This window comes from Triticum urartu, chromosome 2A (assembly GCF_056163025.1).
Source record: "Triticum urartu cultivar PI428250 chromosome 2A, HENAU_Tu73, whole genome shotgun sequence".
In the NCBI taxonomy this organism is placed as follows: domain Eukaryota; kingdom Viridiplantae; phylum Streptophyta; class Magnoliopsida; order Poales; family Poaceae; genus Triticum; species Triticum urartu.
Genome location: NC_141874.1, coordinates 136,310,722 through 136,382,810, shown reverse-complemented (window position 1 = coordinate 136,382,810; position 72,089 = coordinate 136,310,722). Strand labels below are relative to the sequence as shown.

General features: G+C 45.2%; 3 protein-coding genes across 3 annotated transcripts; 2 read left to right on the top strand and 1 right to left on the bottom strand.

The window, feature by feature from the left end:
• The first annotated feature begins 18,914 nt into the window (after nucleotides 1–18,914).
• LOC125536342 (DUF2996 family protein) lies at nucleotides 18,915–20,570 on the top strand. The gene is made up of 4 exons (XM_048699543.2): nucleotides 18,915–19,259; nucleotides 19,423–19,634; nucleotides 19,911–19,983; nucleotides 20,250–20,570. Exons 1-4 carry the CDS (start codon nucleotides 19,058–19,060, stop codon nucleotides 20,429–20,431), a joined length of 669 nt encoding a protein of 222 aa, XP_048555500.1. The 5' UTR covers nucleotides 18,915–19,057; the 3' UTR covers nucleotides 20,432–20,570.
• Nucleotides 20,571–21,431: 861 nt separating this feature from the next.
• On the top strand, nucleotides 21,432–23,766 carry LOC125536341 (6,7-dimethyl-8-ribityllumazine synthase). Its single transcript, XM_048699542.2, has 4 exons — nucleotides 21,432–21,858; nucleotides 21,958–22,038; nucleotides 23,080–23,255; nucleotides 23,401–23,766. Exons 1-4 carry the CDS (start codon nucleotides 21,573–21,575, stop codon nucleotides 23,593–23,595), a joined length of 738 nt encoding a protein of 245 aa, XP_048555499.1. The 5' UTR covers nucleotides 21,432–21,572; the 3' UTR covers nucleotides 23,596–23,766.
• A 363-nt stretch (nucleotides 23,767–24,129) lies between these two features.
• LOC125536340 (nuclear transcription factor Y subunit A-5) lies at nucleotides 24,130–28,476 on the bottom strand. The gene is made up of 7 exons (XM_048699541.2): nucleotides 28,291–28,476; nucleotides 26,843–26,936; nucleotides 26,587–26,749; nucleotides 26,060–26,172; nucleotides 25,917–25,982; nucleotides 25,234–25,401; nucleotides 24,130–24,832 (listed from the first exon to the last, which is right to left on the bottom strand). Exons 2-7 carry the CDS (start codon nucleotides 26,885–26,887, stop codon nucleotides 24,476–24,478), a joined length of 912 nt encoding a protein of 303 aa, XP_048555498.1. The 5' UTR covers nucleotides 26,888–26,936; nucleotides 28,291–28,476; the 3' UTR covers nucleotides 24,130–24,475.
• Between the last annotated feature and the right edge of the window lie 43,613 nt (nucleotides 28,477–72,089).

Below are 72,089 nucleotides of genomic sequence, written 5' to 3'. Positions count from 1 at the left end.
GGCCTCCTCCTTTGTTTCTTGACGTAGGGTCCAAGTCTCCTGGATCATGTTTGGTGAGAAAATCACATTCCCGAAGGTTTCATTTTGTTTGGACTCCGTTTGATATTCCTTTTCTTCGAAACACTAAAATAGGCAAAAAAAACAGCAATTCTGGGCTGGGCCTCCGGTTAATAGGTTAGTCCCAAAAATAATATAAAAGTGGATAATAAAGCCCAATAATGTCCAAGACAGTAGATAATATAGAATGGAGCAATCAAAAATTATAGATACGTTGGAGACATATCAAGCATCCCCGAGCTTAATTCCTGCTCGTCCTCGAGTAGGTAAATGATAAAAACAGAATTTTTGATGCAGAGTGCTACTTGGCATAATTTTAATGTAATTCTTCTTAATTGTGGTATGAATATTCAGATCCAAAAGATTCAAGATAAAAGTTCAGATTGACATAAAAATAATAATACTTCAAGCATACTAACTAAGCAATTATGTCTTCTCAAAATAACATGGCCAAAGAAAGTTCATCCCTACAAAATCATATAGTTTAGTCATGCTCCATTTTCGTCACACAAGAATGCTCTCATCATGCACAACCCCGATGACAAGCCAAGCAATTGTTTCACACTTTAGTAATCTCAAACCTATAAACTTTCACGCAATATATGAACGCGGGCCATGGATATAGCACTATGGATGGAATAGAATATGATGATGGGGGTTATGTGGAGAAGACAAAAAAGGAGAAAGTCTCACATCAACGAGGCTAATCAATGGGCTATGGAGATGCCCATCGATTGATGTTAATGCAAGGAGTAGGGATTGCCATGCAACGGATGCACTAGAGCTATAAATGTATGAAAGCTCAACAAAAGAAACTAAGTGGGTGTGCATCCAACTTGCTTGCTCACGAAGACCTAGGGCACTTGAGGAGGCCCATTGTTGGAATATACAAGCCAAGTTCTATAATGAAAATTTCCCACTAGTATATGAAAGTGACAAAACAAAAGACTCTCTATCATGAAGATTATGGTGCTACTTTGAAGCACAAGTGTGGCAAAGGATAGTAGCATTGTCCCTTTTATATTATTATTTTTTGGCCTTTCCCCTTTTTTTATTTGGCCTTTCTCCTTTTTTTGGAACAATGCTCTATGAATGATGGTCATCACACTTCTATTTACTTACAACTCAAGAATTACAACTCGATACTTAGAACAAGATATGACTCTATATGAATGCCTTCGGGGGTGTACCGGGATATGCAATGATCCAAGAGTGACATGTATGAAAGAATTATGAATGGTGGCTTTGCCACAAATACTATGCCAACTACATGATTGAGGGAGTCCTGGATTAGGGGGTCTCCGGACAGCCGGACTATATCCGTTGGTCGGACTGTTGGACTATGAAGATACGAGATTGAAGACTTCGTCCCGTGTCTGGATGGGACTCTACTTGGTGTGGAAGGCAAGCTAGGCAATACGGATATGCATACCTCCTCCTCTGTAACCGACCTTGTGTAACCCTAGCCCCCTCCGGTGTCTATATAAACCAGAGGGTTTTAGTCCGTAGGACAACATACAATCATACCATAGGCTAGCTTCTAGGGTTTAGCCTCTCCGATCTCGTGGTAGATCAACTCTTGTACTACTCATATTATCAAGAATAATCAAGCAGGACGTAGGGTTTTACCTCCATCAAGAGGGCCCAAACCTGGGTAAAACATCGTGTCCCCTGCCTCCTGTTACCATCCGCCTTAGACGCACAGTTCAGGACCCCCTACCCGAGATCCGCCGGTTTTGACACCGACATTGGTGCTTTCATTGAGAGTTCCTCTGTGTCTTCACCGTTAGGCTTGATGGCTCCTTCGATCATCGATAGCGATGCAGTCCAGGGTGACACTTTTCTCCCCGGACAGATCTTTGTATTTGGCGGCTTCGCACTGCGGGCCAACTCGCTTGGCCATCTGGAGCAGATCGAGAGTTACGCCCCTGGCCACCGGGACAGATTTGGAAGCTTAAACTACACGGCCGACATCCGCGGAGACTTGATCTTCGACGGATTCGAGCCCCGGCCGAGTGCGCCGCACGATCACGATGAGCATGATTTAGCTCTACCATTGGACAGTGTTTAGGAGACCGCACCGGCAACCGCTCCGACCCTCAAATCGGAGCCAATTGCGCCATCCATGGACGGGTGGATAGACCCCGCCACGGAGGTCGTATTCTCAGCGGCGATCGAGCCGAATATTGACCTTACCCTTCACGGGAGCCGTGACGCCGAACTACCGGATTCTTCCCCGGCCACGGACTCTGAACCGCCTGCGCCCGTGCCTGTCAAATCCGGCTGGGCGCCGATCATGGAGTTCACCTCCGCGGATATCTTTCAGCACTCACCTTTCGGCGACTTACTGAACTCATTAAGGTCTCTCTCCCTATCAGGAGAGTCCTGGCCGAACTATGTTCGGCAGGATTGGGATGCGGATGACGAAGAAATTCGCTGCCCACCCACCACCCACTTAGTAGCCACTGTCGATGATTTGACCGACATGCTCGACTTCGACTCCGAAGACATCGACGGTATGGACGACGATGCAGGAGACGAACAGGAACCACTGCCCATAGAGCACTGGACGCCCACTTCATCATATGATGTATACATGGTGGACACACCCAAAGAAAACGGCGACGAGGAACGGAAGGACGCAGCGAAGGGTTGTTCCCTCGAGAAGCAGTCAAAGCGGCGGCGTAAGCGCCGCTCCAAATCCCGCCTCGGCAGAAACAATGATCACATAGACCCAGCAATAGAGCAGGGTGAACCATCGCCCGACCACGGCAACACGCAGAATCAAACCGAACAACCCAACTCCGTCGAAGATAATAGTCCGGACGACATCACACCGGACAGGCGCCCAGAGCAACAGAATTCCCATCAAAGGCTTATTGCCACTGCGAGGAGTCTGAAAAAGCAGAAGCAAAGGCTCAAGGCTGCACAAGACACACTCAGAATCAGATGGAGTGAAGTACTCAACACTTCAGCGAAGTACGGCGGTAATCGCCACACCAAGAGCTACCCGAAGCGAAAGTTGCTACCTAAATTCAATGAGGAGGCATTAGATCCCCCGCAATTGAAAAACAACACGGCCATCCGGTCGGATAGACGACCTCGTGGCCAACATAGAGCAGCAAACGACGCCGCAAATAAGCCAGTACGTGATCCACGCGAGGGCTCGCATCAAAAGGACGGCGCAACCAGATCCATATACGGGCCATGCAAGCGTGCTCCAGCATGCAATGCAACACAACAAACATCCGAATACCAGGGTACACCCAAATACAGGGGTGCCGCACACCCCCTATGTTTCACCGATGAGGTGCTGGACCATGAATTTCCAGAGGGATTCAAACCCGTAAACATAGAGGCATACGACGGAACGATAGACCCTGGGGTCTGGATTGAGGACTACATCCTCCATATCCACATGGCTCGAGGATACGATCTCCACGCCATCAAGTACTTACCCCTCAAGCTCAAAGGGCCAGCTCGGCACTGGCTTAAAAGCCTCCCCAAAAACTTAATTGGAAGCTGGGAAGAGCTCGAAGACGCTTTTCGGGCAAATTTTCAAGGGACCTATGTCTGACCACCGGATGCAGACGATTTAAGTCATATAACTCAACAGCCCGGAGAGTCAGCCCGAAAGCTTTGAAACAAGTTCCTCACTAAAAAGAACCAAATAGTCGACTGTCCGGACGCTGAAGCCTTAGCAGCTTTCAAGCACAGCATTCGAGACGAATGGCTTGCCAGACACCTCGGCCAAGAAAAGCCGAGAACAATGGCAGCGTTAACAAGCCTCATGACCCGCTTTTGCGCGGGCGAGGACAGCTGGTTAGCCCGATGCAGCACCAGCGGCCCAAGTACATCCGAAGTCAGGGACGGAAACGGGAAATCACGACGCAGCAAAAACAAGCGCCGGAATAAAGAAGACAGCCCGAAGAGCACGGCGGTAAACGCCGGATTCAAAAGCTCTCGGCCAGGTCAGCAAAAGCCGCCCCCAAAAGCAACAGAGACGAACTGTCCAGCCTAAACAAGATTCCGGACCAAATATGTCAGATCCATAGCACCCCCGATAAACCTGCAAACCATACCCATAGAGAATGTTGGGTCTTCAAGCAGTCCGGCAAGCTCAACGCCGAACATGAGGGGCAGGATACACCAAGCGAAGACGAGGACGAGCCTCGCAAGCAAAGCACTGGGGAACAGAAGAAATTCCCACCAGAAGTCAAAACAGTAAACTTGTTACACGTGACAAAGGGGATAAACAAAGCGGCACTCCTAGAGACACATGCCCCAGGGCCTATCACCACGAAGTTCTGCCACTGATCGTTCCAATCGATCACCTTTGACCATCGGGATTACTCGGCAAGTATCCGGCGTGCAGGATGGGCTGCCTTGGTATTAGACCCAATAATTGACGGATACCACTTCACACGAGTCCTGATGGACAGTGGCAGCAGTTTAAACCTGATATACCAAGACATAGTCCGCAACATGGGGATAGACCCAGCAAAAATTAGCCATAGCAATACTACCTTTAAAGGAGTAACGCCAGGCCCAGAAGCCCATTCCATGGGCTCCCTGCTACTAGAGGTTATATTCGGCTTTCCCGATAACTTCCGCAGTGAAAAGTTAACCTTCCACATCGCTCCGTTCCAAAGTGGCTATCAAGCACTACTCGGACGCGAAGCTTTCACTCGCTTTAACTCAATACCGCATTATGCTTCTCTCATGCTTAAGATGCCCGGTCCACGTGGCATCATTACAGTAAATGGAAATATTGAGCGCTCCTTGCGCGCGGAAGACCGTGCGGCTGCCTTGGCAGCCGCACACTAAACGGCCTCACCAACTAATGCATCTGTCAGGTCGTTAAGACCACGGATGCAGTTAGACGAGTCCGGCGCAGCTATATGTACTTGATACAGGTTTGATGGCTATACCCCTATTACAATAAAAGGGGCTCAATGCACGCAAACAAGTGGCAAGTAGGCTCAACTTTACTCATCTTGAACTGTATATAGTTTATTTAGTATAACCTACCTTTTTGCACGACAACTTTTTAACTAAGTTCCTCTCTTTTACAGATGACCATCGTGCTACACCCATCCAGGACACGGCACAATGGAGACACAGGCGCAGACATGCAGCAGGGACCCGTTCCACGGATTCTTTTTAGATTAAGACCCTGCGTAAACCTTTTTTACTATCTCTTGTTGATACACATCCCTCGGATTCTCAGTACAATTGAGAAGGATGCTGACGTATTGGCATGTGGCCACTTCAGAATATTGCACGTACCTGGACACCAGGGGCTTGTTACCAAGGGCACTGTTTAGGCCCGGTTTACATCATAATTAAAGACTGAATACCTTAGGGAGTGTTCGGCGTCGCGAGTTTGGCCTTATATGCATCAGCTCCGAATCATGTATTTGGTCAAATGTTGGGTTTGCTCGGCTTCTGTGTTTTGCTGCCTTACATTCTGCTCTATCGGCTAAGGCGGCACAGGAGAACTACTGTGATTGTGCCCTAGTTCATCCGGACGAGCACCTCAGTAGAGAAAGCCGAAAACTGACTGTCATGATATAGCGTGAGACTGGTCAGTCACTTGATGACCTAGCGGAATCTTCAGGATTCCTTCGCCTTAACGAAGGGCCGTTTCCCGGCCAGGCATGTAGGCGCCCCGAATCTGGATGAGCGCGGAGCCACCAGGGGCTATATAGTAGCCCCACTGTCAAACTCCTCTGGCTAAGTGAAAGTGTTAAAGCATTATCGTCTGGTTGCCTAGTTCGCTACGCTATCACCTCCTTAATGGACCAAGACGTTGGATCAAGTGTGAACATGCGTCTACTGTGAACACCCCTGCATTATATGCGTGGGGGCTGAAGCCGACGACTGCCATCTTTCAGGTTATATACATATATACATAAACGGCCGCACAAGAGGCATCATAGTACTTTCGGGCAAAAGTATAAATACAGCCTTGATAAATTCAATAAAACATTGTTTTTACAATGGGAATACATGTCACTCAAACATAATATTCTTCGAGCACTGAGCCTCTATCGAACGAGCGCCTTCAAGAACTTCTTCAAAGTAGTTCTCGGCATCCACTCGGCCTATAGCCGAACCCTATGCCGCAACAGTGGTGGCATTCATCTCCGCCCAGTATGTTTTAACACGGGCAAGGGCCGAGCACCTTCTATGCATGTTGATCTCTTTACAGCATCGATGTGTGGCACAGCGCCAAGGAATTGTTGCACTAAGCTAAAGTAGCTATTCGGCCTTGGCCCTCCTGGCCACAAATGATCCACAACGGACCTCATGGCCAGTCCGGATAATCTATGGAGCTCGGCCCAACCGGTCAATCGCTCATTTAGCAACAGTGAACGGACTGGAGCGTGAAACTGTGACCAGAACAGCTTCTCCACTTCAGGACCTTCTTGATCCTTGAAGTACTCGGTCGCATCCGCAGCGCTTGCAGCCAAATCCATGTACCCGTCCACAGTACTCCATAGCCGGTCCGGAGGAGCATACTTCGGATCTCCGAACTTAGTATGCAACAAGAAAGGCTTCCCAGACACGATATCGGCAGCTTGATTCAGCTCCTCCTTCGTCGCTCTAATTTTGGAGCGAGCTTCCTTGGTAGACACCCGGGCCTTCTCCAGGTCAGTCGCCTTCGCCCGGTTCTCCTCTTCAAGAAGCCGGTAACGGTCAGGAGCATCTTTTAACTCCATGGCCATCTTGGCAATTTTTTCTTTGCTCCCGCAATGTGCGGCCTGTTCGGCCCTTAACTCTTCGGCCGCCTTTAAAGTGACCGCATTGCTACTCCTTGCTTGCTCCTTGGCTCGGGCAAGCTCCGCCCGAAGGGTCTCCACGGTGGCAGCTCCATCTGCAGTCACAACATATTAAAGATACTGGCATCTTGCTGCTCTTATTATGTGATGATCACCAGGAAAAATCACTCACCCTGTGCCTCGTCAAGCCGCTTGTTGACAAGCACGATGTCGGCATCTGCCGCATCTAGCTGTCGCTTTAGTTTGGCAAACCCATCAGTCCGGCTAGCCACCGGAGCTTCAACCACCTGCACATACAGGCGGTCTGGTTATTACCTGGGACTATGATCCTCTGTTTGCCGCCGTTCTTGACGACAACCAGAGTCTCAGGGGCTACTATCTGCATGGGCATACCTAATGTATGCGGTACAATTAAAGGTATACATTATTTTACGTAACTCAAAGCCTTTCAGCAGACTCATAAAAGCTTCGTCCAAACCGCTTTCGGCGGATGAAATCCTTTCAATTACCGTACCCATTAGTGTACGATGCGCTTCCGAGACGACAGCTTTCCCCAGAAGATCCTTCAGCACGTCCGACCACACACAGTATGGACCCTTGTTGTCGCTCTCCTCAGGAGCCGGATACTGGGGATGCCGGACAGCTAAAGGGTTATCCTCTGGCAATATTGGATCCGGAGATACCCTTCGTGACGACACTTCAAGGTCGCCCGCTTCTTGAGCTGGGGAGTCCGGGGGAGGCGTTTCGCTCTCCATCATCTCCGGAAGAAGATCCCCCGAAGATGAACTTTGTCGAGAAGGGCTGTGATCCGGGCTACAATTTACAAGCATCAGTTATTGTCTTCGGAAGTAAGGTAGGATATCTTCACTATGAAGTACTTTTTGATTACTTACATCTCAGTAGAGGGCTGATCCCCGCACAGACACTGTGCGGCAAGAATACCCTCCGAGGCAGGACCCTCTGGCGGAGATTTCTTCTCCCGTTTGGAAACCTTAGTTTCCGGATCTTCAGAGGTAGTCCTCTTCCTTCCCCGGGGAGAGAGAATGTCAGATTCTTCCCCTTGGTTATCCTCCCTCGCGGGGGCGCTCATTCCCTCGATTGGAATAGGTAGTGATGGAGGCCCGCTTTCACCCTCTTTATTCCCCCCTTCATCTTCCTTTGAGGGCACTAGACAAGGTGCTGTCTCAAGCATCTTTTCCAACACCGGATTGTCCAAGCCTTCAGGAAGGGGGGCCGAACACCGGATCATCTTCGCCTTTGATATCCAGTCCTGGTCAAAGAGCGATTCTTCATAATGATGTCAGGATAAATAAAAGGACAGTGTGTTCGGCCATGGGATTACTTACTTGGGCAGCGGTGCGGTTGCTGCTCAGGCCTACGTCCTCGGTAGTGTCCGGACACTCTATTTGGGGTCCGAAGAATGATTTGTACATCTCCTCGTGCGTCATGCCGAGGAAATTTTGAATAGTGCATGGTCCTTCCAGGTTGAATTCCCACATGCGGAGGGGCCGGCGTTTGCAAGGCTGGACTCGACAAACCAGCATAACTTGCATTACCATAACCAGACTGAAATCTCCCTCGAAGAGATCTCGGATACGGCTCTGTAGTATTGGCACGTCCTTGGCTGGACCCCAGCTCAGCCCCTGCTGATCCATGACATCAGTTGTGGTGGAGGGCCTGAGCGAAAGGTGGGGGCAGCTACCCACTTGGCACTTCAAGGAGCTGTGACGTAGAACCACTCCCGTTGCCACAATCCGGACACCTCTGGAAAGGAACCCTTTGGCCATGGAGCGTCAGCAATTTTGCTTATTAGAGCACCTCCGCACGCCACGTATTGCCCCTCGACCATCTTCGGCTTCACATCGAAGGTCTTGAGCTATAGGCCGGAGTGAGGGGTAATGCGGAGGAAGGCCTCACAAACGACAATAAATGACGAGATGTGAAGAAGGGAATCCGGGGCCAGATCGTGAAAATCCAGCCCGTAATAGAACATAAGACCCCAGACAAAGGGATCCAGAGCAAGGCCTAGTCCTCGGAGGAAGTGGGAGACGAACACAACGCTCTCGTTGGGTTCGGGAGTAGGGACGACCTGCCCTCCGGCGGGCAGCCTATGCGAAATTTCGGCGGTCAGATATCTGGCCTCCCTCAACTTCTTGATGTCCTCCTCCGTGATGGACGAAGACATCCACCGGCCTTGAAGGCTGGATCCGGACATGATTGAAGGTCCGAAGCACCTGACCTGGGCTTTGGGTGTTAGAACTTGAGGCGGGCGAAGGATTCGATTGAGCACGGGAGGGAAAAAAGTAAAAGCCTTGCCCCTTTATAAAGAGGGCGAATATCAAGCGTCCTCCTCGTGGCCGTTTGGGACTTGCCTAAGATCTAGGAGTCCTAGGCACGGTTGGGTTACCCACGTCCGTATTAATGAGAATCCCGTAATAAAGGGAACACGATCTCTGCTTTGACAAGACGTGTCAAGAAACCGCCTAGCGTTATGTGCGGGGCTGGTTAAAGAAAAACGGTTCAAATAATTATCGGGCCATGGCGTGATGTCATGCAGCCAAAATGTGTCAGCAGATTAGATTTGTGGAAATATTATTCTCTCTATGGTGGTATGTGGAACTTATTTTGCAGGGTGGGACACTATCCTTGTATTCAAACTCTTCCGCGGTGGATTCAGAGGAGGAACCCGCCTTACAATGCCGAAGACAACACTGCGCACCGGACTCATCGTCATTGAAGCCTGGTTCAGGGGCTACTGAGGGAGTCCTGGATTAGGGGGTCTCCGGACAGCCAGACTATATCCTTTGGCCGGACTGTTGGACTATGAAGATACGAGATTGAAGACTTCGTCCCGTGTCCGGATGGAACTCTACTTGGCGTGGAAGGTAAGCTAGGCAATACGGATATGCATACCTCCTCCTTTGTAACCGACCTTGTGTAACCCTAGCCCCCTCCGGTGTCTATATAAACCAGAGGGTTTTAGTCCGTAGGACAACATACAATCATACCATAGGCTAGCTTCTAGGGTTTAGCCTCTCCGATCTCGTGGTAGATCAACTCTTGTACTACTCATATTATCAAGAATAATCAAGCAGGACGTAGGGTTTTACCTCCATCAAGAGGGCCCAAACCTGTGTAAAACACCGTGTCCCCTGCCTCCTGTTACCATCCGCAAATACTATGTCAACTACATGATCATGCTAAGCAATATGACAATGATGAATGTGTCATGATAAACGGAATGGTGGAAAGTTGCATGGCAATATATCTCGGAATGGCTATGGAAATGCCATAATAGGTAGGTATGGTGGCTGTTTTGAGGAAGATATAAGGAGGTTTATGTGTGAAAGAGCGTATCATATCACGGGGTTTGGATGCACCGGCAAAGTTTGCACCAACTCTCAATGTGAGAAAGGGCTATGCACGGTACCGAAGAGGCTAGCAATGATGGAAGGGTGAGAGTGCGTATAATCCATAGACTCAACATTAGTCATAAAGAACTCATATACTTACTGAAAAAATCTACAAGTCATCAAAAACCAAGCACTACGCGCATGCTCCTAGGGGATAGATTGGTAGGAAAAGACCATCGCTCGTCCCCGACCGCCACTCATAAGGAAGACAATCAAATAACACCTCATGTTTCAAATTTGTTACATAACGTTTACCATACGTGCATGCTACAGGACTTGCAAACTTCAACACAAGCATTTATTAAATTCACAACTACTCAACTAGCACGACTTTGATATTATTACCTCCATATCTCAAAACAATCATCAAGCATCAAACTTCTCTTAGTATTCAAAACACTCATAAGAATTTTTTTACTAATCTTGAATACCTAGCATATTAGGATTACTTAAGCAAATTACCATGATATTTAAGACTCTCAAAATAATCTAAGTGAAGCATGAGAGATCAATAGTTTCTATAAAACAAATCCACCACCGTGGTCTAAAAGATATAAGTGAAGTACTAGAGCAAAACTATATAACTCAAAAGATATAAGCGAAGCACATAGAGTATTCTAACAAATTCCAAATCATGTATGGATCTCTCAAAAGGTGTGTAAAGCAAGGATGATTGTGGTAAACTAAAAAGCAAAGACTCAAATCATACAAGACGCTCCAAGCAAAACACATATCATGTGGTGAATAAAAATATAGCTCCAAGTAAAGTTATCGGTAGAAGTAGACGAAAAGAGGGGATGCCTTCCAGGGCATCCCCAAGCTTTGGCTTTTAGGTGTCCTTAGATTATCTTGGGGGTGCCATGGGCATCCCCAAGCTTAGGCTCTTGCCACTCCTTGTTCCATATTCCATCAAATCTTTATCCAAAACTTGAAAACTTCACAACACAAAACTGAAAGGAGAAAATCTCGTGAGCTCCGTTAGCGAAAGAAAACAAAATACCACTTCAAGGTACTATAATGAACTCATACTTTATTTATATTGGTATTAAACCTAATGTATTACAACTTCTCTATGGTTTATAAACTATTTTACTAGCCATAGATTCATCAAAATAAGCAAACAACACACGAAAAACAGAATCTGTCAAAAACAGAACAGTCTGTAGTAATCTGTAGCTAGCGCAAGATCTGGAACCCCAAAAATTCTAAAATAAATTTCTGGATGTGAGGAATTTATCTATTAGTCATCTGAAAAAATAATTAACTAAATATCACTTTCCAAATAAAAATGGCAGCAGTTCTCGTGAGCGCTCAAGTTTCTGTTTTTTACAGCAAGATATCAAGACTTTCCCCAAGTCTTCCCAGCGGTTCTACTTGGCACAAACACTAATTAAACACAAAAACACAACCTAAACAGAGGCTAGATAAATTATTTATTAATAAACAGGAGAAAAAAGCAAGGAATAAAAATAAAATTGGGTTGCCTCCCAACAAGCGCTATCGTTTAACGCCCCTAGCTAGGCATAAAAAGCAAGGATAGATCTAGGTATTGCCATCTTTGGTAGGCAATCCATAAGTGGCTCTCATAATAGATTCATAAGGTAATTTAATTTTCTTTCTAGGAAAGTGTTCCATATCTTTCCTTAACGGAAATTGGAATCTAATATTTCCTTCCTTCATATCAATAATTGCACTAATCGTTCTAAGGAAAGGTCTACCAAGAATAATAGGACATGAAGGATTGCAATCTATGTCAAGAACAATAAAATCTACAGGTACATAATTCCTATTTTCAACAATAAGAACATCATTAATTCTTCCCATAGGTTTCTTGATAGTGGAATCCGCAAGGTGCAAGTTTAGAGAGCAATCATCAAAATCACGGAAACCTAACAAATCACACAAAGTCTTTGGAATCGTGGAAACACTAGCACCCAAATCACACAAAGCATAGAACTCATGATCTTTAATCTTAATTTTAATAGTTGGTTCCCACTCATCATAAAGTTTTCTAAGGATAGAAACTTCCAACTCAAGTTTTTCTTCATAAGATTGCATCAATGCATCAACGATATGTTTAGTGAACGCTTTATTTTGACTATAAGCGTGAGGAGAATTTAGCACGGATTGCAACAAGGAAATACAATCAATCAAAGAGCAATTTTCATAATTAAATTCCTTGAAATCCAAAATAGTGGGTTTAGCAACATCTAGGGTTTTAATTTCTTCGATCCCACTTTCTTCAATTTTAGCATCAAGATCTAAAAACTCTGAATTCTTGGAACGCCTTCTAGGTAAAGGTGGATCATATTCAGTCCCATCATTATTAAGATTCATATTTCAAAACAAATATTTAATAGGGGACACATCAATAACTTTTAGATCTTCATCTTTATTTTCATAGGAACTAGAAGAACACGCTCTTATAAAGGCATCTTTCTTAGCATGCATCCTAGCGGTTCTTTCTTTGCACTCATCAATGGAAATTATAATGGCTTTGAGAGACTCGTTGATATCATGCTTAGGTGGAATAGATCTAAGTTTCAAAGAATCAACATCAAGAGAAATTCTATCAACATTCCTAGCCAACTCATCAATCTTAAGCAATTTTTCTTCAATCAAAGCATTGAAATTCTTTTGCGAAGTAATAAATTCTTTAATATTAGATTCAAAACCAGAGGGCATCTTATTATAATTTCCATAAGAATTGTTATAGTAATTACCATAATTATTAGAGGGATTACTAGGATAAGGCCTAGGATTAAAATTTCCTCTATACGCGTTGTTACCAAAATTGTTCCTACCAACAAAATTCACATCCATAGATTCATTATTATTCTCAATTAAAGTAGACAAGGGCATATCATTAGGATCAGAAGAAACACTTTTACTAGAAAATAATTTCATAAGTTCATCCATCTTTCCACTCAAAACATTAATTTCTTCTATCGCATGCACCTTTTTATTAGTAGATCTTTCAGTATGCCATTGAGAATAATTAACCATAATATTATATAGGAGTTTAGTAGATTCTACTAAAGTGATTTTCATAAAAGTGCCTCCCACGGCCGAATCTAAAAGATTTCTAGAAGCAAAATTCAATCCGGCATAAAAAATTTGTATAATCATCCACAAATTCAAACCATGAGTAGGGCAATTATGTATCATTAATTTCATCCTCTCCCAAGCTTGTGCAACATGTTCATAATAAAGTTGCTTAAAATTCATAATATCGTTTCTAAGGGAGATGATCTTAGCGGGAGGAAAATACTTAGAGATAAAAGCATCTTCGCACTTATTACATGAATCAATACTATTTTTAGGCAAAGGCGAAAACCAAGCTTTAGCACGATCTCTAAGAGAAAAAGGAAATAGCTTCAATTTAACAATATCGTTATCCACATCTTTCTTCTTTTGCATATCACACAAATCAACGAAGCTATTTAGATGGGTAGCGGCATCTTCACTAGGAAGGCCGGAAAATAGATCTTTCATGACAAGATTCAGCAAGGCAGCATTAATTTCATAAGATTCAGCATCGGTAAGAGGAGCAATCGGAGTGCTAATAAAATCATTGTTGTTGGTATTGGTAAATTCACACAATTTAGTGTTATCTTGAGCCATCGTGACAAGCAAGCAATCCAACACACAAGCAAACAAAAAGCAAGCGGGCGAAAAGAGGCAAATAGAGAAAGAGGGGGAGGATAGAGAGAGAGAGGGCGAATAAAACGGCAAGGGTGAAGTGGGGGAGAGGAAAACGAGAGGCAAATGGCAAATAATGTAATGCGGGAGATAAGGATTGTGATGGGTACTTGGTATATTGACTTTTGCGTAGACTCCCCGGCAACGGCGCCAGAAATGGCTCTTTGTCGGGAGTCAAATCTTGACTTGCGCGAACCTCCCCGGCAACAGCGCCAGAAATCCTTCTTGCTACCTCTTGAGCACTGCGTTGGTTTTCCCTTGAAGAGGAAAGGGTGATGCAGCAAAGTAGCGCAAGTATTTCCCTCAGTTTTTGAGAACCAAGGTATCAATCCAGTAGTAGGCTACGCACGAGTCCCTCGCACCTGCACAAAACAAATAAATCCTATCAACCAACGCGATAAGGGGTTGGCAATCCCTACACGGCCACTTACGAGAGTGAGATCTGATAGATATGATAAGATAATATTTTTGGTATTTTTATGATAAAGATGCAAAGTAAAATAAAAGCAAAGTAAAAAAGCAAAGGAAATTACTAAGTATTGGAAGATTAATATGATGAAGATAGACCCGGGGGCCATAGGTTTCACTAGTGGCTTCTCTCAAGAGCATAGGTATTTTACGGTGGGTGAACGAATTACTGTTGAGCAATTGACAGAATTGAGCATAGTTATGATAATATCTAGGTATGATCATGTATATAGGCATCATGTCCGAGACAAGTAGACCGACTCCTGCCTGCATCTACTACTATTACTCCACTCATCGACCGCTATCCAGCATGCATCTAGAGTATTAAGTTCAAGAAAACAGAGTAACGCCTTAAGCAAGATGACATGATGTAGAGGGATAAACTCAAGCAATATGATGAAAACCCCATCTTGTTATCCTCGATGGCAACAATACAATACGTGCCTTGCTGCCCCTACTGTCACTGGGAAAGGACACCGCAAGATTGAACCCAAAGCTAAGCACTTCTCCCATTACAAGAAAGATCAATCTAGTAGGCCAAACCAAACTGATAATTCAAAGAGACTTGCAAAGATAACCAATCATACATAAAAGAATTCAGAGAAGATTCAAATATTGTTCATAGATAGACTTGATCATAAACCCACAATTCATCGGTCTCAACAAACACACCACAAAAAGAAGATTACATCGAATAGATCTCCACAAGAGAGGGGGAGAACATTGTATTGAGCAAAAAGAGAGAAGAAGCCATCTAGCTAATAACTATGACCCGTAGGTCTGAGGTAAACTACTCACACTTCATCGGAGGGGCTATGGTGATGATGTAGAAGCCCTCTGTGATGGATACCCCCTCCGGCGGAGCTCCGAAACAGGCCCCAAGATGGGATCTCATGGATACAGAAAGTTGTGGCGGTGGAATTAGGGTTTTGGCTCCGTATCTGATCGTTTGGGGTATGTAGGTATATATAGGAGGAAGGAGTACGTCGTTGGAGCAACAGGGGGCCCATGAGGGTGGAGGGCGCGCCTGGGGGGTAGGCGCGCCCCCCTACCTCGTGGCCCCCTCCTTTGTTTCTTGACGTAGGGTCCAAGTCTCCTGGATCATGTTCGGTGAGAAAATCACGTTCCCGAAGGTTTCATTCCGTTTGGACTCTGTTTGATATTCCTTTTCTTCGAAACCCTAAAATAGGCAAAAAAAACAACAATTCTGGGTTGGGCCTCCGGTTAATAGGTTAGTCCTAAAAACAATATAAAAGTAGATAATAAAGCCCAATAATGTCCAAAACAGTAGATAATATAGCATGGAGCAATCAAAAATTATAGATACGTTGGAAACGTCATGGGGGTATTTTTCACGACGAAAAAGGGTTCTACGTGACACAAGTGAAACGTCACAAAATAGATAAAAATGTGTGGTGTACTTCGTCGCCCACCCCCTTCGTCTAGCACTATCTCATCGCCAGCGTCGTTGTCATCTTCCCGAGCCACTTCATCTACTCCGACAACCGCAGTCAACGTCGGCACCTTCTATCCCACATCGACTAGCGCCGCAACCGTCATCATGTTCTTCTCTGCTAGCTCCCTGAACATGGCGTACAGCTCATGCTGGTCCCCGTCTATGCATGCCCGATGCAGAAAACACCGACGCATGCCTTCGTCCATGACGTGTCCCGGGGCCTAGCATGCCTAGTGTGATGCCTGTCAACATCAACTTCATCCATCTACTCATGTCAGTGCCGGTAGCACCGACTCATGCCTTCATCCACGACGTGTCCCCGGGCTTGGCAAACCAGGCGCGATGCCTCGTCGACACCTTCTTCTTCCCGACACACCACTTCCGAGTCCCCATGACCGACTCGGTGCCTCCTTGCGCCCGTGGCTCCATCACGACTACCTCGACACTAGCCACCCCGACTCAACATTGACCAGGACATCCTCTCACGGCTACCTTGACCAAGGCTACACCACCCTACGCTCTAGGCTACCTCGATAACGTCACAAAGGGCTACCACCTTGTTTGAGAAAACTTGTTGGTTTTCACTCCAGCCACGATTTCCGTGATGCATCGACAGTTACGACTGTGGGGGGATGTTCGTCGGCTTACAACCTTGGGATTCTTCTCTAGTCTCATCGTCTGCGTCACTACCGTTGTGACTGTGGGGGGGTGTTGAGTATAGTGATTATTTAGGAAGTATAGGATAGCGTGGGATTTATTCTATTTTGTCTTGTACTTCAAGAAGGTCATGTACTTCTATATATATGCCCATGAGGCTCAAGCAATACATCATCAATCCCACCATTCTTCCTCTCTATTCCTCTACAAGTGGAGCTACTCTACTAAGACAATTCAGAAACATGGGAAGCGGAGGGCGGCTAGGACATCTCACTGAGTTGGGGCTCCCGAGCTCGAAACGGCAGCGGGGACACAAAATACATCTGCTCTGCCGCCAAAACCGAACCTGACCACGATGGCGAAACAAAATCCATTGGGGGCACTAAGCTCTGCCGCCAAATCCGAGCCCGACCACGATGGCGAAGACCGTATCTTCCCACGCGCAGATTCTCCTTCCTCCAGGAGGGGTGGAGCTCTCGGGTGTCAGACTCTCAGGGAGCGGGCACAGTCGCGGCGTGGCGTGCGCCTAGAGGCAGGGTAGTGAGGGGTGGGATTCGACCATAGTTTTAAAAAGCGGACCTATTTTTATTATATATTTTTTGTGCGGAGACCTATTTTTACATAATTCTATGGCTTAAAACGCATCAAATGAATTGATGAACCGGCGGTCCGACCAGTAAAAACCTGAACTAACAGCATCATCGGTTCGATCGCCGGTCCGGTTTTTAAAACTATGGATTCAATGATGATGGTGTGTAGTTTTCTCGGGCGTGCGAGGATATTTTAGCTGGAGTGACTTGCTATGATTTGGGAGATGGTGACGGCGCAGGCGTGGAGTACCGAGCTGGCAGTGCATGGCAGGTGTGACGTGACAACGAGGACGACACCGAGGGCTCATGATTGACTGACTATGGCGGCTGCAGTTTTTTAGACGATCCACGATGAGGACTGCGTGTGCTTACTTCTGACTTTCTGAGTCTAGAAGGAAATCATTGGCATGATTTCAGGAACACGAATGCCTCATCGGATCGTGGGGGACGGGCAGCGATCCACACGGTGGTAGTCCACGGCAGAACATCGAACCTAAGCCGTTAGATGACATAGCAGACCATCAAAGTAAGATAGACTCTTAAACTTTATTAGGTGGGAATGATCTAAGGGTATTTGAATTTTTCTTTTTGAAATTCTGAGGGTATTTGGTTGATGGTTTTATAAAGAACTCTACTCCCTCTGTCCTATAATAATATAGTATTAAAAACGCTTTTATATTATGGGACGGCGGGAGTAATTTGCAAGTAGCGGAGACTCCTAATATAGCAATGGTTCTTGAACGTTAATAGTAGTAAAAGGTTACACGTCGGCCGGTGGATAACTAGAAAACATGCGCCACGTAACTGGTCGTTGGATGGATGTGAGGATGGCCACCCGATCTACTCGTCCACTTGCGTGACCTTCCTTACAATAAGAGCGGTGTTGCAGAAACATTTATAACAATAGCCGTCTGATCTACCGTCCCAGCTAGTTGATGACCTTTACAACAACTACCTTGTTGCGCTTAGGGGGTTTGCAACAAGACCTTGTTGCAAAGGTCCACCGAGACAACAGGCCACGCGCCTAGGCGCCGCCGCTCACCGGAATTGCTGCTCCTCCTCCACCTCAGCCCCGCGAGCAGCTACTAGCTCCACTCCAGCACAACGACGACCTCTCATGTCGGGCGCTCCTCCGGCGTTTTTTACAACTGGAGCTATGTTTTTGAAACATGACTCATGTTGCAAAGTCTGGCCGCCCACTCCCTAACTATGAAGTGCTCCTCTGATGCTTTCTGTAACTCGGACTATGTTTCTAAAACGAGACCCTTGTTGCAGAAAAAAAAACTTCATCATCGAACTATTTTTAATCTTCGTGAAACAAGATGTCTATTGCAGAAACCTTTTGAAATAAGACCCATATTGCAGGAAAAAATAATCTTCACCACCAAATTGGTTTTTTCTCTTTTTGAAATTAGTCCCGTATTGCAGAAATCTACTGAAACAAGACTCTTATTACAGAAAAGAAAACTTTGTTACAGAAAAGAAAACTAGCTGCCGGGACTGATTTGTGGCCAACGTGGGCGCTCAATCAGGATGGATCCAACGGCTAAGCAAGCGACGGATGCTTTGCTTGCATCCGCCAGCTGAAGGGTAATGTTTTCCTTTTCCAAAATTCAAACTATCGAATTCCATGTCAGTCACACGATGCTCCATCTTTTCGTGTGAGTTGATCTGATGGCCTGCTTGGTAAGCTACCAACAACGGGTTTTAAACCTTTAATCGGGCGGCTCACGTTTCCTGTAAGTTGTAAGCCACAGCAGCAGACGAGGAAACGGCTGGCTCAGAGGCGAGCAGCCATGCGGCACCGGTCTCTTCTCCATCGGGGTGCAGATAGAGCGGCGTCGGTGCAGCGCCACCCAACTCAACCAGTGGACAGCAACGACCCATCCACCGGAAGTCGTCGATCGGCTGCGCGACGGACTCGTCCCCATGGCGACCCGGGCTCTGCACTCGCCGAGGCTCACGAGCCCACCGCTCACGGTCCGGCATGCGGCGGCGAGGTGCAAGTGCTCCGCCGCGCCGCTCTTCGCGAAGCGACTGCCGCTCGTCGTCGCCTTCCCTCGCTCCGTCGCCTCCTGCTGCGCCGTGCAGGAGTCATCCGCCGGCGCCACCGCCGCCGCCGCAACCACGGGTACCCCCATTCGATCACTCAGCTTAATTCACTATGCCATCAGGAGTGGTGTACGCAGTGATGATCATCCGCGCTGTTCTTGTAGCACATGAAGCTTTAGACGCTTCGGATGCTGCATGCATCGATGTATCTGAATTTTGCCTGTTCTGAACTTCTGATGCAGTTAGCGAGACGAAGGATGCAGACGGTGACAAGAAGGAAGCCGCCGCCGCGGAGGCGAAGCCGGCAGCCAAGCCAGCGGCGGCCAAGCCGAAGAAGGCCCCGCCGAAGCCACTGCCGGAGATGATGGAGGAGGAGATCATCCCTCCTCTGAAGACCGCGCTGGAGGCCGAGGAGGACGTGTCCCAAGTCGTGCTGACTTTCCAGAACAACACGGTGAGATCAGTTGTTCATACCAACAAGCGATTGCGCCAGTCACAGGCCCAACACACCTGTGATTTGGCATCGCTACTGCACTATCACCGTGCAAGCTATGAGTAACTAGCACTAGGCATGGCACTGGCTCATTGCATATTTGCATACCAGTACGTCCTGGTGGTGTGATTTTAGCAGTTTTGGCACTTGCTTCCTCACTCTCCAGCCATCACGCAATGCTAGCAATCTTCCTTTGGTGCCATTCTGATCGATCCTTTGGGTGTCGATGGTTTGCAGTTGGAAGGTTCCTTCGTGAAGGAAGACATACCCTACTACTTCTGGGCCTTCTTTCCGCAGGGAGACCTCACAGGTAGTACAAACTAACTTTGGAACCCTTCTGTCCAATGCCGTTTCTTCCCGTGCAATGCAATGCAATGCTGGTTTACTTGCTGAGAATACTGTTGACAAGACAATCCTTCTTGACCTAGTTTGCTACTCGTTTAAACTTCTGAAAATCTCGGCGCGAATTACTGTAATCAATCACTTCATGGCCCAAAAACTACATAACGAAATCATTTCTACTACAGTACATATCAACTAATCTGAATTCTCACTTCGATGGGCTAACAACCGCAGGACCGAAGGGCTTTGCGATGACGTCCTACTCCATGGAGGTGAGCACCATCGAGCCGTTCCTGATCGACGAGAAGAGGATCACTCCACAGTACGTGGTGTTCTGGGTGTACAAGAGGCTGGCCGGCCAGGGGGTCCTCCCTGTCTGGAGGGCAGAGGACCTGAGTCCTGCTCCTGCAGAGTAGTCAGTAGTAGCAACACATGAAAGATACACAACATACAGGGTGATCATACGGGCACAAGTTACTCTGTGTATAAGATGTCCATGCCTAATTGTGAATTGAGTAAAGATGCTGGAAAAGGTTCATCTGATTCTTTTTCTTCTGATGAAGTCCAACCTTGATGATAACTGTTGCCCTGAGATGGTCGCCTCAACAAACCATATATTGTGAGCAAAGAAATGGGTTGTTGTTGAAATTGAAAAAAAGAGGGCTAATTGTGCTTGGCTGGGCCTCCATGGGCCAGACCGCCCTGGTTTCTGCCGGAAGGTTCCTGACGATCATCAGCGGGTACAATCCAAAACCCAGTATTTTTCCACGGCAAGGAAGCAGACAGTAGAGCATCGCCGTTTGTCATCCGAAAGCTGTATTGTACCTATCCCAAAGTCCTTCCAGTCGCACTCCATCCCATTCAGCATTTCGCCATTATCTGAAGCCACCACATGCATAGCCTGACTCGCCGCGTAGTGCTAGATATCTTAGTAATCGTCAGTGTAAAGATAAAAAAAATGAAGTGAGGATCGTCGTATGCATGCATGAGCAATCTGAAGATGAACAACGAAAAGTAATTTGAATACGCCGATCCACCGAATCCAGTGATAAACCATCAAGTAAGAAAAGTTGATTTCTGCGCTCCAGGTGCAGATCACACATTTCCCTCACGTTGGTTTGAGTTGTTACCTAGATTTTGTCGAGAAGAAAGTAAGAAACCGTGCACCATGAATCCATGATGAACCTTCCTAGGTCGGCCTCGTAAAAATCCTGCGACATGTCACACACACCTGTAATGCACAGCTCTTATCCAAAACGGAACACGACAACTCTATCCGCATGGTTGATTAGATGTTGCATTTGGATGATACTCCTAGTTCAGATTGGTGCATAATATACCAATCATTATTTCTGATTAAAAGATCCATTACAAAAGTTTATATTTTTGTATAACCAATAGCACTATCTTTTTCTCGGTTCTCCTTTTTCTTCCTCCTGCACCACGCAGCAGCACTGACGAAGGTGGCAAACCTGGAGGAGTGAAGTACAGAAGGGAGAGGTGAACACACGCGCGCCCCACGGTTTACAGTTAGCCACCGCATCTCTGCCAATCGCCATGCTCGCCTACCTCCTCCACGCGCCCGCCGCCGCCGCGCCCAGCCCGCTCGCCCTCCGCGGGCCGCCGGCCGCCGCGTCCAAGACCCCCTTCCTCCCGCCCTCCATCGCCCGCCCGCACCGGCGCGCCGCCGCGGCGGGCGCCTTCTCCGCCGCCGCCGTGGGCCCCATCGCGGCCTCGCTGCTCGAGGGCCCCGTGCTGCTCTGGGCCGGCCGCCTCTGCGTCTACTACGCGCTCATCCACATCGGCCTCGCGGGATCCCCCCGCAGCCCCTTCCTCTCCCACGGTAATGACATCGCGCGCCCGCGCCGCGAATGATGCGATGATTCGCGCGGTTTGGTTCAGGAAGGGAAATGGGTTTCTGATCTCCGCGTGGTGTGTGCAGAGATTCGAGGCGAGGACGGCGCCGGGGAGAGCGACCTAGGGTTCTCCAAGTGGGCCGACAAGCTCCGTGGCGGCGCACCAGGTATCTGCGGTGTGGATTCAAATGTTCTGTCGATAATGATCTTTTGTGCACCGCTGCTCATGCTGTGTTTAGTGGAGTGGAATGTGAATGCTGTGACCTGCGAACTGTACAGTTTGGTATATCCTGGGTAGTGGGTCTGGGCTGGCTGGATTGTGGATAAGGAAGAATATATTCTTTCTAGAATCTGTTGAGTAAGCTTTCTGCTTGGTACCACGGAGCAAAGTACATGGGGGATAATCAGCCTTTTTCATCTTTGGATGAGGTTTGGTCAAACTGGGACTGATAAGGTGGAAGCATTTTGTGTGTGGGTGCTCCCAAGGAGGGTTTTGTCATGAGGAGTTTGTGGGGAAATTTTGTTTGAGATGTAGAAAAAGGCAACTGCCATGCCTCATGTTGTGGATTGCTACTATCATGGAACAGATACATCCTCATCTGCTGTTGGCATGAGAAATAATGAGAATATTGCACCTATTTGTGGATTGTTTGTAGTACTTAGATGGGTGGCTGTAAGGTGTATTTTGGTTGTCAAATTCAAGCTTTGACCAACAATTGATCCTAAAACTGATTTCATTGGATTCTTATTCAGAAGTATTTTCCTTATGATTGTGGTTTTGTAACTATTGGCAAAACATCGTTAAAGAAAATTTACAGCTATAACTTGAATTTTAACAGTCAAATATGCCTTATTTATCCGTACAGAGAGAGTACTTTTTACATGAATTTTAACAATTTGTAAGGAACCTCTCAAATTGGGAAGAGTTTTACATGGAGGATTTGTGAAATCTAGATACTTTTTACTTTCATCACTTTATGAATTTTCTAAGTATCTTTTGTGTGATGCGGAAGATACTGAACATCTTTTGTGTGATGCGGAAGATACTGAACATCACTTGCTTCTTTTCTAAGTATATTTTGTGATAGAGAACACATTTAGCTATTAAAAGATTGAAAAGTTGTGAAAATATTGCAGAACACGCGTAGTTCTAGTTCATTGCCCATATGGTTTCATACATGAAGCTGATGTATGCTTTTGTTATTCAGGCGACAAAGAAGGCCAGGATAAGTGGAAGCTAGTCAGTAAATGGAAACCCACAACCAAAGGCACACTGAAGAGGATGTACCGAGTTCCTTCAAAGGAAGAAGGTCGCCGAATTCTTAAAGAAATTGCTTTGGTTCTATCTGAAGATGACAATTTTGTGGATGCTTCCACTCACAAGGTGATTTCATTCTTCAGCCAGGGCAAATACATTCGTCTAGCTGCTTTGTATGCTTTGCATCTCACAAACTGAGATGTTAGGCATGTATCTTTTTATTCTTCTAAAATCAGTGCTCTTTTAACTGATTGCCTCAACTTGCACTCAGGGTTGTCAAATCAGGAGGGAAAGCGCGCATGGAGAGAGCGTATGTTGCTACAATGTAAGAGCCTTGTTTGATGAGCTCCCCGGCCCTCACCTAGTTCTGGAGATTACACCTTTTCCTGTTGGAACCCTCACTGAGAGTGACTACCGCAAGGCCGAGAGGCTTGAAATGGTGCTGAGGATGAGTGCCTCCCTTTAAACCAGAAGAGCCATTTTCCACTTCCACCTCATAACTCCTTTTTGCCCAGATTGTAAATTGTCTACCATTGGGTCTGTATATTGATGTTGTGTCGCTAAAACATCTCCTTTAAACCTGAGTTCTGCTCAGCATTTTGAGATATTTGAGGCCAGAACTCTTTTGTTTTTTGTACTCACCGGCCTTCCATATTGAGGGCAGAATTTCCATTTCCCAGTAACTAATATGCAAGCAATTTATTCCTAGATTTTACTCCTATTGCCAATGAAATATTTTTGTGGCAGAAGCTAGTGTGTGCTGATGAGCATTGAAATGTGAGATAGAAAGTACAATTAAGCTGTTCATCTTATTGCTCCTCATTGACTCATGTAACATAAACTAAGACCATATATAATTGATCACTTTCAGGTTTGTTTGAAAGTTCATGTTTCAGAAGCCCAATGTGATTTGTGTTTGTGGCAAGTCACCAAATCAAATGCAAAATGTGATACTCTACAAAGTTGCAGGTACTGAAATCAGGCAAAGCAGGTTGCAAAGTTACCAAACTGCAACATCATTCGTCAAAGCTTGAGGCTCAACCATCTCTGAGTTAAGTACCAGATACATTCACAACAGGTAAGGAAGGATAGGCCTATGGTTGCCCAACTCCGGTCTCTGGGATAGTCAGGATGCGCCTTATTTGAATAAGTACACACAAAAGAAATATGATGAAGATTTCAGTCTCCACATAGTGCCGTCAGCACACCAGTGCTTTCAACTAGATGAAACTCAAAAAGGACTCGTAACAATGTCTTGGTCCAACTGATATTGCAACACATTTACGGAACATCTTCATAAGCCAAGGATGAATTGCCACCGGCAGCGCACCAGAGGATGCTTTGCTTTACCTCATCATGGAAGCCCGCTGGTGCATTCCGTTCGTTGCCAGCTTCCCGTTGCCATTCAGTGCACTGAAGCTAACTGTGGGACGGAAGCCAACCGAGGGGAAGCAGGTGCGCTCCTGATTAGCCAGCATGCTGATTGTTGAAAAGCTTGACATGTTGGCGGGAGCTGATGCCGAAGGTGCGAAGGCAGGGCTATCCTGAAGGAGTGTATTCTTGCCAAGGACCTTTGTACAGCTTGCACCACCTGAAGCCTGCTTCTGCTTCTGCTCCTCGAGTTGTTTTGTGTTGAGGAACCGCCCTCCTGTTCCACGAGCTCGCTTCATGGCATGGCGGTGCCGAGATTCATGAAGGTATGGCTGCATGTAAGGGGCGATGTTAGAAAAGGTACTCCCTCCGTTCCATAATTCTTGTCGTGGTTTCAGTTCAATGCTAGGTAAAACTTATAGTTCTAAGTAGATGGGTACAAGCCTTCAGGAACTAAAATGCTGAACAAATGAATGTTGCAATTTGCAACATGGTATGTACTTAAGACTAGGAATATGCCTCTGCCAGAGGTTTTTATCAAGGTTTAGTACAAAAATGTACTGCAGGGTCAGATTAGATTTAGTCCTCTGAATATTACCAAGGTAGCCTAATAAATCTGTAGCTGAAATCTATGCATTGGTGCAGCAGTCAGCAAATACCAGAGAAAACAGAAGCATCTCTTTACAAAAAAATAGTATAGGAACAAATACAAAATTCTTCAGTATTGTATTACCTTCCGGGCTTTCACCAGCTTATTTTGGGCCTCCAGTTTAGCACGTATCTGCCTCCTCCTAAGAATTGCATGGTATTGCTTTGCATTAACAAACATTGGCTCTTCTGCTGCAGGCTCAACAGGGAGCGGCACACGAGAGTTTGTTGCAGCATTTAATTGGGGATGAACCTGGGTAAATAATACACAAATCGTTGATGCAGGACCATTAGTCTTTCTTTTGATAAATATGACAAGAAGGGAGGGACATTTATTTAACAATCACATGAAACTATATGCCATAAATATGACCACTATCATGTGCATTGGCAGGATCAAAATATGATTTCAGTTAATCCTATCTATTTGTTTCCATTATTTCTGAAGCAATCAATAAAGCTCAAGTCCTTAATGCGAAAACAGTGAAAGATCTGTTTGTGTACTTCTTTATCCTTTTAAGAGGACGCTTTTAGTGTGTTCTGTTGCTTCTCAACAGTAATTGAACTCAGCAATAAGGAGGTAGAAAGATTATCTTCTCAATGAGGCCAAGCCATAGCAGAATGATAAGATCTCCAAAACTCAACAAATCGTAAACGAATTTAAAGAACTCATAAATGGACCACAGAGATATAAATGAGATATGTAATCACCTTGAACTGTAAAAGATCTTACAGGATTTGGAGAGTAAAAGGATAGAGTAAACTTACAATAGCGTGCGAAGCATATCCTGGAAAGATCCCAGCATAAGCATCAGCAGTATAAGGAATATATGCCTATAACAAAAAAATAGCTGGTCAACTGAAGGCAGGATATGAGATAGAGAACAATTCCCATGATGACATGAACTTACAAATGATTGACTACAATCAAGCATTGGTGGGGGAGCAACAGTCTCTGGGTTCCCCAAAGATAAAAGCGGCTTTACCATGTGCTGATCGGGCTTCCCATGATCATTGTCATTGTCTGAAACAAAAAGGTTATTACTGTTAGCATGAAGATATAATCGGATCAATTCACCTCATTGTAAATGGGGCTTCGGAGATGTGAACATCATCGGAGAGAAGAGCCACTAATAAAGCAAAAGACCTGTCAGAAGTTATAGTTTAAGAGATAATCTTCTCTTCATCTTTTGAGAAAATGCAAATAATGAGTTTAGGCATTGGTAAGAAGCATAGTAGTAGGGGTGGCCGATAATTAAAATACAGGCACACATAATGCATACCTAAACTCAGAAACGAAACGAAAAGAAAAGAATTGTTACTCCCTCTGCCTCAAAATATAAGACGTTTTTTGACACTGTTAGTACATCATAAGAGCTGAAACTGCAGAGATATGCAGATTACTAGTGTGACAGTGTGGTTAAAGATAAAGCATTACCAGATTGTGATGAGGGTCTTGAGGTGTGTTGCTCATTTAGACCACTGTCACTCGTTGCAGATGCTTCTTGTTGTGACCGGCCAGACTTGGCTGATGAGGAGTCCCGGTCGTAGTTCTTATGGACTAATTTATTCGTATGAACACCATTCCCTGACAAGAAATCCTACGCGCGCAGAAGCCAGCTGATAAGTTTGTTATTTGTGGCGTAAAAACCCCCAAAAAAACACAGGTTTGACTATAAATAGTAACTACTTACATAGTTGGAAATAGGATGGCCAGGATGATCCTCCATTTTACACATAAGTGTTAGCGTTATATTACGGTATCACTTAGCTCCAAGCAACATTTTTCTGCAGGGATTTCTAATTAGCTTAGTTGAAATGGCGCCTTATATTGCCAACATTAAATTAAACATGGTAAAAGGACAGTTGCAGCAGCGACCCCCTATCACTTTGTTTATATCATTAAGGAAGAATTTGATTTATACACAATCACTTGCAGTTCATTAGGCAATCACTATTATAGCACACCAGAAAAACAGATATATTTATGAACACAGGAAATAGATAATTGGCAATATCGGAGTCACGAATGTGATAAACACTCCAGAAAAAGAAATATTCCAACAAATAAGCGGCATCCTACCACAAGTATTCATGCATACGATCAAGAGCTGCCTGAACCAAGGGAGCAATCAGGAATGTCCAGCATATGTAGAAATGGGACATATCTAGCCTAATTAGCATCATCCGAGAACCAATATAAAAAGATAGACACAACACACCAGTGCCCTTTACTTCCAAATTTAGGTATAACACATATGAAAAACAATCACTTGCAGTCGTCCATTTCCAATGGAATCATCCAACATTAGAATAGACGGCATACCTAGCTTATACTACAAAGAGTAGTTCCTCTTGCAGTCAAGGAAGGCGTGTTACCTCCCATTCGGGTTCTTTCAGATTTCTGCTGAATAGTCCTACTTTCAAGAAACGTCAGTTTTCTTCCCTAAGCACTAGCTCTACTTCAGCATTAGATTTGCACCTACTGCATGCAGAACACCAACAGGAATCCTAGACTACTTTTAGTGGAGGATGCTAGGCCTGAAGTTCCAACCCCAGAATTCCCTTAAGTGTCTGCATTTTTCTTGAAATTTACCTAATCAAACACAACAAAGGCCTACTCAGACACTGTCCATATGAACTAGCATCTATTTTCCTGTCACTGTCAATCAGCAGAAATCGTCACAATTCACACAGAATTTAGCTTCACGCCAACAAATCCTGCAAAAGGGGAGTCCAATTTCCATCCACTCCACTTTCCTAAAACACCTACACGAGAGCCTGGACTTCCTATGAAACGCCAATACAGTGGCCAGAGTAAGCAGACCAACGCTGCCCCCACAAACAAGCGTACTGTCAGAAACCAAAATTATGCAACGCCAACCAAGAATCCTACAAAAGAGCCCCAAATATCGGAGAGGCAGGCCACGAGACCAACCCAACGGGGGAAAAATCACGAGGGGTATGAATCGAACCAAACCAGCTGCGGAGTGATAGTACGGCATGCCAGAATCAAGAACCAAGAACCAAGAAGGCACTCCAGGAAATGGAAATAGATGAGAACGATTTTGGCAGGGCGGTGCATGCAAGAACACGATTGGGGATTTCTCGGATGGGGGCGGGAGAGCAGTCAGGCAGTCACCTCCCCCGTATTCTCCCTTCGAGATCCTCCCGCTGTGCCTTGTCCGGTGGAATCCTTCTTAGACCGAGAAAGATTATGGGCGGAGAAGGCGAGAAGCGGAGGCGGAAGCACGAAGGATCAAGAAGAGGAGGGGACTGTCACTCTCCTCTAGCTGCCAAATATGCGACCTACCGTTTCTTTTTCTTTTTCTTTCTTTTCTTTCTGGGAATAAATGGCCTTCTGTCCACTAGTGTCACGTCACCAACCTTAAATAATTTTCTTAACACAGTATACCCATATACACTCATCTCTATAAATGCACTCACGCATCCTAACCTATGATCATTTTGAGATTGACAAAATCGACACGCACCTAGTCGACGAGAACGTCTCCTCAAATATTGTTGGGTACACCAAGATTCACGTAATCACTAGGTTGACACATCCTTTATGTAGCACGTCTATGTGGTTTTATGGGTATTTTCAAGCTAAAAGAGTTTTAATTGTTATCATTACTAAATATGCAAACAAAAGATCCTGAATTCGAATAACATGCTAACCATTACAATATCTCCAGGGATGTGCTAGGCCCCGGTCGACCGAAGCAAAGGTTCGACAGTCGCCTGCTAGACACACAGTCTGACCTATCTCAGTCGTCTATCTCTCTCCTTCGGTCCTTCTTACTCACACCTCTCGTCTTTCCCCCTGACAAAAGTTTTTGTCGTCCTGACCGCCTAGCAACACACCACATGCGTCTCGTTTAGCAACAGGCCCGTTCCCTCGATCTCCTTCCATCGCCAGCAAGCCAAGCACCCTCATGTAGCAGCAGGGACGCCCCTCCCTCTCCTTCCCTGACCGTGGTGACCATGACAGATGCAAAATGCCGACGACGGGTCACGACTCCACCGCTCGGTCGTGAACTGGTTCCAGCACAACAAAACGATGGTGTGCTACTCCTGTATGAGTTGTTGGATTCCTCGAAGAGGAAAGGAGATGTAGCATAGCAGCAAAAAGTATTTTCCTCGGTTAAGAAACCAATGTTTATCGAACCAGTAGGAGGCACCACACTAACATCTTTAGCAGCACCTGCACACAAACAAAATAATTGCTTGCACCCAACAAAGACAAGGGGGTTGTCACTTCTCTTGTTCTTTCTAGCCACGAGATTAAAAGCTGATAGTGATGTTGGGAAACGCAGTAATTTCAAAAAAATTCCTACGCACACGCAAGATCATGGTGATGCATAGCAACGAGAGAGGAGAGTGTTGTCTACGTACCCTCGTAGACCGTAAGCGGAAGCGTTATGACAACGCGGTTGATGTAGTCGTACGTCTTCACAATTGACCGATCCTAGTACCGAAAGTACGACACCTCCGCGATCTGCACACGTTCAGCTCGGTGACGTCCCACAAACTCACGATCCAGCAGAGTGTCGAGGGAGAGCTTCGTCAGCACGACGGCCTGATGACGGTGATGATGATGCTACCGGAACAGGGCTTCGCCTAAGCACCGCTACGATATGACCGAGGTGGATTATGGTGGATGGGGGCACCACACACGGCTAGAAACAATCAACTTGTGTGTTCTAGGGTGCCCCTGCCCCCGTATATAAAGGAGCAAGGGGGAGGCCGGCCAGCCTTGGGGCGTGCCAAGGAGGGGGAGGAGTCCTCCTCCTAGTAGGAGTAGGACTCCCCCTTTCCTAGTCCAACTAGGAGGAGGGAGCGGAACGAAGGAGAGGGAGAGACGGAGGGAAAGAGGGGGCGCCCCCCTCCTTGTCCAATTCGGACTCCCAAGGGGGGCAGCCCTATGGCCCCTCCTCTTTGTCTCAGAAGGCCCATGTTGGCCCATTAGTTCCCCCGGGGGTTCCGATAACCCCCCGGCACTCCGATAATTATCCCGTGACCCCCGTAACTCATCTGGTGTCAGAATATAGTCATCCAATATATCAATCTTTATGTCTCGACCATTTTGAGACTCCTCGTCATGTCCGTGATCACATCCAGGACTCTAAACTACCTTCGGTACATCAAAGCACATACACTCATAATACCGATCATCACCAAACGTTAAGCGTGCGGACCCTACGGGTTCGAGAACTATGTAGACATGACCGAGACACGTCTCCGGTCAATAACCAATAGCGGAACATGGATGTTCATATTGGTTTCCACATATTCTACGAAGATCTTTATTGGTCAAACTGCATAACGATATACGTTGTTCCCTTTATCATCGGTATGTTACTTGCCCGAGATTCGATCGTCGGTATCTCAATACCTAGTTCAATCCTTGTTACCGACAAGTCTCTTTACTCGTTCCGTAATGCATCATCCCTCAACTAACTCATTAGTCACATTGCTTGCAAGGCTTACAGTGATGTGCATTACCGAGAGGGCCCAGAGATACCTCTCCGGTACTTGGAGTGACAAATCCTAATCTCGATCTATGCCAACTCAACAAACACCATCGTAGACACCTGTAGAGCATCTTTATAGTCACCCAGTTACATTGTGACATTTGATAGCACACTAAGTGTTCCTCCGGTATTCGGGAGTTGCATGATCTCATAGTCATAGGAACATGTATAAGTTATGGAGAAAGTAGTAGCAACAAACTAAACGATCATCGTGCTAAGCTAACGGATGGGTCAAGTCAATCACATCATTATCTAATGATGTGATCCCGTTAATCAAATGACAACTCATGTCTATGGTTAGGAAACATAACCATCATTGATTCAACGAGCTAGTCAAGTAGAGGCATACTAGTGACACTCTGTTTGTCTATGTATTCACACATGTACTAAGTTTCCGGTTAATACAATTCTAGCATGAATAATAAACATTTATCATGATATAAGGAAATATAAATAACAACTTTATTATTGCCTCTAGGGCATATTTCCTTCAGTATCCCACTTGCACTAGAGTCAAAAATCTAGATTACATTGTAATGATTCTAACACCCATGGAGTCTTGGTGATGATCATGTTTTGCTCGTGAGAGAGGCTTAGTCAATGGGTCTGCAACATTCAGATCCGTATGTATCTTGCAAATCTCTATGTCTCCCTCCTTGACTTGATCGTAGATGGAATTGAAGCGTCTCTTGATGTGCTTGGTTCTCTTGTGAAATCTGGATTCCTTTGCCAAGGCAATTGCACCAGTATTGTCACAAAAGATTTTCATTGGACCCGATGCACTAGGTATGACACCTAGATCGGATATGAACTCCTTCATTTGATGCTTCCGAAGCAGCTATGTACTCCGCTTCACATGTAGATCCCGCCATGACGCTCTTCTTGGAACTGCACCAACTGACAGCTCCACAATTTAATAAAAACATGTATCCCGTTTGTGACTTAGAGTCATCCGGATCAGTGTCAAAGCTTGCATCGACGTAACCGTTTACGACGAGCTCTTTGTCACCTCCATATACGAGAAACATATCCTTAGTCCTTTTTAGGTATTTCAGGATGTTCTTGACCGCTGTCCAGTGATCCACTCCTGGATTACTTTGGTACCTCCCTGCTAAACTGATAGCAAGGCACACATCAGGTCTGGTCCACAACATTGCATACATGATAGAGCCTATGGCTGAAGCATAGGGAACAACTTTCATTTTCTCTCTATCTTCTGCAGTGGTCGGGCATTGAGTCTGACTTAACTTCACACCCTGTAACACATGCAAGAACCCTTTCTTTGCTTGATCCATTTTGAACTTCTTCAAAACTTCATCAAGGTATGTGCTTTGTGAAAGTCCAATTAAGCGTCTTGATCTATCTCTATAGATCTTGATGCCCAATATATAAGCAGCTTCACTGAGGTCTTTCATTGAAAAAATCTTATTCAAGTATCCTTTTATGCTATTCAGAAATTCAGTATCATTTCCGATCAACAATATGTCATCTACATATAATATCAAAAATGCTACAGAGCTCCCACTCACTTTCTTGTAAATACAGGCTTCTCCAAAAGTATGTATAAAACCATATGCTTTGATCACACTATCAAAGCGTATATTCCAACTCCAAGAGGCTTGCACCAGTCCATAGATGGATCGCTGGAGCTTGCACACTTTGTTAGCACCTTTTGGATCGACAAAACCTTTTGGTTGCATCATATACAACTCTTATTTAAGATATCCATTAAGGAATGCAGTTTTAACATCCATTTGCCAAATTTCATAATCATAAAATGCGGTAATTGCTAACATGATTCGGACGGACTTAAGCATCGCTACTGGTGAGAAGGTCTCATCGTAGTCAACTCCTTGAACTTGTCGAAAACCTTTTGCAACAAGTCGAGCTTTGTAGACAGTAATATTACCGTCAGCGCCAGTCTTCTTCTTGAAGATCCATTTATTCTCTATGGTCTGTCGATCATCGGGCAAGTCAACCAAAGTCCACACTTTGTTCTCATACATGGATCCCATCTCAGATTTCATGGACTCAAGCCATTTTGCGGAATCTGGGCTCATCATCGCTTCCTCATAGTTCGTAGGTTTGTCATGGTCAAGTAACATGACTTCCAGAACAGGATTACTGTACCACTCTGGTGCGGGTCTTACTCTGGTTGACCTACGAGGTTCGGTAGTAACTTGATCAGAAGTTTCATAATCATCATCATTAGCTTCCTCACTTACTAGTGTAGGAATCACTGGAACTGATTTCAGTGATGAACTACTTTCCAATAAGGGAGAAGGTACAATTACCTCATCAAGTTCTACTTTCCTCCCACTCACTTCTTTTGAGAGAAACTCCTTCTCTAGAAAGGATCCATTTTTAGCAACAAATATCTTGCCTTCGGATTTGTGATAGAAGATGTACCCAACAACCTCCTTTGGGTATCCTATGAAGACACATTTCTCCGATTTGGGTTCAAGCTTACCAGGTTGAAGCTTTTTCACATAAGCATCACAGCCCCAAACTTTAAGAAACGACAACTTGGGTTTCTTGCCAAAGCAAAGTTCATAAGGTGTCGTCTTAACGGATTTAGATCGTTCCCTATTTAATGTGAATGCAGCCGTCTCTAAAGCATAACCCCAAAACGATAGCAGTAAATCAGTGAGAGACATCATAGATCACACCATATCTAATAAAGTGCGGTTACGATGTTCGGACACACCATTACGTTGTGGTGTTCCAGGTGGCGTGAGTTGTGAAGCTATTCCGCATTGTTTCAAATGAAGTCCAAACTCATAACTCAAATATTCACCTCCACGATCAGATCGCAGAAACTTGATTTTCTTGTTACGATGAATTTCCACTTCACTCTGAAATTCTTTGAACTTTTCAAATGTTTCAGACTTATGTTTCATTAAGTAGATATACCCATATCTGCTCAAATCATCTGTGAAGGTGAGAAAATAACGATATCCGCCGCAAGCTTCAATGTTCATTCGACCACATACATCAGTATGTATGATTCTCAATAACTCTGTTGCTCTCTCCATTGTTCCGGAGAACGTAGTTTTAGTCATCTTGCCCATGAGGCATGGTTCGCAAGTACCAAGTGATTCATAATCAAGTGATTCCAGAAGTCCATCAGAATGGAGTTTCTTCATGCGCTTTACACCAATATGACCTAAACGGCAGTGCCACAAATAAGTTGCACTATCATTATCAACTCTGCATCTTTTGGCTTCAATACTATGAAAATGTGTATCACTACTATCAAGATTTAGTAAAAATAGACCACTCATCAAGGGTGCATGGCCATAAAAGATATTACTCATATAAATAGAACAACCATTATTCTCTGATTTATATGAATAACCGTCTCGCATCAAACAAGATCTAGATATAATGTTCATGCTCAACGCTGGCACCAAATAACAATTATTTAGGTCTAAAACTAATCCCGAAGGTAGATGTATAGGTAGCGTGCCGACGGCGATCACATTGACTTTGGAACCATTTCCCACGCGCATCGTCACCTCGTCCTTAGCCAATCTTCTCTTAATCCGTAGCCCCTGTTTTGAGTTGCAAATGTTAGCAACTAAACCAGTATCAAATACCCAGGCACTACTACGAGCATTAGTAAGGTATACATCAATAACATGTATATCAAATATACCTTTCACTTTGCCATCCTTCTTCTCCGCCAAATACTTGGGGCAATTCCGCTTCCAGTGACCAGTCCCTTTGCAGTAGAAGCACTCAGTCTTAGGTTTAGGTCCAGACTTGTGTTTCTTCACTTGAGCAACAACTGGCTTGCTGTTCTTCTTGAAGTTCCCCTTCTTCCTTTACCCTTTTTCTTGAAACTGGTGGTCTTGTTGACCATCAACACTTGATGCTCCTTCTTGATTTCTACCTCTACAGCCTTTAGCATTGCGAAGAGCTCAGGAATCGTCTTATCCATCCCTTGCATATTATAGTTCATCATGAAGCTCTTGTAGCTTGGTGGCAGTGATTGATGAACTCTGTCAATGACACTATCATCAGGAAGATTAACTCCCAGCTGAGTCGAGTGGTTATGGTACCCAGACATTCTGAGTATGTGTTCACTTACAGAACTATTCTCCTCCATTTTGCAGCTGTAGAACTTATTGGAGACTTCATATCTCTCAATCCAGGCATTTGCTTGAAATATTAACTTCAACTCCTGGAACATCTCATATGCTCCATGACGTTCAAAACGTCGTTGAAGTCCCGGTTCTAAGCCGTAAAGCATGGCACACTGAACTATCGAGTAGTCATTAGCTTTGCTCTGCCAGGTGTTCACAACATCTGGCGTTGCTCCTGTAGCGGATTTGTCACCTAACGGTGCTTCCAGGATGTAATTCTTCTGTGCAGCAATGAGGATAATCCTCAAGTTATGGACCCAATCCGTGTAATCTTTCAACTTTGCTTTCTCTAGGAACGCATTAAAATTCAACGGAACAACAACACGAGCCATCTATCTACAACAACATAGACATGCAAAATACTATCAGGTACTAAGTTCATGATAAATTGAAGTTCAATTAATCAAATTACTTAAGAACTCCCACTTAGATAGATATCTCTCTAATCATCTAAGTGATCAAGTGATCCATATCAACTAAACCATGTCCGATCATCACGTGAGATGGAGTAGTTTTCAATGGTGAACATCACTATGTTGATCATATCTACTATATGATTCACGCTCGACCTTTCGGTCTCAGTGTTCCGAGGCCATATCTGCATATGCTAGGCTCGTCAAGTTTAACCTCAGTATTCTGCGTGTGCAAAACTGGCTTGCACCCGTTGTATGTGAACGTAGAGCTTATCACACCCGATCATCACGTGGTGTCTCGGCACGACGAACTGTAGCAACGGTGCATACTCAGGGAGAACACTTATACCTTGAAATTTAGTGAGAGATCATCGTATAATGCTACCGCCGAACTAAGCAAAGTAAGATGCATAAAATGATAAACATCACATGCAATCAATATAAGTGATATGATATGGCCATCATCATTTTGTTCCTTTGATCTCTATCTCCAAAGCACCGTCATGATCACCATCGTCACCGGCATAACACCTTGATCTCCATCGAAGCATCGTTGTCGTCTCGCCAACTATTGCTTCTACGACTATCACTACCGCTTAGTGATAAAGTAAAGCAATTACATGGCGGTCGCATTTCATACAATAAAGCAACAACCATATGGCTCCTGCCAGTTGCCGATAACTCCGTTACAAAACATGATCATCTCATACAATAAAATTTAGCATCATGTCTTGACCATATCACACCACAACATGCCCTGCAAAAACAAGTTAGACGTCCTCTACTTTGTTGTTGCAAGTTTTACGTGGCTGCTACGGGCTGAGCAAGAGCCGTTCTTACCTACGCATCAGAAACCACAACGTGGTATAGTGATTGCTTTTTGATGTTCAGAAATAACCCTGTTCATTGAATCCGATTCAACTAAAGTTGGAGAAACTGACACCCACCGACCACCTATGTGCGAAGCACGTTGGTAGAAACAGTCTCGCGTAAGCGTACGCGTAATGTCGGTCTGCGCCGCTTCATCCAACAATACCGCTGAATCAAGAATCAACTAGTGACGACAAGCAATATGTATATACCCACACCCACAACTCCTTTGTGTTCTACTCATGCATATAACATCTACGCATAGACCTGGCTCTGATACCACTGTTGGGAAACATAGTAATTTCAAAAAAATTCCTACACACACGCAAGATCATGGTGATGCATAGCAACGAGAGGGGAGAGTGTTGTCTACGTACCCTCGTAGACCATAAGCGGAAGCATTATGACAACGCGGTTGATGTAGTTGTACGTCTTCACGATTGACCGATCCTAGTACCGAAAGTATGACACCTCCGTGATCTGCACACGTTCAGCTCAGTGACGTCCCACGAACTCATGATCCAGCAGAGTGTCGAGGGAGAGCTTCTTCAGCACGACGGCTTGATGACGGTGATGATGATGCTACCGGAACAGGGCTTCGCCTAAGCACCGCTACGGTACGACCGAGGTGGATTATGGTGGAGGGGGGCACTGCACACGGCTGGAAACAATCAACTTGTGTGTTCTAGGGTGCCCCCTGCCCCCGTATATAAAGTAACAAGGGGGAGGCCGGCCGGCCTTGGGGCGTGCCAAGGAGGGGGAGGAGTCCTCCTAGTAGGAGTAGGACTCCCCCTTTCCTTGTCCAACAAGGAGGAGGGAGCGGAAGGAAGGAGAGGGAGAGAGGGAGGGAAAGAGGGGGCGCCCCCCTCCTTGTCCAATTCGGACTCCCAAGGGAGGGGTGCGCGGCCATCCCTATGGCCCCTCCTCTCTCTCTCTCTCACAAGGCCCATGTTGGCCCATTAGTTCCCCCGGGGGTTCCGATAACCCCCCGGCACTCCGATAATATCCGGTGACCCCCGAAACTCATCCGGTGTCCGAATATAGTCATCCAATATATCAATCTTTATGTATTGACCATTTCGAGACTCCTAGCCATGTTTGTGATCACATCCAGGACTTCAAACTACCTTCGGTACATCAAAACACATGAACTCATAATACCGATCATCACCGAACGTTAAGCGTGCGGACCCTACGTGTTCGAGAACTATGTAGACATGACCGAGACACGTCTCCAGTCAATAACCAATAGCGGAACCTAGATGTTCATATTGGCTCCCACATATTCTACGAAGATCTTTATCGATCAAACCGCATAACAATATACGTTGTTCCCTTTGTCATCGGTATGTTACTTGCCCGAGATTCGATCGTCGGTATCTCAATACCTAGTTCAATCTTGTTACCGGCAAGTCTCTTTACTCGTTCCGTAATGCACCGTCCTGCAACTAACTCATTAGTCACATTGCTTGCAAGGCTTATAGTGATGTGCATTACCGAGAGGGCCCAGAGATACCTCTCCAGTACTCAGAGTAACAAATCCTAATCTCGATCTATGCCAACTCAACAAACACCATCGGAGACACCTGTAGAGCATCTTTATAGTCACCCAGTTACATTCTGACATTTTATAGCACACTAAGTGTTCCTCTGGTATTCGGGAGTTGCATGATCTCATAGTCATAGGAACATGTATAAGTTATGGAGAAAGCAATAGCAACAAACTAAACGATCATCGTGCTAAGCTAACAGATGGGTCAAGTCAATCACATCATTCTCTAATGATGTGATCCCGTTAATCAAATGACAACTCATGTCTATGGTTAGGAAACATAACCATGATTGATTCAACGAGCTAGTCAAGTAGAGACATACTAGTGACACTCTATTTGTCTATGTATTCACACATGTACTAAGTTTCCGGTTAATACAATTCTAGCATGAATAATAAACATTTATCATGATATAAGGAAATATAAATAACATCTTTATTATTGCCTCTAGGGCATATTTCCTTCAAGTGATATGCAAAGTAACAAAAAGTAAAAGAGCAAATAGAGAGCAATGGTAGAAGCTTTTGTATGATGGAAAATAGACCCGGTGAACATAGGTTAACTAGTGGCATCTCTCTCGAAAGCATAGCAATGGTATGGTAGACAAACTATTGTTGGCAATTGACAGAACTCAGCATAGTTATAACTATGATCATTCAAGGCATAATCTCACATAGGCATTACGTTTGTGAGAAGTAGATCGTTAATCCAGCTGCATCTATTACTATTACTCCACTCCAAGACTGCTATCCATCATGCATCTCGAAGTACTAAGTTCATTATAAATGGAGTAACGCAATAAGAATGATGACATAATGTGACAAAATAAGTCAATCAATATGACCAAACCCCATCATTTTATCCTTAGTGGCAGTAACACAATACGTGCTTTCGCCCCTCCCGTCACATGGTAAGATCACCGCAAGATTAAACCCACTACCATGCACCACTCTCTTTGAAGATCTACTCATCTAATTGGCCAAAGAAGACTCGTAGATCGAAAAGCATACATAGCTATAAAATTACACAAGAGAAAATTTCAAGAGAATCAAAATATATCAATGAATAATTTGATCATAAATCCACCACACTGCAAAAGATTACATAGGATTGATCTTAGAGAAGATCATTGTGTTGAAGATCAAGAGAGAGAGAGAGAGAGCCATCTAGCTACTACTATGGACCCGTAGGTTCTAAGGGAACTACTCATACATCATCATGGAGGTAGCAAGGTTGATGAAGACGGCCTCCCCAATGGCTCCCCCCTCCGGTAGAGTACCGGAATAGGGATCCAGATGGTATCGCTTCGTAACAGAGGCTTGCGCTACAAAAAACACTTCTGTGATGATACGTGTTTGTCACAGTAGGTCGCGTTTTCTGTCATGCATGTACATCCATGACGATTTTATGACAGAATCAAGATAGTCATACCTGTGCTGTCATAGAAGTATTCCATGACATTACCAAAATTATCATCACGGAAGTGTCCACTTCCATGACGATAAATCGCGCGTCACAGAAGTGCTTTCATCAAGGGTAACCGACACGTGGCATCCACCGTAACAGAACGCCGTTAAGCTATCGGGTCGGGTTTTGGATCCAATAACCCATTAACAGCCCCGACCAATGGGGATTTTCCACGTGTAAAATCATCATTGGCTGGAGGAGACACGTGTCAGGTCCGCGTTGGCACAGGTGTCACTCATCCAATGGTGAGACGCGCCTATGATATGTTGACACGTGGACCGGCCCACCAAGTTTAAATGGGCCGGCCCAACTGAAGGCCCACAAGATTTTGCAGACCATAATGGGACGACCCAGCTAAAGGCCCACGAGATTTTGCGGACCATAATGGGCTGGCCCAGCTAAAGGCCCACAAGATTTTGCGGGCCATAATGGGCCGGCCCAGGTAAAGGCCCACAAGATTTTTGTGTGCCATAATGGGCTGGCCCAGGTAAAGGCCCACAAGATTCTTGCGGATCATAATGGGCCGGCCCAGCTAAAGGCCCACAAGGTTTCGCCGACATTAATGGGCCAGCCCAGCTATAGGCCCACAAGATTTTGAGGACCCTTGTAGGCCGGCCCATTATCTGGTTGCCATGTTTTGGGCCAAATGTCGGCCCATATTTGATCCGGTCCATTAATGGCCTGCCACGCTCCGGGCCTAATAGTGGCCCATATGAGATCCGGCCCGTTAAAAGACTACCACGTTCTGGGCCAAATTACGGCCCAGATCAGGTCCGGCCCTTTAAGAGGCTTTGGGCTCAATTATGGCCCATATCAGATTCGGCCCGTCAACTGGACACTATGATTTTGGGCCCACTTGCTAAAGGCCCACTTAGTAATTCGGCATGATATTAGTTTTGGCCTGTTAAGGGCCCATTTAACATTTCGGCCCTATATTAATTTCGGCCTGTTAAAAACCCGTCATATAGTTGGGCCTAACTATGGCCCGGTTTGCATCCGGCCTGCTCGCAGCCGATATCTGATTGGGCCAAACAAGGACCGAGACAATTTTGGCCTGTTAAAAGCCCGTGATTTGATTCGCACGATCATGGGCCGGGGTTCATTTCGGTCTGCTGCTGGCCCGTGAGCTGTTCGGCACGTTTTAGGCCCAACCTACATCGTGATTGCATGACAGCCCGATTATGTACCGTAATTTTACGGTTGGCCGGTTTACTGCGAAGACAGGATATATATACAGTAAAATAACTGCAGCATCATGAATAAGAAAAAACCTAGACTATACAATAAAGAAATTACGGCATATTACATCCACTGGATTTCAAAGTTCGCCACTATGATAATAAAGCACAAACAGACAGTAGATTACATACACTGGGCATCAAAGATTGCCACCAGTGCAAATAAACACGCCAACAAAATAATATACAAAACCGACAACACTTCAATAGAGTTCAAGAAAGGTTAGCCCTCCTGGGGAGCTGCAGCGCAAGCAGCTGAGCAAGATGATGAGACCGCGCTTGTTCAACACTTATATCTTCCTCACTCTGAAAGATAAACACGCAGACAGATGGCAGGTTTTGCACATAAAAGTATCAGTGCTGACAATTCATCACATTTCTTACTGACGAATAAAGTGACATAGTTTAAAATTGCATTAACACAATATGGTATTGTTTAGATCAAGACATGGCAGGAAATGACATTGTGAAGGAGTTGGCAGCTTCACGACACCACTGGATTACAGATCAAGAACTCATAAGTATCAATGGTTAGTGTGCTGTCAATTTATACCATTTCAGATTGGAAAATAAAGAGATGGTTTAAATAATAGTAGAATGATATGACATTGTTCATAGTTAAGACATTGCAGAATATGACATTGTGCTGTAGTGGGTAGGTTCACCACACCACTGGATTACGGATGAAGAACAGAAGCATACATGAAGTGCAAAAGAAGATCACTTGCTCTGTATAGTTTAATTTACATGGTATGAAGAAGGAACTTGGTTGTACAACTAAAAAATTAAATTGAGAAAGGACAAACTTTTGTTTATGAACTACATAATAAACTTTAAACAAGCAATTTGATGCAAACACCAAAAATAAACAGCTGTTGCTGTCATGCCTAACCAAATATATACAACAAAGTTTGAAGGCTTGAGATGGACAAACTTACATTATTGGTGAAGACAGGATCTATAAAGGCCTTGTCCATGCTGATGGGGGGGGCAATTCAAGAAGTTTACCACATAATCTTCTTCAAAAGCATTGCCTTTATTCTACATTTTGTTAAGAGTAAATATAGATGTGATAATATACGAAAAAATGGAGAATATTTAAGATAAGATGAAGAGTGATGCTACATAACCAAGTAGCTATAAATGTAAGTGCAGCGATACAGGCAAAAGGTACAGCCAAGAGCAATGCACAGCTAAACTTCTTCAGTACCAACCTTATGGTAAGAGTAAATATAGATCTGATGTGTAGAAAATGGAGGGCAAAGGAAAATAAGCTGCAGAGTGATGGTACATGAACAACTACCTGTCATTATAAGTACACTGATAAAGGACAACATGTACTTACAAGAACAATGCAGAGCTAAAAAAACATTGGCATTGGATATATTCTACACTAATGTAACCATTCATACATATCAGATAATTTGGAGCGAACAATTCATAAGCAAGCTATCATGCATACTGTTGTCACATAATGAACCAGGTATGTATGCAAGTACAATGATACAGGACAACAGGTACTAACAAGAGCAAAGCAGCGGGCAGCATATTTGCGATATCCTGTCGTTCTTGTCAAACCGGAATTCTTCTTCGAGCAGATTTCCTACAAAAAAGATCCGTAAGGCACATGCGGAAAAGTAGAAGTTCAAATTGTCATGTGATTTCATAGACAATACCTCATCCTCAGAACGAGACTAGTGCATAACAAGGTTTTTCCATTCAATATCTTCTAAATTTAGCATAGGAGACTTCACCAGAAATTCGTTTATAGACTTGCCATCAAAGTGTGATTTCCTCAGGTAACACCGATACTGCTGCAATGCTTCCTTGAAAAGCACAAGCAAGCTTTGCTCGTCATGACTATCCAGATTGACCCTCGCCTAGTTACAACAATGTAATGTAAATCATTGATGTGTTCAATCAGCAGAAAACAGGAAAATAATAACCATGAATAATAGCACTTACACATAAGTTGGACAGGAAGATGTGAAAATGGTGTTTGTCTTCACAATAATCTTCCCATGATGGAATATATGCACGTAGTCCCTAACAACATTGAGAGAATTGTCTTTTAAACTGGGAATAAATGGAATGGGGTTCCAATCTGCAGGAATTGGCTGTCTCTGCAGTTGGGATAGGTCTTCGGCCGGTGGACTTGCTGTACTTTTTGCTGGAGTGGGATTTTTCTGTGGTATAGCTGGTGCTATGGCAAATGAAATCGGTATACCTTTTGCTGGAGTGTAGGTCCTGTGTGGTGGGGCTAGTGGTGTGGCCAGTGAAGTATGGGTACAGTCTGCTGGAGTCGGTCTAATGTTTTGTGTCACTGGTTGTACAGCCAATATAAGTGGGGTGCTGTCTGATTTCTCCGGCACCACCATGTTTTTCAAGGACTTTGCTGGTGCTCCTTCAGGTTCGGCAATCACCCTCTTCCTTTTTGATGTTTGATGCACAAGAACATCATTTGAGTGAAAAAACATGGTATGATGACAGATGGAATATGTATTGATAATGGATGGGCATGGCATCTCGACATATATGATGAGTAAACTAAGCAGATGGCGGTGCAACAAAGTAGAATAAATGCAAGACAACATATGCAAGATACCCACAATCAATAAAACATTGCCAAATTTGAACAGACACCTTGATGGGTGAACAGGACAGGCCATATGCCTTTGACTCCTCGAGGTTAGAATAGTCATTAGGATCATATTCTGAACAAGAATCAACAGGTGGGGAGCGTATGAGTTTCATTGCATCCAGAATGGCACTCAATGCCTTGGTGCCAATTTTGTAAGTCATTGCAGTGTTTAGCTTCAGGAGTGGACTGCTGCTAGTGCGACACAAAGCAGCTACACAGATCATAGTGTAGATATAACGGGAAAACCTTAAGCATTAGAGTAAAATCAGCAAAGTGCAACTTGCTGGAATATATGTGCTAGTATTGCCGGTATGACTAGAAAGGCTTCGGATACCATCTCTCTTCAAGTGAAGGTGCGGTACTGTTAATATCAGTATAACTCTCAAAGGCGACACAACTCCCCGCATTTCCTTGCTATTCTTATAGGATTCAAGTGAGCAGGCCACTACAAATCCTATTCCTATGTTTACAAGATCCTACGAATCAAAGAGGCTCAAAGTGTCCATCACAACCGACCGTATAGACCTCTACACTTCAAATGTCCCTGCTCATCTTCAGTACAAGGAACATACTGTACTACTATCATACTCCCTCCGTTCCAAAATATAAGTCTTGGTAGAGATTTCCACTATGGATCACATACAGATGTATCCAGATACATTTTAGAGTGTAGATTCACTCATTTTGCTCCATATGTAGTCCATGGTGGAATCTATACAAAGACTTGTATTTAGGAACGGAGAGAGTACATATTAAAGAAGAACGGAAGAGGAACATGGTAAAGAAGAGCAAGCGGATTTTGGATAATAAAATGTTGGTTGTGCAGTGCCCATACATGATGAACCAGAGCACATTAAGAATGCAACTCCCAGCTGTCTCTCGACCATTTCAGGTGGTTGGATGAAGATCCTACGTCTCCTAACCCTTCTTCTTCCTCGTCTCTGATTCTTCCCATACAGAACACCGCACGGGCCGCCGGCAGGACCACCGGCCCCCACCGCCTGTGTTCCTCCGCCACCCCCACCCCCACCCCGCCCCAACCCCACCCGCGTCGAGTTTTCTTCGTTCCACGAGGCCCCACAACCACCCGAGCCCCTTCGATCGCACCGGCGAACTCTGGCGAGCTCTGAAAAATCGACCAACCCAATTTTGAAATTTAGTCTACTATGATTTAACTAGTGTGGAATATAAAAGGGGAAAACCATAAGCATTGGGAGTATAGTGTTGAGTGTGCCATGGCGGATCTGAAGGTGCAAACCGGACAAAGGCAACTTCGCAACCAAGACAAGAAATCAGAGTAAAGCAGTGGCGATCTATTTTCTTGCTGCAATAAATAAGTTGAGCAGATACGAAAGAGTACCGCCTCTGGTGCGGCGCCGTGTATGCATCTGCTGAGAATTTGACGGTGTTGCGGTAGCGATGGCTGTCGGCGGCGTGGAAGCAGATCTAGGAGGGTAGACAGTGGCGGCGGGGCACGGTGGACGAGACGGTGGTAGGAGCGGCGCCGGCAAGGTGGACGACGGCGGGGATGAAGCGAGAGGACGGGATGCAAGGATCCCGGTCCGAAGCCGTGGATGAGAGAGGTCGATCTCTTGTAATGGACGGCGGCGTCGGGGTATCAGCTCCGGCATGGTGGAGGAGGACGGCGGTGGATGGGGTGTCGGACGGTGGTGGGCGGAGGAGGGTGGGGTGGAGAGGGTGTTTTGGCACCCACGGAGTACGAATGGGGAAAAGGGAGGTAGAGAGGAAGGGGGAACCATGTATTCAGGGAACACTTGTCTCAAATGCAAGGAAATTTACAAACTTAGCCCCCGTTTCAAATTTCTACTACATCATAGCAACATTAGTCGGTTGGGGATAGGACGGTGATCTCGCATACACGGAATATTTGCCGACGAGAGTTTGTTTTTGGCGCCCACCGTGTATAAATATGAATCAGGGAGGGAGTCGATTTTGGCCGAGGACACACTGTGTTTTGGTGCCCACCGTGTATGAATCTGGGTGAGAGGCGGTTACGTCATGTTTGGGTGAAATTACAAACCTACCCCTATCGAAACCTATAGAAATCCAGCAGATAGGCTTTGCGTGGCAGGGATAGGCAGTAGTGATTTCCATCTCGCAGATTTTGGTTTCGGGCGGTTACTGCAACTTTCCCCGCTTCGTTCAAATTTTGCAGAGTGCACGTTTACTGTGCCAACTCAATTCAAATCCCGTTTGTATTCTATTTTTTTTGGGCGGGATCCATTTTCAATTGGAATTACATTCTATATACATCATTTTTTATATATACTTTCAAAAGCACAACAAAGAATTCTACTCCTTTATATGTATAATATGATTTACAAATACAACGATCTCGAAATCTTAAGGTTGAATTCGAAAAAATTTAACCAAATTATATTCTACTAAAATGTATGGATCAGTAATATCTACATATTAAATAACATAGATGTGCGTGAATTCATATGAGTATGCATGTTTGATAGATCAATTTTGGTTCGGGTATGGATTACATGTATCATCATCTCGAATTCAAATATTTGAATCCTTTTTTGTTCACTCCTTTCACGCCCATCTCTCTCGCATGCATGCTCCTTCAGGTAGCTATCACTCTCTTTTCTCCAGCTCACCCGCATGCTCACTTCATGTTTCTCCTATCCTCGCAAACATGGTCTCTCGACGTCTCCCTTGAGAAGTGTCACACTCTCCCTATCATTATACATTACACGGTTTTCATTATCTCTCACGTCTCTACTGTTCTCTGGTATCACTCGGTACCTAAGCTTTCTTTTTCACCGCCACACACACAGTCTCCACTTGTCTTTCACTTTGTCTTTCTCTCTATGGGATTCTCTCACACACCCTATATGTCTCTACATATGACTCATACCACTAAAATTACTCTCTCTCTCTCTCTCCTGTAGACACAACATTTGTTGCGTCTCCTTTTCGTCTCCATCCTAGACTGACATTATTCATTTGTTTACCGACCAGACAACCCAGACTACCGTCTCCTCTCTCTCTCACAGACACACACACAACTCCTGCTTCCACTCCCCTTCCGACCACCGTCTCTCTCTCTCTCTCTCTCTCACACACACACACACACACACAAAACTCTTGCTTTCGCACCCCGACTCGTATTTATCTCACAAACATTTATCGACTAGCTAGCCTCTAGATAGGCTTATACACCCGCACACTCGTGCTTCCACCATCGCATACATGTCTCTCTCCCGCTCCTTGTATCTATGTAGATTTTTCTTCCCTTCTTGAGACACGCCCTCTCGATCGTGCACACACACACTATCGCCTCATTTTAAGCCGATACCTATCGCACACACACTCCTTGTGTCTTTGTCACACATGCACTCCGTCCTCCTCCACTCTCCCTCTCTCTCACACACATGGGCTTTTTGCAACAACTAGCAAGATGCCCATGCGTTGCACGGAACATCAAGATGCATTTGTATGAGTAGTTTATCTTGTGGGGGAAAAGGATGAACGAAGGAAGGCCTTATTTGCAAATGTGGAGAGGGGTGTGGGTATCTTTTTGCAAAATTGCCATAGTTTCCTTCCTATCCGTCAGATATAGATCGGACGGCCTATATTGCAGGATGGCAGGCACACGATCATCACCGACAATGCTTTTTTATAAGAGTAGGGATAAAAAATAGAGTTGGTGATGATGGTAGGCCTGCCATCCTGCAATGTAGGTCGTCCGATTTATGTCTGACGGATAGGAAGGAAAATATGGCAATTTACCCGCACTCTTCATCACATTTGCAGATAAGGCCTTCCCTTGTTCATCCTTTTCTCCCACAAGATCTTGATGTTCCGTGCAACACACGGGCGTCTTGCTAGTAAGAGTAGAAATTAGACATATACCACTTCTCGAATCTTGAAACCAACAACATTCCTCCCTTATCTCATCAAAACCGCCAAAGGAATATATTTTGAGTGAAACATAACATATTTTTAGTGATATACGTATTTCAAAACTAGACTTTTTTTCTATCAAATCGGTGAATATGTATTAATCTACTTTGATCGTGTGGCAACGCATTGGCACATTGTTAGTAGTTATTATAATTTTTTGGACACCAGACAAACGGTGGAGTACATATACGAAGAGAAGAGGCGCACGCACACAGTCAGCCTCTCGCTGTCTCGCACACATGAGTGTTACATAAAGGCGACGTTAACAAATAAACCCTAAAACCCTAGGTGCACGATTGCTGCATTCGCGGGTACCGGGTACGTGGTGGAGCACCTTTGTAGGAATAGTCAGCTCGCGTGATAATTTGATCCGTAGGAGTTGATGGTCGGGACCATAGGTGAACGACTTGGAGCGCGATGGCTCGCCAGTTGCCACAGATCGAGTAGCCACGTTTAAAATATCGTTTTTTTAGCGAGGTTAAGAGTTCCGATTTTCAATGGCGCGTTATAAGTAGTAAGTAGTTTTTAGAATGATTGGTATGGAGCGAAAATGGAATTCATAGTACTACATACCTCCTTGGCGTATGGTTGTATGGTTTTTTTTGCGATGGAGGTTGTATGGGTTTATGTTGCGAGATGTTGAACCTGGTAGTTCTAGGGAAAATACTATAGATTTAGATGCTGGTTTTCAGTAATGAAAATCGGAAGGGGAAACCCTTCTTTGATTAAAAAAAAACTACTACCTCCATTCTGGTTTACTAGTCCCCATCATACTTTGGGTCAAAGTTTGTCCACGAATTTTATTTGTAAAATGTGAATGTAAAACGAGATTTTGTTATACCCAAACAAAAAAGGACTGGAGGGAGTGATTGCTCTGACACGGACGCGACCTCTCATTGCGTAGGCATTGAACCGGCGCGCCGGCCAAGAGGGCCGCACTCGCTGCAGGCCCGACTGAGCACGCCTCCTCACCGCGTGCAACCAGCTTAAGACTGCCCCGCCTGCCTTCATTGAATCTACGCGTGTGCCGGCAACACGTCCTTCCGCGAGCCGGCAGGCATTTTAGAACCAAAAAATGACTAAAATATAATTAATTTACGCATGGTCTTTGACTTGTTGTGCTAGCACGGGTAGCAGGAACTAGTAGAGGATTTTATTTATTTATAACTCTCCTCACATTTTTTTGGCTTTGAAGTGAATCATGGTTGTGGACATTATGTATGAATGTGCAGATATCTATGAACATGAGTTTGATGTGGAAGTTGAACTTGGAATGACAGGCTTGCACGTGAACTATACCATGTCCAATGCTTCATCTGTTATTGTTTGGAAAGTAATTGTTGTTATTACATGACCCGAAAAAAAACATTTTGTGCCACATCAGTAGATGCACGGACATCACAACAGGCATGCTGACTGGATAAACATTTGAACCTAGCTATTATGAAGGAAATTTTGTATTGACAACAGTTTTAGATAGCAGGAGACACCTAGCCTGCTCTGCCTCTGCTAGCTTATTTCTGGCTTCTTCCATCTCTTCTTTGGCTTGGGTGAAGAGAGCATCTGATTGCTCTTTTCGCTTCTTTAGGAACTCACCTACATTCTCAAGGGCTGCTGCATGCTTTCTTTCAGCCTTTACTAATGCCACGAGGACACAAACAGATGATGACTCCACCTGGCTTGTGTGTAATCCAGCATCATCTGGGAATTTGCACCTTGTGTCTAATCCAGCATCATTAGGGAACTGGCACCTTGTGTGTAATCCAGCCTCATTTTGGAAACATGATCTCGAGGTTGACCATACTTGCCTCCTCGCAGGAACTGCATCCTGACATGAAGTTACTTCTTTTTTAGATCAATACTCAGAGCAACCTAGATCCATTTAGTAGAAGCCATATAAACATAACTCGGAGAAGTGAATTCAAAAGGAAAAAAAATAATAACAGACTACAAGGTGAGAACACCCACTTCCTACATCAAGCTAAAAACGAAAGCATTAGGACGATTAAGACTCTTCTTATTACACATCGAAGAACACCACACTTAAGAGAAACAGAAACTACAACATATACACATCGAAGAACACGAGGCTACACGAAAGTAATTGAAAGGGTGTTACTTACCAAAGCTCATTTTACAGGTTCGGTGCAGCTCCTATTTAACTTGCCACGCTCCTTGAAGATGTCCTGAATATCCCGTGTTTGGTCTTCATTGCTCCTCTACATGTTCACACTCGTGGTTTTAAAATCTCAACATGGCAAGAAAAATATACTACTAGTAATACTCGCGCATCTTGTGGGCAACATTAAAGCACTCGTCTGCCATGTTAGAGCATCTCCAACAGAATCGCAACGCGCGACGCTTTAAAAATCTGAACATGCTATCTCTACTCTCTTCTCTACTCTTATATTTATTTTTTATTTAATATTTAATATTTATCTCTACTTCCTTTACTGTCTACTTTTTTCTCTATACTTTTTTTCTTGCAATATAGGTCGTCCGATTTATATCTGACATATAGGAAGGAAACAAATGGGAATTTTGCAAAAAGATACCCATAACCCTCTCCAGATTTGCAAATAAGGCCTTCCCTCGTTCATCCTTTTCTCCCACAAGATAAACTACTCATACAAATGCATCTTGATGCATGCAACGCATGGGCATCTTGCTAGTTCTAAAAACCTTTCCATCATTTGCCACACTACTGGTTGCAGATGAAAAACCTACCCAAGCACAGCGCAATACAGGAGCGACGCACAATTACAAGCTGATATTCTGTTGGACAATGGAGGCTATAACCAATTACTTTTATGGGAACAATAGCACCCAGGAAATTTGAAGGGTAGGTATGAACAAAATTGGAACTGCATATGTACTGCTAAGTGATTCAATACACACATTACCAATCAAGGAGGAGAACGACGGTCGCGGCGGCCTCTGTGAGTCATGGTCGGCAACGGGAGTTAGTTCATTGTCCACAATGGTGGTACTTCTGTGCTTGGCATCGGCTTCCGGGAAGCAGATCCGAGACCGTGGAAGACGATGCCGGGGAAGAGGCTCCGTGTACGACGACGACGGTGGACCGGCTCCAGTGCGGCTACGAGGTCGTTGATGAGGCAGATGCGCTGCGGTGGACGAGTGCGCCGATGTAAAGGGGAGGAGCACGAAGGCTGCGGTGCCGTGGAGAAGTCTATTTTGCGGTGGGGATAGAAAATGGGGAGTATTCAGGTGTACTACTCTGGGTGCTGGGGTGAGGTTGGCTGGGTAGGGTGAACCTAAAGTTACGAAAATAGCCCCCTACCAAGCGTCATCCGTAGGCCTATTCTGAAGGCTATGATGGTAACTTCCCACTGCTCGAATCAGGGTCGCAGGAGATTTTCCTGCTGACCTCAAAATTTTGTGACACTGGACTCCCCGCGTGGCGTGTTGAGTGATTCGGCTAAGCAACTAGCGAGTAGTAGTAGTAAACTCTGCATATTAGGTTTAACCGAAGTCAAACTTCCTAAAGTTTGACCAAGTTTATAGAAAAATATAAACATTTACCATAACAAACATGTATGATGTGAAAGTACATTCAATAATGAATCTAATGGTATTTATTTGTTATTGTATATGTTAATATTTTTGGTTATAAGCTTTCTGAGAGTTTACAAAACTTGACTTTGACCAATGCTAATACGCTGACTTAAATAAAAACGGAGGGAGTACACATTTGTTTTCTTAGTTTGTAGTGAACTAATCATTTGTTGAAATTGTGAAATAAATATATTAGGCTATTGACTTCGAATGTAATGGTCTATACAATTCAATAGTTACAATCATTGTGGAATCCCAAGATGTATACAAGGTCTATAGTACTTCACAACATGCTCAAACTCACATAATCCCAGTCAAATGAGAATCTAAATGCATTTCATAGTTATTACTTTGTAGGATGCAACAAAAACAACCATAACTCTACATTAGTCATTATAGAAGCAACATTTTGACATATCCCAATGTGTGAATGAAACGTGCAGAGAGAGCTTTTGAAGATGGAGCAGATAGGGTGGGAATGATTGTATCTATGTGGACGAGAGAGTAGGAGACAAACCTAACGAGACAGAGATAGAGAGAGATAGAGAGAGAAAGAGAGAGGAAGAAGTTAGGTCTGTGAGAAAGATGGATACATGTAATATACATGAGATGCGTGTGCATCTGGATTCTGTATACGTGGAAGGAGAAGAGACAGCATGTTTGATGAGAGAGCTGGAAAAACATGGACGAGAGGGGAAGGATCTCGTGGGTTGAGGGATTGACAATTTTGAGAGAGGGATTGGTAATTTTGTGCAAGAGAGAGAGGGTGGGGGGAGGAGTCAGTCAGCCGTCGTCACATCACCCTGCTTCCAAATGACCCCGCATTCTCTAGCACAGTGTGGTCGCCGTCTTCGATATGCTCGATGCCCTCTTTGAAGATTGAGGTGTTGTGCATGTTGGGGTGCAAAGATGCACAAGCGAGAGTGGTCGCCGTATAACCTTGGATGGGGATGAATTGTGTGCTCGGGGGAGTGTGTGTGTGTGTGTTGTGTGGCGTGTGTCTTTCTCTCTCTCTGTGTGTGTGTGTTAGATATTGAGATAAAACAAACCTAAGGAGAGAAATGGGTATTCACGAAGAGATTGTGCGGGCCTTGAGGTGGGCAGGGGCCGGGTGAGGGTGTCAAAATGTGCGCGTTGATGCATGTGTTGCATGCGACCGTGCGAGGGACGGACGAATCGAGAGAGATGGTTGTTGTGTTACGGATGCTCCTCTCTCTGTCTCTCTCTCTCCCTCTCTCTCTCTATCTCTCTCACACACACATGTAAACTAGAAGACCGCTCTCTCATGTATACACAATGTATCGGCATCTGTCTATGTCTCACTCATGCATGATCATTTGCACATTCACACCTCTCTATGTCTGTGTCACACGCACACCGTCTCCACATTGCCCTTCCGCCACAACACACATATGGACACATACACACGTTCTCTCTCAGTCACACACACAAAATCAGTATTAAAAAAAACTAGGGCGCACCTAAAATGTCCAAATCCAAATAAACACGAACTGGAGCTAAATTCAAATATATGGAAATATTGCAGCGTCAAGAACTTTCACAGGAAAAAAAGTTGAGTAATATTCGAGGATTGTTTTCACAAACACAAAAAGGTTCGGTGGATGTCCTTCGAGCGCGACACGGTGACACACCGTTCGATCGACCGCACGGCCGCAGTTCACGCGCTTGCACAGGATTCCATATCATGGCTGTGGTACTAACTAATAAAAGCGCTGCCTAAGTGTAATGTTTACGTGTACTAGTACGGTTTTCTTTTCAGTTTGACCAACCTTATATATAAAACTAAAGTAAGCTCCCACACGCGCACTCATCAATATGCCGCCGACGCCGTTGCGCATGCCGACGCCCGCCTGCTCCGGCCAACAATTTCTCGCCCATCACTGCCATGTCGCCGCCATCCCTGTGCCATGAAGTCGAAGGCTCGCCCGCTCACGTCATCTGCAGTCCCTCCTCGCGATGCCGCCGCGCTGCCAAGCACGCGAGCAGCTGGTGGAGCCACGTCTATGCACGCAGCGTACGAAGAGGAGGACGAGCGCGTGCTCCAGCACGCCGGCGAGGAGGAACTAGCGTGTCATTGTCGTCTCCGCCCGCGCGGAGGAGGCGCACATGGTGGCTGTCGCGGCGGAAGCCAGTCGCGTGTGCTTCGAGCCCGCAAACCGGGTGCGGATGCGGAATCTACCTTCGAGACCTTGAATGCCACGTGGATCCTGCAATCTGAAGGAGCAATTTGGGTCAGTCGACTCATGTGAGCCGTTTGATGCAACATGGATGGCTAGAAGGGCTTCTTCCACCTCTTCTGCCGTCTTCTTCCTTCGCTTCGTCGAACTTCTTTCACAAATCGACTGACCAAATTATACTACTAGTACGAACATATTAAGTACAATAGGAACACGAAGATACGAGTAGTAGTACCAACTGCGAGAAGAACACTAGTAAGACATAGTACTAGTACTACTGTACGTACTAAAGAGTTCAAATAATGAGAAAGAACATAAACATAGTTCTGCTGGGGCCTCAGCACAACACACCCTTGAAAATAAACTAAGCAACTAGTCTGGTTGACACTGAAGTAGAACCAGCATGAGCGACGACACTGCCACCTACTCGGAGTCCGAGTCCATGTCCTCGACTTCGTCCTTGCCCCTCTTCCTCTTCCTCTTCGCCGACGCTTCTTTGCTTGAACCGGACAATGGGCTCTGCTTCTTCATCCAACCCTTGTAGATATTTAAACAAAGGTAGGCATCCATTGCTGCGTACATGATGTGATCTTCACCTAATGTCTTCGACTCCCATACATGATGAAACTCGTGATGAGGTTTCTTCAGTTTAGCGTACGAAGGATCAATCATGGCTGCTGCCAGGGTCAACATTGAAGGTTGAGAGGAGGACACCGGGCTTGCCTTCTGGAGATCGAAGGGCTGGCCTACAACGAGACCTATCCGACGCAAGACATCCCTATCGTTCTTAAAGCCTACAGTAACGAATTTCACTCTTTTGTCCTTGAGGAAGTTCTTAAAATCCTGGCACTCAACGTCGGCATGGCATATGTGGTAGACCAAGCAAACGTTGTGTACGCAAACCTGGATCACGATGGGCTTCTTCCTCTCTTTTTCCTTTAGATCCTTCTCTCGTCCCAGGACTATGGTGTACTCAACATCTAGCCCAGCGACCCACTCATCTGTTGAACTGTTGAACATGCGTAGGAAGCGAGTAAGCCATGCTTTCACTGTCTCGGATCCACGTGTGTAGATGACGATGAACTGATCACCGATGATGGCTCTAACCTAGTACTCAGCGGTGACCATGGAGATTTGGGAGGCCATAGATTTTGGAGGAGGGTTAGTAGAAGTTGAACTGTTGTACCCCACAAAAAAAACTGGGAGCGAACTAATGTGAAAGGACAGGACGACTGGGAGCGAACTGTTGTAAGGTAGAAGATGGGGACGAGTAGGGCGTGCGAACGGCGTGGGGTTGCTGGCTTGCCCGGTGGATAAACGGCTGCAAGCCCCCAAAGAGTTCTCGAGAACTATGCGGGACAACTAGATGTCATGTCTACTAGACCCATACCGTAGGCTTGACGATATAGCTTCTGCCTGTTCGGACGCCATGCCGGCGTGTGGATGTAACTTCACTTAATTCCGTCAAACATCGCGCCGCCCACGACCTTCGCCTCCCTCGCGCGGTCGTGCCCTTTGAGACTTCGACCGGCTATAAATGGGCAATTTTTTGCCTTTTTTTAGATAAGCAATTTTTTGCCTACTCTGCATGCATGATACTCCCTTTGGTCCTTTTTACTCCCGTCAACCGTTTGCAAAGTGTTTGACCAAATTTATACTTTTTTTGAACACTACCTTATATTAATTAACCAGCCAGACCAGTACACTCATTCGATACAATATTCACCACATAGGGTGGTACGTTATTTACAAGAATACCATCTAATCTATTGTCAAAGCTATACCTAGCGATTAAGTGTGCCACCTTATTGGACGAATAACTAATATTTGACAATTGAAGATTGTTGATCAAATTCGATATGCTCAAGGATTTCATCTTCAGGTCACGCATAGCAGACCTATCATAGTCCCCGATGCAAGAGACGCTACCACAAAAGCGCAATCAGTCTCTAAAATTACAGGATTATGAAGAGAAATACCTATTGTAGTGACCATACCTCAAACAGTCTGATCTCTGTGCTTCAGTGTCATCCCTGGATCAGTAATGCTGACACGCACAATACTTGAAGGATTTATAACAGAGTAGCAATCACACACTTATTACAACGAGTGTCTCAAAAGAGAACTTATTACAAATAATATGGCTTAAGGCCATCTAATAACAATAACAGCGGAAGGCTTGGAAGATAGGTGAGTCCATCAACTCCAACGACATCACTGAGTATAGAACCATGACCTAAAGGCACCTTACTCGTCGTCTGAAAAGTCTGCAACATGAACGTTGCAGCCCGAAAATGGGTCAGCACATGGAATATGCTGGCAATGTAACACATAGAGAGTAATGAATAGAAATAGGCTATACTACATGCATAAATGGCTGGTGGAAACTCTATGGATATAGTTTTGCGTAAAGCCAGTTTTTCCCTACTTCAAAGGAATAAATTTTATTTAACTATCATGGTGGTTGTTAAACATTGAGAGCGTAGACACCCTCTCAATCGCAATTAAACATCATCATTAACACCCAACAAAATTAATTAAAGTCACATGATGAGATTCACATGATAATCCAAGTACTAGATACTCAAGACGTCCATAACCGGGGACACGGCTAATCATGATTAGTTTATACACTTTGCAGAGGTTTGCACACTTTTCCCCACAAGACTCGATCTCCTCCGTTAGGATTCTCGTACTACATGGTGTTTGAGAACCGGATGACCAAGGCATAGTCTTTCAGAAGCGCTAGCACCTTACGATCGGGTAGACCATTACACCTACTTTCCCCTACATCTGCTAGTCTACCACTATAAGAGTTCGCACGACTTAATCAACTATGCTAGAGCCCATAGTAGCTTGTGGCTACACATGGAAGTTTCTAGTATGAATAGTCTCATGATCCCTTTGAGCCTGGGTGGTGGTCCATAAAGAAAAACAGGCAATCGCTAGAATACCCAGGTGCCTCAGTCCACCCAGATGTGTATTAAAGTTGCCACCTTAAATAAACCATTAATTAACAATCTCACATTTGTCATGGATACACTCACCCAATCCACGTCTACTAGCATAGCATGGCACTATAATCAAACGTAGAAGTAACTCCCAAGGGTTTGATAATAAAATAGGTAATAGGTACTACCTCATCTATTTTCCCAAAACCCCCAATTTAATTAGATCCTAATCATGCAATGTTTGAGAATTGATCTAATGCAATAAAACCGGGTAGTAAGAGGTATGATCAAAGTGTTACTTGCCTTGCTGATGATCCGTGAACCTAGAGATTCGAAGTAGCAAGCGGCGCACTCTGGGTACTCTATCGCAAACAAACAAGCACACAATAAGCACTCATCTAATGCACAGGTAAAACTCAAATAAGAGATATAACCAGAAAGTTCAACTTAAGAACTCTGGTTTGCAAAAAAGAATCAAATCAAACGAAGCAACGAAAGTCAAACGGTGAAAGAAACAAGCTTCGTTTACTAATCTGGATCTAAGTCAAATTTTACAAAAGCAAAAACTTGTTTGAGTTGGTTAAACGGAAAGATGGTTTCGAGATGAAACTCTAGGCGCTTGAATCGCCTGATTCCGATAAACGAGCGAAAAGTTAAACTAAAACGAAAATCGGATCAGAAATCGCGATCAGAAATAATCGCAGAAAATTTGAGAAAAAGAAAAAACGACGAACAGGCTAACGAATGAACATTCGCTGTGTGCGGCTAAACGACGAAAACCGTTCGTTAAAACGAACGTACGGATGAACGTCCGCTAAATAAACTAAACCGGGAAAAAAATAAACCGATCTAAAAAAAGAAAATGACCGCGGTTTTTATAAAAAAACCGGGCGGTTGACCGGTGAAGACCGGCGGCGGCGAACTCCGGCGAGGCGGCGGCGGTCGGCGGCGAGGCGGCGGCGGCAGCGGGCAGCGGCAGCGGCGACAGCGGCGGCGTTTAGGGTTTGGGCGGGACTGGGCGGCTCGGGGCTGGGCTTCCCCGGCTTATAAAGGCCAGCCTGGCTAGAGTCCTGGTAGCGTACGACCCGGCTAGGTCTGTTCGTTTTTTTTAATAGTTTCGCACAGAAAAACAAATAAAAGAAATACTAAACGGACTCCAAAAATCCCGAAATAAATTTTCCCCGACTTATAAAATCAAGCCGGACAAGGTGGACATTTATTTGGGGCCTAAATGCAATTTTGAAAAACGCGCATTTTTCCTAAATTCAAATGAAACAGCGAAAAACTCCAAAATAAAATCTTATTTGATTTTTTAATTAAATCCTCAATATTCCTTTAATTTGGGAAAGTCATTTTATTCCCTCTCACTTATTTTTATAATTGGAATTCTTGAAGATAAAATAATTAAATCAAATGATCCTATTTTCAAAATTTGAGAAAACCCCAAATATGAAAATAACGAAATCCCCAACTCTCTCCATGGGTCCTTGAGTTTCATAGGATTTCTAGTATCAAGCCAAAATGCAAATAAAATATGATATGCAATGATGATCTATGTATAATATTCCAAATTGAAAATCTAGGATGTTACAAACCTACCCCCCTTAAGATGAATCTCGCCCTCGAGATTTGGGTTGGCTAGAAAATAGGTGAGGGTGGTCGTTCAGCAGATCTTCCTCTCGCTCCCAGGTGGCTTCATCCTCTGTGTGGTGGCTCCACTAAACTTTACAAAACCTGATAACCTTGCTGCAGGTGACTCGGCTGGCATATTCGAGAATCTTGACTGGTTTCTCCTCGTAGGTCAAATCACTATCCAACTCAATCGCTTCCAGCGGCACTGCATCTCTTAGTGGTGTATCAGCCATCTCTGTGTGGCACTTTTTCAAATGGGAAACATGGAACACATCATGAACTCCTGACAATCCTTCAGGTAACTCCAACTTGTAAGCAACTTCTCCCATACGCTCCAAAACTTTGTATGGTCCCACAGAACGTGGCGCTAATTTTCCCTTAACTCCAAAGCGCTTAACTCCTCGAAGCGGGGATACACGGAGATAAACTCTATCTCCGACTTCGTAAACTGTCTCCTTGCATTTAGAATCTGCATAGCTCTTTTCTCTGGACTAGGCTACCTTGAGCCTATCGCGAATCAACTTCACTTTCTGTTCAGACTCCTTAATCAAATCTGGTCCAAACAACTGGCGGTCTCCAACTTCATCCCACAACAATGGTGTTCTGCACCGTCTTCCGTACAAGGCTTCGAAAGGGGCCATCTTCAAACTGGATTGATAACTGTTGTTGTAAGAGAACTCTGCATATGGCAAGTTGTCATCCCAACTAGATCCATAATCTAGCGCACAACCTCTCAGCATATCCTCCAAAATCTGATTGACTCTCTCTCGGTCTGTCCATCGGTCTGTGGATGAAAAGCTGTACTGAACTCTAGCCTGGTACCCAAAGTTTCATGCAATTGATTCCAGAACTTTGAGGTAAACTGGGTTCCTCTATCTGATACAATGCTCCTCGGAACTCCATGCAGACATACGATCCTGGTCATGTATATCTTTGCCAACTTAGCACTGGTGTAAGTGGTCTTTACTGGGATGAAATGAGCTACCTTCGTCAAGCGATCGACTACAACCCATATCGAGTCATAGCCTGAATGGGTCCTGGGTAATCCCGTGATAAAATCCATGCCTAGCTTATCCCACTTCCATTCGGGTATCGGCGATGGCTGTAGCAATCCTGCTGGCTTCTGATGCTCTGCCTTTACTCTTCGACATACATCACAAACTGCTATATACTCTGCAATATCCTTCTTCATTCCGGTCCACTAAAAAGTGTCTTTCAAATCCAAATACATCTTGGTATTTCCTGGGTGAATCGAGTACGGTGAATCATGGGCCTCTTGTAAAATTAACTTCCTGATCTCTGGGTCATTGGGCACATAAACGCGGTCCTCAAACCATAAGGTATCGTGTTCATCCTCATGAAATCCTTTAGCTTTTCCCTTGCTCATTTTCTCTTTAATATAGGCAATCTCCTTGTTGGTCTTCTGAGCTTCTCTGATCTTATCCATCAGAGTAGACTGAATCTCCAATGCTGCTACATAGCCTCTCGGAACTATCTCCAAACATAGCTCACGAAGATCCTCGGCTAACTCCTTTGGTAACTCTCCGGTCATTAGTGTGTTGACATGGCTCTTGCGGCTCAACGCATCGGCTACTACATTAGCCTTTCCGGGGTGATAATGCAATCTCATGTCATAATCCTTGATGAGCTCCAACCATCTTCTTTGCCTGAGATTCAACTCCTTCCGCGTGAAGATGTACTTCAAACTCTTGTGATCTGTGTACACCTCACAATGGTTTCCAGTGAGAAAATGTCTCCAAGTCTTCAATGCGTGCACTACGGCTGCTAACTCCAAATCATGTGTAGCATAATTCAACTCATGGGGCTTAAGCTGTCGTGAAGCATACGAAACAACTCTTCCCTCCTGCATAAGCACTGCTCCAAGTCCTCGACGTGAAGCGTCGCAATACACCTCATAATCCTTGCGCTGATCTGGCAAAATCAACACTGGCGAGGTAACCAAACGTTTCTTCAACTCCTGAAAACTGGCCTCACATTCCTTAGTCCAATTAAACTTGGTATCCTTCTTCAAAAACTCCATCATAGGTTTTGCAATCTTCAAGAAATTTTCAATGAATCTCCGGTAGTATCCTGCGAGTCCAAGAAAACTCCGGATCTCTCCAACTGTTGTTGGAGCTTCCCAATTTATCACAGTGACAACTTTGGTGCGATCTACTGCTATTCCTTCTCCAGATATAACATGTCCGAGGAATCCAACTTCCTTCAACCAAAACTCACATTTGCTGAACTTGGCATATAACTGATGTTCTCTAAGCTTACCAAGTACCAAACGCAAATGTTCTTTATGTTCTTCTTCATTCTTCGAGTAAACCAGAATATCATCAATGAATACTATGACGAACTTATCCAAAAACTCCATAAACACTTTGTTCATCATGTTCATAAAATAAGCAGGTGCGTTAGTCAGACCACATGACATAACGGTATACTCATACAGCCCATACCTTGTGGTAAAAGCTGTCTTAGGTATGTCCTGCTCTCAAATCTTCAACTGGTGATAACCTGATCGCAGATCGATCTTGGGAAACACCTTAGCTCCTTGCAGCTGATCAAACAAATCATTGATCATCGGCAGTGGGTACTTGTTCTTGATCGTTACATCATTTAATCCACGATAATCAACAACCATCCTTAACGATCCATCCTTCTTTTCCACTAGAAGTACTGGTGATTCCCAAGGTGACGAACTTGGGCAAATATATCCCTTATCCAGTAACTCCTTAATCTGCTTCTTAATCTCCTCCAAATCCTTTGCAGGCATTCTATACGGTCTCTTAGATATTGGTCCTGTGCCTAGCAAAAGCTCAATCAAAAACTCAATGTCTCTATCCGGTGGCATGCCTGGCAACTCTTCTAGAAATACATCCGGAAAATCCTTTACCACCGGTACTTCCTCCTATACAACTCCTGATAGGGAATTTACTTGTGTCCTCTTCGGCTCATGCCGTGGCACATACTTGATCCTTCTTCCTTCTGGGGTGGTAAGCAAAATTGACTTACTGGTGCAATCGATGTTTCCTCCATACATCGATAGCTAATCCATACCCAGAATTACATCCAAACCTTGCGATTCCAAAATGATTTAAATCCGAGGGAAACACATGTCTACCTATACTCAATGGCACTTGAAAACATCCTTTACTGGCCATATACTCCGCTCCTGGTGAGCTTACTAACATAGGTGTTCTAAGAACCTTGGTGGGCAGTTTATATTTATCCACGGATCCCCTTGATATGTATGAATACGACGCACCAATATCAAAAAGAACGATTGTAGTAAATGACTTAACCAAAAACTTACCTATTACTGCATCTGGCTGGGCTTCAACCTCCTCCACGTTAACGTGGTTCACCTGTCCCCTGTTGAAAGGGTTCGGGTTCTTCCCGGAGCTTCCATTGCCATTTCCATTCTGGGCTTCAGGACATTCATTGGCATAATGTACGGTCTTCTGACACTTATAACAAGTGACTTGGCTCAGGTCTCTCTTGGCTGGGGTTGATGGGTTGGTACGGTTCTGGCCGTTGCTTCCCCCATTCCCATTACCGTTCTTGGGGCCATTATGATTATACGAACTTCCTCCTCCATGGGTATGCTGAAAATGTCCTCCCAATTTCGGGGTAAAACGTGGCTTCTGCCGAGCTCCTGAATTGTACTTCCCTTGTCCATACTTCCTCTTGCCGTTCTCAATCTGCTGCTGCTTCCCTTCAATCATAAGAGCACGATCTACCAGTTCCTGGTAGTTGTTGGAAGTTGCTACCATCAACTACATGCTCACCTCATCATTCAGTCCTTCCAGAAACTTCTCCTGCTTAGCTGCATCTGTAGCAACGTCATCCGGGGCATAACGTGCTAACTTACTAAAGTCATCCACGTATTGGCCAACTGTCCGTCCTCCTTGGCGCAACTTGCGAAACTCACGCTTCTTCATAGCCATAGCTCCTGCTGAAACATGGGCTGTACGGAAAGCCTGCTGAAATTGGTCCCATGTCACCGTGGCTATAGGGTAGGTGACATTGTAATTCTCCCACCATGATGCTGCTGGTCCATCCAACTGATGTGCGGCAAAACGCACCTTCTCAGCGTCAGTACATCCTGTAGTGGTTAACTCCCTTCCAATCTTGCGGAGCTAATCATCTGCTACTATAGGCTCGGTACTACTGGAGAACACCGGCGGATTCGGTCTAAGAAACGGGTTAAGTGATCAACAGGTGGTGGTGGTGGGTTGTTGTTGTTGTTGTTCCCCTAATTCTGATTCTGGACTAGCAACTGCATCAACGCATTCTGCTGCTGGATCAACTGAGTGAGCTCTGGTGGAAATGCAAATCCATTGTCATGTCTCGGAGGCATCTGATGGGTTTAGAGGGGAGAGATTATAATAGAATGAGGTCTAATGAGAAAGCACTACCCATATGCACATGAGATAAACACAAACATATCACTCAATCAATCAAACAAGGGCATACAATTGGTCTAACTATCGCAAAAGTGCTTGGACAACTCTATTTACATGGTGGAATACTACTACTGCTTGGTGGTCTACTAGAAATATTCCTCGGTTGCAGACTCCATGATATCTGCTCCAGCTTCGTCTTCAAAGTCATCATCGCTCAGGTCAGAGTCGGTGTCGTCGATGATGATGTAGTCTTCCGGGCGAATCTCCTTGGGTTCTTCGTCTTCTTCTACTGGTGTGGGGTCTCCCATGAATATTCTGATCTTCTTAATCAGGTCGTCATTCTTCTCCACTAGTACGATGATTTCCTCCTCATAATCTTCACGTGTAGCCTTGAGTTCTTCCCCTAGTTCCGTGATTCTTGTCATCGCCTTCTTCAGATCAATCATGCCTATGCACATCTGGTTCTCCTGACGTTGAATGTGCTAGTTTAACTCCTGGATAATAGCTGCGATTGATCTATCCTTCTTGGTGCTGATCATTTCCCAGTGCTCATCTCGGTGCCCACAAATCTGGTAGATAGTATCCTTGAGATCATTGCGGTAAACTTCTCCAATACGTCCCATGGTGATGTGGGCTGCCATGCTCTTTCCTAGACTCCAGGTTGGTGCATCAAAGGAAAACTCTATGGGCTCGGTGACTGGCGCTAACGTCCTTCCTGGAACTTGAACTTGAATCATCCAGCGCTCCTCTTCGGGTAAAGTGGCGTTGTAGGTCCCGGTGAAGCTTGGTACTCCGATGTTTAGGTACTTAGTGACTTCCTTCAGGTGGCGTCCAAAGGGTGTATCTTCATCCGGTTGCATGAACTTGTTCCTTGCATCTGCCATCCTAAAAGAGTAGAAAAGATGAGGAGTCAGAAATGAGAAGAGTGAGTAGTGATCTAGGGCTTTAGCTTAGTGGTCGTGTCCTACAGTCAGCGTGTGCTCTGATCCCATCTTGTAGCGACCAGACCTCAAACAGTCTGATCTCTGTGCTTCAGTGTCATCCCTGGATCAGTAATGCTGACACACACAGTACTTGAAGGATTTATAACAGAGTAGCAATCACACACTTATTACAACGAGTGTCTCAAAATAGAACTTATTACAAATAGTATGGCTTAAGGCCATCTAATAACGATAATAGCGGAAGGCTTGGAAGATAAGTGAGTCCATCAACTCCAACGGCATCACTGAGTATAGAACCACGACCTAAAGGCACCTTACTCATCGTCTGAAAAGTCTGCAACATGAACGTTGCAGCCCGAAAACGGGTCAGCACATGGAATATGCTGGCAATGTAACACATAGAGAGTAATGAACAGAAATAGGCTATACTACATGCATATATGGCTGGTGGAAAGCTCTATCGTTATAGTTTTGCATAAAGCCAGTTTTTCCCTACTTCAAAGGAATAAATTTTATTTAACTATCATGGTGGTTGTTAAACATTGAGGGCATAGACACCCTCTCAATCCCAATTAAACATCATCATTAACACCCAACAAAATTAATTGAAGTCACATGATGAGATTCACATGATAATCCAAGTACTAGATACTCAAGACGTCCATAACCGGGGACACGGCTAATCATGATTAGTTTATACACTCTATAGAGGTTTGCGCACTTTTCCCCACAAGACTCGATCTCCTCCGTTGGGATTCTCGCACTACATGGTGTTTGAGAAATGGATGACCGAGACATAGTCTTTCAGATGCGCTAGCACCTTACGATCGGGTAGACCGTTACACCTACTTTCCCCTACATCTACTAGTCTACCACTGTAAGAGTTCACACGACTTAATCAACTATGCTAGAGCCCATAGTAGCTTGTGGCTGCACACGGAAGTTTCTAGTATGAATAATCTCATGATCCCTTTGAGCCTGGGTGGCGGTCCATAAAGAAAAACAGGCAATCGTTGGAATACCCAGGTGCCTCAATCCACCCAGATGTGTATTAAAGTTGCCAGCTTAAATAAACCATTAATTAACAATCTCACAACTGTCATGGATACACTCACCAAATCCACGTCTACTAGCATAGCATGGCAATATAAGCAAACGTAGAAGTAAGTCCCAAGGGTTTGATAATAAAACAGGTAATAGGTACTACCTCATCTACTTTCCCAAAACCCCAATTTAATTAGATCCTAATCATGCAATGTTTGAGGATTGATCTAATGCAATAAAACTGGGTAGTAAGAGGTATGATCAAAGTGTTACTTGCCTTGCTGATGATCCGTGAAACCTAGAGATTCGAAGTAGAAGCGGCGCACTCCGGGTACTCTATCGCAAACAAACAAGCACACAGTAAGCACTCATCTAATGCACAGGTAAAACTCAAATAAGAGATCTAACCAAAAAGTTCAACTTAAGAACTCCGGTTTGCAAAAAATAAACAAATCAAACGAAGCAATGAAAGTCAAACGGCGAAAGAAACAAGCTTCGTTTACTAATCTGGATCAAATCAAATTTTACAGAAGCAAAAACTTGTTTGAGTTGGTTAAACGGAAAGAGGGTTTCAAGACGAAACTCTAGGCGCTTGAATCGCGTCATTTCGATAAACGAGCGAAAAGTTAAACTAAAACGAAAATCAGATCAGAAATAATCACGGAAAATCCGAGAAAAAGAAAAAACGACGAACAGGCTAACGAACGAACGTTCGCTGTCTGTGGCTAAACGACGAAAACCGTTTGTTAAAACGAATGTACGGACGAATGTCCGCTAAATAAACTAAACCGGGAAAAAAATAAACCGATCTAAAAAAAGAAAACGATCGCGGTTTTTATAAAAAAAATCGGGCGGTTGACCGGTGAAGACCGGCGGCGGCGAACTCCGGCGGGGCGGCAGCGAGGCGGCGGCGACGGCAGCGGGCAGCGGCGGCGGCGGGTCGGGGCGGCGACGTCTAGGGTTAGGGCGCGGCTGGGCGGCTCAGGGCTGGGCTTCCCCGGCTTATAAAGGCCGGCCAGGCTAGAGTTCGGGTCGGGTACGACCCGGCTAGGTCGGTTCGATTTTTATAAAAATAGTTTCGTGCAGAAAAACAAATAAAAGAAATACTAAACGGACTCCAAAAATCCCGAAATAAATTTTCCCCGACTTCTAAAATCAAGCCGGACAAGGTGAACATTTATTTGGGGGCCTAAATGCAATTTTGAAAAACACGCATTTTTCCTAAATTCAAATAAAATAACGAAAAACTCCAAAATAAAATCTTATTTGATTTTTTATTAAATCCTCAATATTCCTTTAATTTGGGAAATTCATTTTATTCCCTCTGACTTATTTTTATAATTGGAATTCTTGAAGATAAAATAATTAAATCAAATGATCCTATTTTCAAAATTTGAGAAAACCCCAAATATGAAAATAACGAAATCCCCAACTCTCTCCATGGGTCCTTGAGTTGCATAGGATTTCTAGGATGAAGCCCAAATGCAAATAAAATATGATATGCAATGATGATGATCTATGTATAACATTCCAAATTGAAAATTTGGGATGTTACACCTATGTAGTGACCGGCAATGCAAGCCCTAAGCTCCGCTTCCTCCATGCTTTGACAGGCATCAATGAAATCCCACAACCAAATTTATACTAAAAATATCAATATCTACAATACTGATTATAATGAGTATAAGAACTACGTTTTATAATGAGTGTAAAAATATTGATTTGACACTGTGAATGTTGACACATTTTTCTATAAGTCTGGTGAAAGTAGAGTTACATTGACTTCAGACAAAACTTAAATGCATAATGCAGACTAGTTCCTCCGTCCAGGTGCGTGCCATGTCCTATCTTGTCATCACAACAAGGTTAGCTATTAGAGTACCACTACCTCCCTTCTAGTTTAAAGGGCTCGATTCAAAAATTTCACCTACTCTTAGCAAGATAGTAGAGGCGGTGGAATAGTTTTTGAAGTCTGCAAAAGTACTCAACTAGTGCTGTCGTTCTTCACAAAAAATGTGTTTACCAATGCATGCATGAACACTAGTTACTCTAACCCCCTCTCTTCTTTAATTCTTTGTCACATCAGCATGTTTGCTATTCCCGTGTGCATGATACCAGTTAAGATACCACCATTATGGCCAACCTTAATCATCGCATGCAATAATTTAGTGCACCTTGAAATATGAACATGTGTGCGGCGTGTATGTTTTTAATGACTTGAGACTATACCTAGCCCGGCATGCAAGATGACTTATTATGCACCGTTCCCCATACCTGTAGGAAGCCCGTGTGAAAAAATCTGCATGCATGACTCTCCTCCCCCCACGCTCGTCCAATCCGTTGTGACCAGAAATATTTCCACCCCTTCGCTCCCCCGTAATTTACTCCAACAAATATGCCCACGTAGCTGTTACTTAACTGCAGGTGCATTGGGTCACTAACATATGGGCCCAATAGGGGTCTGGCCCACATGTCAGTGACGCAACTGGAACTGCAATTAAGTCAGTGCAGCTCAGTCCATATCTTACGTAGGTGTGCCATTGCTCGCTATAAATACTGCGCCTCCCATGACATCGCTATCTCCTCGCCCTCACATTCACGTTCATCTCTATCTCCTCCCCCTCCCTCTCACGTTGACCACCATGGCATCGCCCCTCCCAAGCCACAGGAGCCCCTCGCTGCACCGCACGGACGGTCACGCGTCGCCGTTCCGTTCCTCGCTGCCACTAGTCAAGGAGGATGCGTCGGTGTTCCGCTCCTCGCCGCCACTAGGCGAGGAGGATGCGTCGGTGTTCTGCTCCTCGCCGCGGCGCGACGCGTCACCGTTCCGTTCCTCCCCGCCACTAGTTGAGGAGGACGCGTCGGCGTTCCGCTCCTCACTGCGACGCGTCGAGGTGGACGCGTCGGCGTTCCCAATCTCGCCAGCACGCGCGCCGGAGGACGCCGCGCCGCCCGCCGAGCCCCCCAGCCATGAGGAGCTTTGGAAAGAAATGGATGTCGCCTTGTGGGAGGCTTTGCCTCCAGCAGAGCGCGCCAAAATAGAGGCGGAGAAGAAGGCCGAGGAAGAGAAGCGCACCGCGGAACAAGCTGCCTGGGAGGCCTATGTCGTGTCCGAGAGAGTCAGGCAATTGGCTCTTTGGCAGAAGGCTCGTGCGAGGGCCGTGAGGGTGGCGGAGGACGCCCGTGCCGACGCCTGAGTGCAGTCGGGCCCAAGCATCTCATCTACGCTTGGCGGTACGTGGACCGGGTGCACGCTTCCAGCGAGGAGGAGTACCTGTTGTCACCGGATCACCACACTGGTGAGATCGCGCTCGCCCGCCGGCAAGCCGCCAATCAGCACTTCGCGAGTTGCGAGGCTGAGGAAGAGGCGTTGTGTCGGCGCACTGGGAAACGACCGCGCACCAGGGCACTCGTGGCGCGCCGCAAGCGCTCCTGCGAGCGCCGTGGCTTTTAGGAGGAGTATAATTTTTGTTTCGTAAGGCGATCTCATTAGTTTTGGGATGCAAATGATAAATTCCGAACATTTAGGAATTTTTAGCGTCCTTAATTAAGTATGTAAAAGGGAAATTTTGGAAACCTTGTGTATTCGTACGCATTTTGCAAGTACGTGCATATAGCACAAACTTTACTATATACTATCGCACTACACGACTCTCTCGATATATGCTTGCAGACTGTGCTACTCCCTCCGTCTAGGTCAATAAGTCATCTTTGGTTGTGCACCGTGACCAAGAAGGAGGGAAGACTTATACACCTAGACGAAGGGAGTACTACTATTACTTAGTACGTGCAAATGCACGTTTTAATATTACGATGCGGTTTTTGTAAAAGTAGAAAAACAACACTAGTCAAGCTTGTGAAACGATTCAATGCAAAACAAATGCAAAAATTGCTCATTTGATTGTTTACTTTTAGTTTCCTTCTCTGTGGTTATTTCTCTGTCGTACTTTGTATGGAGTATCTCACTGGTTGGAAAGGCATGCAAATTCCCAAACCGCTTCCTACACCCTGTATCGAATTTCTTGCCTAACAAGTTGTGCCGTGCAATTGGAATTCCAACTTGAGTACTATTACTAGTAGGATTACCAGGGGCCAGTTCTTTTAGGCTTCTAGATTAGTAATCCCATAACTACTACCTCCGTCCTGGTTTATTGGTCCCTGTCGGTGTCAAAACTGGCGGATCTCGGGTAGGGGGTCCCGAACTGTGCGTCTAGGCGGATGGTAACAGGAGGCAGTGGACACGATGTTTACCCAGGTTCGGGCCCTCTTGATGGAGGTAATACCCTACGTCCTTCTTGATTGTTCTTGATAATATGAGTAGTACAAGAGTTGATCTACCACGAGATCAGAGAGGCTAAAACCCTAGAATCTAGCCTATGGTATGATTGTTGTTGTTGGTCCTACGGACTAAACCCTCCGGTTTATATAGACACCGGAGGGGGCCAGGGTTACACAGAGTCGGTTACAAGGAAGGAGATCTACATATCCGTACTGCCAAGCTTGCCTTCCACGCCAAGGAGAGTCCCATCCGGACACGGGACGAAGTATTCAATCTTGTATCTTCATGGTCCAACGGTCCGGCTGTCCAGATACCCCCTAATCCAGGACTCCCTTAGTAGCCCCCGAACCAGGCTTCAATGACGATGAGTCCGGCGCGCAGATTGTCTTCGACATTTCAAGGCGGGTTCTTCTTCAAACTCTGAGTACCTGTTAAATAGTGTCCGGCTTCTCGTAAATGTTGCGCTTCTTGGCTTCTGCATCCAATAATGGCCATCCTCCACGTGTCAAGCGAATGTGAGGAGCCAGGGTGTTTTTACATTTACCACCCCATCTATGTGAATGAACTATCTATTAAAGAGACGAGGATCCTCAAATCCAAACCACACCATCCTCCCTCAGCGAGCATTCATCGGAGCGTGCCCGAAAAAATCGATCCCAACATGGCCGGCCAGCGCAGCTCCTCCTCTCGTTCCCGCAGCCCCAAGCCCGGAGACTGGGATAAGTGTTCCGTCCCGCACAACCAATTAGTGAAGCTACAGACCCAGGGATTCCTCCCTCCAGCGTATATGGTCCCCGTTCGAGCCAGGCTCGCCACCTATAATGGCGGGGAGCAAGCGGAGAGCTTTCCCAACCCCTCTAAGGGAGAGCGGGTATGCCTTGTTCCTTATTTGTTAAGGGGACTCGGATTTCCAATCCATCCATTTCTCCGAGGGCTCCTGGAGTTCTACGGCCTCCAGTTGCACAACCTCACCCCTGCCTCCATACTGCACATCGCTGGTTACGTAGCCCTTTGCAAGCTATTTCTGGGTTGCGAAGCTCATTTTGCATTGTGGAAGAAGTTGTTCTGCCTTGTGCCCCGTACACAGAGGGGATCAATATATCAAGTGGGCGGATCCAAAGTATGGCGCATCGCCGGGACCGGATACCTATCCGGTACCCCGAAGAAGACGTCCGAGGGCTGGCCTTCGGAGTGGTTTTATATGGAGGATGTTCCTCTCCCGGATCCTATCCGGATTGGTCTTCCTGAGTTCGACAACGCCCCTTTGAAGAAACGCCTAAGCTGGCGCCCACGGAGCCCACAGGAGGAAGATGATAGAGACGTATTGTATCTGATGGACCGGATAAAGTTGCTGGCCAAATCAGGACTGACCATAACCGAGGTTATGTCAATATGCATTATGCAGGGGGTGCAGCCACTTCAATATCGAGGCCACCCCATGTGGCACTTCAACGGGGAAGATGATGCCACTCGCTGCGGGCGCAAGGGACCGGACTCAGTTGCTGTTCTAGCAAAAATTCTATCCGATCTGTATAAGGGGGAAGAAGAGGAGTTCCTCCGCATCAAGCCACGGGATGGATTCTCCATGAACAACCCTCGAAGCTGGGTGAGATTCCGCTCTTTTTACTTCCATCCTACCCTTGCTTTCGTGATAAATATTTACCTTGCTGTTTCATCGCAGGAACTGCGTAAGGCGGTAGGGGAGATCAATAGCCCACCTCCACAACCGGAGGATCCTGAACGGGTCCTCGACCCCGGCCTCAAAGAGGATCCAGACATATTCGTGGAGCTGATTGATAGGATTTTCTATCAGCTAAGCTGTGATGACGCCATGGTGGCCATTATAGACGACTACCTTGGGCTACTCCCAGCCTCACAGGTAAATGAGACCGGAGTCCCAACCTTTGAAAAGGATTTCCTTTTATGCGCTTCACCTACCGTATACAAATGGTGTTCTATAGGGAAGGCCTCGGGACGCCATGCCGAGCCCGCGGCGACTCGCCAACAAGGGATTTTAAAGCCGGACGGGCTAAAAAGGAAGGCGGTACGGACGGAGACGCCGGCGCAGAGGTATGATGCAACACCTCACTCCGTGGTTGTCTTCTTTAAAAACATAATAACACCCGTGTTTCCTAGAAGGAAGAACGCTCGCCGGACAATATCTGGAGAGGTCGCCGATCACGCCTCTGCCAGTCGGGCTCCAGGGCCGGACACAGAGGCGGAAGCTAACACGAGGCACACGCCAGATACTCCTTCTATAGAGGATGCGGATAAGATATCCGCTACGAATTCCGAAGTGGAGAGAGCCATGAATCACAGGCGTCGCCGAGCCGTACTCCGTGACGCTTGTTTCTCCCGAGAGGCGTTTGATGAATTCAACTCAGGAGATGCGTACATCCGTGCTGCTCAAAATGGTCTAGCCAGAGCCACGGACCAGTATGTAAAGGATGTACCGGTAAGAAAATATGATGAGTATATATATTAGTAGCCCCTGAGACTTAAAACAGTTGGCACAACTGATTTAAGGATCATTTATTGTGCAGGTTCTTACAGAGAAGAATAGTCGACTGTCACAGGAGCTGGAGGAATGCAAGACCCAACTTTGGGCCGCCATTGCTGCATTGAAGGAACCTAAAAAGTCCCCAGCTGGTAACATTTGTTTCAAAGAATGATAGGTACCATATAGTGTGCGGCATGGCTGCAGATCTAACAATAGATATTGCAGATGACTCTGGAGAGAATCCGAAGGACCAACATGTCGTACGACAGCTAAAGGCTGGCGAACGCGCGCTGACTAAGGTCATGCGGGAGAAAAACAATCTCCAAGACGCCAATACCAAGCTGAGCATGGAACTGAAAGATGTTCGAGCCCAGCTTGCGGACTCCGTGAAGGAGAATAAGCGGATTCGATGCGGCATATTCAGTAAGTGCTTGAACGAACCCTTAAAAGAGTGCGGCGAAGAAGCCGGCTAGCAGAGTTATGTCTGCAGGTATGTTGACGGGTCATCCCGCGGAGGAGATGCCCGGGTCTGCGGGTGATCTTCTACCCAAGCTCTCACAACTGCACGAACAAGTTCGACAGGTGATGCAAGGTATTGCCCAGGCCTTGTGGCCATCCGTCTCCCTGCCAGCAGGCATTGGAGAGCTTGCGGAGAAGCTCAAGGGAGCATGGCGGCGCTTCCGATTATGGAAGATATCACCCTGCCGTCAAGGTGCCAGGGAAGCCTGGGCCATGGTGAAGACATGCTATACCAAGGCTGACCCAAACCACATGGCCGAGGTTGGACCTGTGGGGCCTGATGGGAAAGAGATCCCCGTTAGCTTAGTGTATGGGCAAGTAGAATTAGCCGCAAAGTATTACCAACAGGATTGTAGGCTAGACAGCCTGTTGGATGGTATAGAAGAGGAATTTAGTCAGTCTACATGACTATGTAATTAAAGTGACATGTATAATGCCTTCTATCCGGATTGTAAATCATTTGTCATGGCGGACCTTTTCGCTTCAACCTCGGGACCCGATAGTCCGGAGTGTATCCGAATACCCGCTTAGTTATATAAGAACCGGGGTATGCGTGGAAACCAGGCATAGGGGTCATTAGTGCTTGAACAGACAAGTACCCAACTAGTTATGTTATATTACATGGGTAGTAAGAAACATCTTCCAGGGAGAATAGTTCCGTTAAGGGTTCCTTTCCTTGGGTACGCATGCCCTAAAGTGCATGTCCGGACTGCGAGAGGAGACGCAGGCAAAAACATCTGGGGGGCACATATGGAAAATAAATAAAAATAATCTTTTGTTCACCGACCGAATATTCCCTTAAGAACGCTAGCTTTCGGCTTCACCCAGTCCGAGGTACACATCCAGCTGACCCGGTAGTAACAATCGCAGAGGTGCTCCCCTTATGCCCTAGCCGAATTATCGGGAACATAGGGCATAAATACAAGAGCCAGGCAACCCAGCTTGGCCAAAACTTAAGTCATATCGATGCATATAATGGCGAAGAAAAGGTACATGTGGAAGAATAACACATGTGCGGGGCATGAAGCCCAGATAAATAATTAAGCTTCTATGTAAGAAGCCCCCCAGGTATAATGA

What these genes read in the sequence shown, in the direction of transcription:
- LOC125536342 (XM_048699543.2), top strand. Translation starts at nt 19,058, where the DNA reads ATGGCGACCCGGGCTCTGCACTCGCCGAGGCTCACGAGCCCACCGCTC. An exon ending in TGACTTTCCAGAACAACACG is followed by an intron (nt 19,635 to 19,910) that starts GTGAGATCAGTT and finishes GATGGTTTGCAG; the next exon opens with TTGGAAGGTTCCTTCGTGAA. An exon ending in TCCGCAGGGAGACCTCACAG is followed by an intron (nt 19,984 to 20,249) that starts GTAGTACAAACT and finishes TAACAACCGCAG; the next exon opens with GACCGAAGGGCTTTGCGATG.
- LOC125536341 (XM_048699542.2), top strand. Translation starts at nt 21,573, where the DNA reads ATGCTCGCCTACCTCCTCCACGCGCCCGCCGCCGCCGCGCCCAGCCCG. An exon ending in CAGCCCCTTCCTCTCCCACG is followed by an intron (nt 21,859 to 21,957) that starts GTAATGACATCG and finishes TGGTGTGTGCAG; the next exon opens with AGATTCGAGGCGAGGACGGC. An exon ending in TGGATGCTTCCACTCACAAG is followed by an intron (nt 23,256 to 23,400) that starts GTGATTTCATTC and finishes ACTTGCACTCAG; the next exon opens with GGTTGTCAAATCAGGAGGGA.
- LOC125536340 (XM_048699541.2), bottom strand. Translation starts at nt 26,887, where the DNA reads ATGTGTAAAATGGAGGATCATCCTGGCCATCCTATTTCCAACTAT. An exon ending in AAGACCCTCATCACAATCTG is followed by an intron (nt 26,173 to 26,586) that starts GTAATGCTTTAT and finishes TTTTTGTTTCAG; the next exon opens with ACAATGACAATGATCATGGG. An exon ending in GATATGCTTCGCACGCTATT is followed by an intron (nt 25,402 to 25,916) that starts GTAAGTTTACTC and finishes TTATTTACCCAG; the next exon opens with GTTCATCCCCAATTAAATGC.